General features: G+C 42.2%; 6 protein-coding genes and 1 non-coding gene across 13 annotated transcripts in view; 5 read left to right on the top strand and 2 right to left on the bottom strand.

The window, feature by feature from the left end:
- Positions 1-652, top strand: part of LOC123997577 (enoyl-[acyl-carrier-protein] reductase, mitochondrial-like) — a 6,746-nt gene extending 6,094 nt beyond the window's left edge. For all 3 annotated transcript variants that reach the window (XM_046301959.1, XM_046301958.1, XM_046301960.1), the window contains exon 10: positions 1-652. This exon is cut by the window's left edge and continues 967 nt beyond it. The gene's annotated coding sequence lies outside the window, so the exon portion shown is untranslated.
- A 9,948-nt stretch (positions 653-10,600) lies between these two features.
- Positions 10,601-25,592, top strand: LOC123997576 (replication protein A 32 kDa subunit-like). Its single transcript, XM_046301956.1, has 9 exons — positions 10,601-10,776; positions 11,217-11,314; positions 11,498-11,599; positions 11,771-11,884; positions 12,073-12,147; positions 22,160-22,279; positions 23,601-23,732; positions 24,070-24,164; positions 24,409-25,592. The coding sequence occupies exons 1-9, from the start codon at positions 10,764-10,766 to the stop codon at positions 24,494-24,496; spliced, it is 837 nt and encodes a 278-aa protein (XP_046157912.1). The 5' UTR covers positions 10,601-10,763; the 3' UTR covers positions 24,497-25,592.
- On the bottom strand, positions 25,287-38,054 carry LOC123997574 (protein THEMIS2-like). 4 transcript variants are annotated; one of them, XM_046301953.1, is made up of 7 exons: positions 37,898-38,054; positions 30,052-30,192; positions 29,385-29,813; positions 27,854-29,118; positions 25,890-26,007; positions 25,543-25,665; positions 25,287-25,508 (listed from the first exon to the last, which is right to left on the bottom strand). In XM_046301953.1, the coding sequence occupies exons 1-6, from the start codon at positions 38,001-38,003 to the stop codon at positions 25,562-25,564; spliced, it is 2,163 nt and encodes a 720-aa protein (XP_046157909.1). In that variant the 5' UTR covers positions 38,004-38,054; the 3' UTR covers positions 25,287-25,508; positions 25,543-25,561. The 4 variants fall into 4 exon arrangements, with proteins under 4 accessions (XP_046157909.1, XP_046157911.1, XP_046157908.1 ...); XM_046301955.1 differs by having other exon boundaries at positions 25,543-25,662; XM_046301952.1 differs by having other exon boundaries at positions 25,287-25,665.
- Positions 38,055-38,892: 838 nt separating this feature from the next.
- Positions 38,893-45,871, top strand: LOC123996517 (nuclear inhibitor of protein phosphatase 1-like). 2 transcript variants are annotated; one of them, XM_046299915.1, is made up of 7 exons: positions 38,893-39,040; positions 39,246-39,306; positions 40,067-40,220; positions 40,426-40,652; positions 40,910-41,054; positions 44,780-44,844; positions 45,025-45,871. In XM_046299915.1, exons 1-7 carry the CDS (start codon positions 38,988-38,990, stop codon positions 45,376-45,378), a joined length of 1,059 nt encoding a protein of 352 aa, XP_046155871.1. In that variant the 5' UTR covers positions 38,893-38,987; the 3' UTR covers positions 45,379-45,871. The 2 variants fall into 2 exon arrangements, with proteins under 2 accessions (XP_046155871.1, XP_046155872.1); XM_046299916.1 differs by lacking the exons at positions 38,893-39,040; positions 39,246-39,306; positions 40,067-40,220; positions 40,426-40,652; positions 40,910-41,054 and adding an exon at positions 44,095-44,153.
- On the top strand, positions 39,666-39,819 carry LOC123998378. Its single transcript, XR_006832275.1, has one exon. It is a non-coding gene; the product is annotated as a small Cajal body-specific RNA 1 (non-coding RNA).
- Positions 45,872-50,049: 4,178 nt separating the features above from the next.
- On the bottom strand, positions 50,050-58,198 carry LOC123997572 (cytochrome P450 4B1-like). Its single transcript, XM_046301950.1, has 12 exons — positions 57,925-58,198; positions 57,637-57,781; positions 57,466-57,510; positions 56,474-56,601; positions 56,062-56,198; positions 55,272-55,426; positions 54,256-54,362; positions 53,612-53,802; positions 52,613-52,746; positions 51,707-51,771; positions 51,145-51,227; positions 50,050-50,643 (listed from the first exon to the last, which is right to left on the bottom strand). Exons 1-12 carry the CDS (start codon positions 58,114-58,116, stop codon positions 50,466-50,468), a joined length of 1,560 nt encoding a protein of 519 aa, XP_046157906.1. The 5' UTR covers positions 58,117-58,198; the 3' UTR covers positions 50,050-50,465.
- A 253-nt stretch (positions 58,199-58,451) lies between these two features.
- LOC123997573 (mediator of RNA polymerase II transcription subunit 18-like) lies at positions 58,452-64,778 on the top strand. The gene is made up of 8 exons (XM_046301951.1): positions 58,452-59,192; positions 59,694-60,011; positions 60,112-60,240; positions 60,381-60,521; positions 60,660-60,703; positions 60,824-61,641; positions 61,933-62,029; positions 63,791-64,778. The coding sequence occupies exons 7-8, from the start codon at positions 61,957-61,959 to the stop codon at positions 64,342-64,344; spliced, it is 627 nt and encodes a 208-aa protein (XP_046157907.1). The 5' UTR covers positions 58,452-59,192; positions 59,694-60,011; positions 60,112-60,240; positions 60,381-60,521; positions 60,660-60,703; positions 60,824-61,641; positions 61,933-61,956; the 3' UTR covers positions 64,345-64,778.
- The last annotated feature ends 5,699 nt before the right edge of the window (positions 64,779-70,477 follow it).

The following is a 70,477-nucleotide window of genomic DNA, read 5'->3' as shown; positions in this document are numbered from 1 at the left end:
GAGCTAATTTCTCACAACATTTCTATAGGCTATGAAATGGTGTGAGAAAAGGGTTTTGATGGCCTCTAATAAAAAGATGATCCCATCAGCTTCCTATAGGCTAGGCCTACTATATTTATCAACATTCCTAATATTAAGCACATTGCTTCGCTTTACAACAGGAGTATAGCCTACCTGGCTGGCATGGAAAATGAACCTCAGGCAAAGCGTCCTCCATTCGCTATTTAAATGCATAGATGACGTGTATTTTTTCCCCCTTGCCGCCGTTGCGAGACAGGTGCATGGTAATGGTCCATTCTATACTGAACAAAATGATAAATGCAACAATTTCAATGAATTACGGCGTGACAGTTCATATAAGGAAGTCAGTCAATTTAAATAAATTAGGCCCCAGCTATGGATTTCACATGACTGGGCATGGGTGGGCATAGCCCCAATCAATCCGAATGAGTTTTTCCCCACAAAAGGGCTTTATTACAGACAGGGTGGCTGGTCTCCGATTATCCCGCAAGTGAAGAAGCCGGAAGTGGAGGTCCTGGGCTGGTGTTTTTGCACGTGGTCTGCGGTTGTGAGGCCGGTTGGACGTACTGCCAAATTCTCTTAAATGACATTGGAGGTGGCTTATTGTAGAGAAATTAACATTACATTTTCAGGCAACAGCTCCGGTGGACATTCCTGTAGTCAGCATGCCAATTGCACGCTCCCTCAACTTAAGACATCTTTGGCATTGTGTTGTGCAACATTTGAGAAATAAGCTTTTTGTGTGTGTGGAACATTTCTGGGAGCTTTCATTTCAGGTCATGAAACATGGGACTAACGCATGTTGCGTTTTATATTTTTGTTCAGTGTAAATCAAAACTAATTTAACACATTTAGTATATGTAAAGACAATATTAAGAATAGTCTGATGGGTGACAACATTAGCTTATCACTTGTGAATGATGTATTATCAATTGTGAATGATGTGCAGTAAAGCAAGAAACAGCACATGCCTTTTTTTGCAACTTTTTCAAATCGTAGTCGCACACCTCATGAAGTATTAATTTGGGATCTATCGCATCCCACATCCCGCATCCCACAACTGTCCCAGAGTAGGCTATGTTTGGAATATTTAATGTGATGAAAGACAAGTTGACCAATAGAATAGGTCAACTTTTGTAGTATGGGGTATAGTAGATACCGTGTATTCAGAACCCTTTCTTTTTTCCACATTTTGTTACATTAGACTTTTTTTCTCATCAATCTACACACCACCCCATAATGACTAAGCAAGATCAGGTTTTTAGAAAATGGAAATATGACATTTACATACACTTAGGTTGGAGTCATTAAAACTCATCACCACCATACTTCACCGTAGGGATGGTGCCAGGTTTCCTCCAGACGTGACGCTTGGCATTCAGCCCAAATAATTCAATCTAGGTTTCATCAGACCAGAGTATCTTGTTGCTCATGGTCTGAGAGTCCTTTAGGTGCCTTTTGGCAAACTCAGAGCAGGCTGTCGTGCCTTTTACTGAGGAGTGGCTTCCGTCTGGCCACTACCATAAAGGTCTGATTGATGGAGTGCTGTAGAGATGGTTGTCCTGCTGGAAGGTTGTCCCATCTCCACAGAGGAACTCTTTAGTTACCATCGGGTTCTTGGTCACCTCCCCGACCAAGGCCCTTCTCCCCTGATTGATCAGTTTGCCCTGGCAGCCAACTCTAGGAATAGTCTTGGTGGTTCCAAACTTCTTTCATTTAAGAGTGATGGAGGCCGCTGTATTTTTGGGGACTTTCAATGCTGCAGACATTTTTTGGTACCCTTCCCCAGATCTGTGCCTCGACACAATCCTGTCTTGGAGCTCTATGGACAATTCTTTCGACCTCATGGCTTGGTTTTAGCTCTGACATACGCTGTCAACTGTGGGACCTTTATATAGACAGGTGTGTATCATATCAGAACAACAGTTCAGTTCATTTTTGACAAGCATTAACTATATGATAAATTATTACTTTTACCAAATTCTTAATACCAATGTCTAAACATATGTCAAAGAGAATAACACATTCTATTTTAACAATTTTTTCAAATTGGCATATACTCTCCATCACACTGTCAACTTCATCGCAGAGCCACAGGAACGGGAAGTTAGACCTATAAATCATCGGGAAAAATCCTAACAATCCAGCAGACCTAATCGGGTGAGATTTGTATCAGAACAAACACCACAACAATACACTCCTTCACATATCAAGGCGTGTAAACTTCAATCCAAAAACTTAAACAAAATCCAAAACGTAGACTTTTACCTCCCCCATTTTGACACATAACTCCCCATGTGAGTAATGTGTAAAAAAAATATATTAAAAAACACTACTACTGGTCAAAATAAAATAATTTCAAACAACAAAATCGAATTAGAATCACTACCCTTAACTTCATAAAGAAAAATAATTGTACCCATACGGTCATAGGAAAAAGGCAACTCCCTCTCTCCTTCACATTGTCCAAATCACAAATATGGCTAAGAACTATAAACGTCATTATAATTGTCAATATTATAAATGACCTTCAAATCAATATTACAAATGACCTTAAATTCATTATCCAAATGGATTTCCAGTGAGTTTGATCAAACCACACTGGAAGGTTAGGACCGAGGTCAGACAAACCCTTAAAAGTGTTTCTTACTATATTATTGGGGCGGCAGGGTAGCCTAGTGGTTAGAGTGTTAGACTAGTAACCGAAAGGTTCAAATCCCTGAGCTGACCATCTGTCAGTTACTTCTACAGAGATTACCCACACAGGATTTCAAACCCTGTCAATATGAACAGGGAAACCTTTACCATTATCAAAATATTGCCTAATTAGTGGTCCCAGAACTGGGTGTTGTATCCACACTGGGATATCATCTGTTGTGATTACTATGGTATAGATTATTTTACATCTAGCCAGGTATGCAAAACTACCAATTCCTACTGTGATCAAGTCAGTACTACGGATTGGACTTTTGGTTGCCCGCAACTGGCTAATTAACAATTAATGCCCAAGGATACCTCACTTAAGAACACTCATCACATTTACATTTACATTTAAGTCATTTAGCAGACGCTCTTATCCAGAGCGACTTACAAATTGGTGCATTCACCTTATGACATCGACTCAACTCAGTCCTGCTAGTTACCCCAGCTGTGGCCCTCTTAAGGAAGACCTAACTCTGAGTACACCCTCAACAGGCGCATTTGTTATTAAAAAAATATATATATATAGATATTATATTTTCATCACTTAAATGTTCAGTTAATGTCTAATATGTACTATTAATTCTGTGCACTTTAAGTTCAATTATTGAAAGAAACCAGTCTCACCCGTAATCCAATTCTGTTCAAAATTATGTATCCATTCAGCTGACGCTACCAGCCAGGTGGGGATCCGATCTGCTCCAAATAGTGGAGAGTGGCTTTCCTCTGGTTGCATCTCTAGGCGACCAGTTTTGATAGGCCTTAGCCGCACCCTCATACTACTCCTTCTCTGTTCCGCGGGTGATGTGGAGGTAAACCCAGGCCCTGCATGTCCCCAGGCACCCTCATTTGTTGACTTCGAAAAAGCCTTGGTTTCATGCATGTCAACATTAGAAGCCTCCTCCCTAAGTTTGTTTTACTCACTGCTTTAGCACACTCTGCTAACCCTGATGTCCTTGCCGTGTCTGAATCCTGGCTCAGGAAGGCCACCAAAAATTCAGAGATTTCCATACCCAACTATAACATCTTCCGTCAAGATAGAACTGCCAAAGGGGAAGGAGTCACAGTCTACTGCAGAGATAGCCTGCAAAGTAATGTCATACTTTCCAGGTCCATACCCAAACAGTTCGAACTACTAATTCTGAAAATTACTCTCTCCAGAAATAAGTCTCTCACTGTTGCCGCCTGCTACCGACCCCCCTCAGCTCCCAGCTGTGCCCTGGACACCATTTGTGAATTGATTGCCCCCCATCTAGCTTCTGAGTTTGTTCTGTTAGGTGACCTAAACTGGGATATGCTTAGCACCCCGGCAGTCCAACAATCTAAGCTAGATGCCCTCAATCTCACACAAATCATCAAGGAACCCACCAGGTACAACCCTAACTCTGTAAGGAAGGGCACCCTCATAGTGGTCATTCTCTTTCTCCCCTTACCCATCGTCATCCTGACCAACTGGCCCTCCAAATACACCTCCGCTGTCTTCAACCAGGATCTCAGCTTTGACCACTGCCTCATTGCCTGTATCCGCTACGGTGCCGCAGTCACCTCCCAAAAACGACCACCCCTCATCACTGTCAAACGCTCCCTAAAACACTTCTGTGAGCAGGCCTTTCTAATCGACCTGGCCCAGGTATCCTGAAAGGACATTGACCTCATCCCGTCAGTTGAGGATGCCTGGTCATTCTTTAAGAGTAACTCCTCACCATATTAGATAAGCATGCTCCGTTCAAAAAATGCAGAACTAAGAACAGATACAGCCCTTGGTTCACTCCAGACCTGACTGCCCTCGACCAGCACAAAAACATCCTGTGGCGGACTGCAATAGCATCGAACAGTCCCGCGATATGCAACTGTTCAGGGAAGTCAGGAACCACCACTGGTGTCCCCAGGGCTCTGTTCTTGGCCCTCTCCAGTCAGTCAGGAAAGCTAAGGCCAGCTTCTTCAGGCAGAAGTTTGCATCCTGTAGCTCCAACTCCAAAAAGTTCTGGGACACTGTGAAGTCCATGGAGAACAAGAGCACCACCTCCCAGCTGCCCACTGCACTGAGGCTAGGGAACACGGTCACCACCGACAAATCCATGATTATCGAAAACTTCAACAAGCATTTCTCAACGGCTGGCCATGCCTTCCGCCTGGCTACTCCTACCTCGGCCAACAGCTCCGGCCCCCCGCAGCTCCTCGCCCAAGCCTCTCCAGGTTCTCCTTTACCCAAATCCAGATAGCTGACCAACTGGCCTTCAACCAAATACACCAGTCAAACGACCACCCTCATCACTGTCAAACGTAAAACACTTCAACCAGGATCTCAGCAGTTGAGGACTGGTCACTGCCTCATTGCCTGTATCCGCTACAGTGCCGCAGTCAAACGACCACCCAGTCATCACTGTCAAACGCCCTAAAACAGATGTTCTGAAAGAGCTGCAAAACCTGGACCCGTATAAATCAGCTGGGCTTGACAATCTGGACCCTCTATTTCTGAAACTATCCGCCACCATTGTCGCAACCCCTATTACCAGCCTGTTCAACCTCTCTTTCATATCGTCTGAGATCCCTAAGGATTGGAAAGCTGCCGCAGTCATCCCCCTCTTCAAAGGGGGAGACACCCTGGACCCAAACTGTTACAGACCTATATCCATTCTGCCCTGCCTATCTAAGGTCTTCGAAAGCCAAGTCAACAAACAGGTCACTGACCATCTCGAATCCCACCGTACCTTCTCCGCTATGCAATCTGGTTTCCGAGCCGGTCACGGGTGCACCTCAGCCACACTCAAGGTACTAAACGACATCATAACCGCCATCGATAAAAGACAGTACTGTGCAGCCATCTTCATCGACCTTGCCAAGGCTTTCGACTCTGTCAATCACCATATTCTTATCGGCAGACTCAGTAGCCTCGGTTTTTCGGATGACTGCCTTGCCTGGTTCACCAATTACTTTGCAGACAGAGTTCAGTGTGTCAAATCTTATTTTTTTATATATATATATCAAATCGGAGGGCATGTTGTCCGGTCCTCTGGCAGTCTCTATGGGGGTGCCACAGGGTTAAATTCTCGGGCCGACTCTTTTCTCTGTGTATATCAATGATGTTGCTCTTGCTACGGGCGATTCCCTGATCCACCTCTACGCAGACGACACCATTCTGTACACTTTCGGCCCGTCATTTGACACTGTGCTATCTAACCTCCAATCGAGCTTCAATGCCATACAACACTCCTTCCGTGGCCTCCAACTGCTCTTAAACGCTAGTAAAACCAAATGCATGCTTTTCAACCGATCGCTGCCTGCACCCGCTTGCCCGACTAGCATCACCACACTGGATGGTTCCGACCTTGAATATGTGGACACCTATAAGTACCTAGGTGTCTGGCTAGACTGCAAACTCTCCTTCCAGACCCATATCAAACATCTCCAATCGAAAATCAAATCAAGAGTCGGCTTTCTATTCCGCAACAAAGCCTCCTTCACTCACGCTGCCAAGCTTACCCTAGTAAAACTGACTATCCTACCGATCCTCGACTTCGGCGATGTCATCTACAAAATTGCTTCCAACACTCTTCTCAGCAAACTGGATGCAGTTTATCACAGTGCCATCCGTTTTGTCACTAAAGCACCTTATACTACCCACCACTGCGACTTGTATGCTCCAGTCGGCTGGCTCTCGCTACATATTCGTCGCCAGACCCACTGGCTCCAGGTCATCTACAAGGCCATGCTAGGCAAAGCTCCGCCTTATCTCAGCTCACTGGTCACGATGGCAACACCCATCCGTAGCACGCGCTCCAGCAGGTGTATCTCATTGATCATCCCTAAAGCCAACACCTCATTCGGCCGCCTTTCGTTCCAGTACTCTGCTGCCTGTGACTGGAACGAATTGCAAAAATTGCTGAAGTTGGAGACTTTTATCTCCCTCACCAACTTCAAACATCAGCTATCTGAGCAGCTAACCGATCGCTGCAGCTGTACATAATCTATTGGTAAATAGCCCACCCATTTTCACCTACCTCATCCCCACAGTTTTTATTTATTTACTTTTCTGCTCTTTTGCCCACCAATATCTCTACCTGTACATGATCATCTGATCATTTATCACTCCAGTGTTAATCTGCAATATTGTAATTATTCGCCTACCTCCTCATGCCTTTTGCACACATTTTATATAGACTCCCCCTTTTTTTCTCTACTGTGTTATTGACTTGTTAATTGTTTACTCCATGTGTAACTCTGTGTTGTCTGTTCACACTGCTATGCTTTATCTTGGCCAGGTCGCAGTTGCAAATGAGAACCTGTTCTCAACTAGCCTACCTGGTTAAATAAAGGTGAAAAAAATAAAATAAAAAATAAAACTCTAATGCAACTCCGTGTGCACAGTTAACCTGACTTTCACTGGGAAAAATCAGAAAAATTAAGTTTATCATCCCATTCTTGTCACCAAAATGGTGGTACAACTATTGTAATCAAAAGGAGAGACTTTTAGATTTCTAAAACAATCACTTTATTATTTAATTACTGCAGTAATGGAGCTGGTTGGTAATCACCCCTGGAGGTGATCACTGAGAACTCAAGCTGGTTTGAGCCACAGCATTTTATAACAAAGTCCATCCTCCTTCAGTCTACATGACACACTACAGATGCATGGAATGGGTCACAAGGTTAAGATTTGTATGAAAGACTGTATCTGCTGTAAAAACAGTTTTCATTGTGTAGAGACCAGTGTCTGGCACCCCAACTCTATACTGCAGCCATCTTCGCCTGGTACCCCAGTACAGAAACATTAACTCGTGCTCTGGAATGGGCAATCATGGAAGACGGCATCCCCAGCCGCGCCCTCAGAGCATGTGCAGACCAGCTGGCTGGTGTGTTTACGGACATATTCAATCAATCCCTATCCCAGTCTGCTGTTCCCACATGCTTCAAGAGGGCCACCATTGTTCCTGTTCCCAAAAAAGCTAAGGTAACTGAGCTAAACGACTACCGCCCCGTAGCACTCACTTCCGTCATCATGAAGTGCTTTGAGAGACTAGTCAAGGACCATATCACCTCCACCCTACCTGACACCCTAGACCCACTCCAATTTGCTTACCGCCCAAATAGGTCCACAGACGATGCAATCTCAACCACACTGCACACTGCCCTATCCCATCTGGACAAGAGGAATACCTATGTGAGAATGCTGTTCATCGACTACAGCTCGGCATTTAACACCATAGTACCCTCCAAGCTCGTAATCAAGCTCGAGACCCTGGGTCTCGACCCCGCCCTGTGCAACTGGGTACTGGACTTCCTGACGGGCCGCCCCCAGGTGGTGAGGGTAGGCAACAACATCTCCACCCCGCTGATCCTCAACACTGGGGCCCCACAAGGGTGCGTTCTGAGCCCTCTCCTGTACTCCCTGTTCACCCACGACTGCGTGGCCACGCACGCCTCCAACTCAATCATCAAGTTTGTGGACGACACAACAGTGGTAGGCTTGATTACCAACAACGACGAGACGGCCTACAGGGAGGAGGTGAGGGCCCTCGGAGTGTGATGTCAGGAAAAGAACCTCACACTCAACGTCAACAAAACTAAGGAGATGATTGTGGACTTCAGGAAACATCAGAGGGAACACCCCCCTATCCATATCGATGGAACAGTAGTGGAGAGGGAAGTAAGTTTTAAGTTCCTTGGCATACACATCACAGACAAACTGAATTGGTCCACCCACACAGACAGCATCGTGAAGAGGCTGAAGAAATTCGGCTTGTCACCAAAAGCACTCACAAACTTCTACAGATGCACAATCGAGAGCATCCTGGCGGGCTGTATCACCGCCTGGTACGGCAACTGCTCTGCCCACAACCGTAAGGCTCTCCGGAGGGTAGTGAGGTCTGCACAACGCATCACCGGGGGCAAACTACCTGCCCTCCAGGACACCTACACCCCCCGATGTTACAGGAAGGCCATAAAAATCATCAAGGACAACAACCACCCGAGCCACTGCCTGTTCACCCCGCTATCATCCAGAAGGCGAGGTCAGTACAGGTGCATCAAAGCTGGGACCGAGAGACTGAAAACAGCTTCTATCTCAAGGCCATCAGACTGTTAAACAGCCACCACTAACATTGAGTGGCTGCTGCCAACACACTGACTCAACTCCAGACATTTTAATAATGGGAATTGATGGGAAATGATGTAAAATATATCACTAGCCACTTTAAACAATGCTACCTAATATAATGTTTACATACCCTACATTATTCATCCCATATGTATATGTATATACTGTACTCTATATCATCTACTGCATCTTTATGTAATACATGTATCACTAGCCACTTTAACTATGTCACTTTGTTTACATACTCATCTCATATGTATATACTGTACTCGATACCATCTACTGTATCTTGCCTATGCCGCTCTGTACCATCACTCATTCATATATCTTTATGTACATATTCTTTATCCCCCTACACTTGTGTGTATAAGACAGTAGTTTTGGAATTGTTAGTTAGATTACTTGTTGTTTATTACTGCATTGTCGGAACTAGAAGCACAAGCATTTCGCTACTCTCGCATTAACATCTGCTAACCATGTGTATGTGACAAATACAATTTGATTTGATTTGGCTTCAAGGAAGTGGAACATGTCATGTGACAGACAAGGGATAAGGAAGGCGGGGAGCACGCTTGTTTGAAATTGAAAAGTGTTGCGGTAGCTTTTGATAAATATTACCATCAAGACGAAACAGCTGCGTTATAAGTGGGATGTACTGTTGAGCGCCACATCCCGACGGGTTCGTGCTGATTGTACGGAGATTGTGACAGCCGGTTAAATGGGGTCCCTTGAGAAAGCAAGAACAAGATATGTCAGGAGAATTTCAGCATTATGATAAGGATAATACTTGAAATACGGAGGAGGAATGGAGGGGAAAAGGGAGGCAGATGAGGTCTAAGAGAGCGAGAGGGAGGAAGATGGTGAGCTTGAGTCAGTGAAAAATGGCTGGGAAAAGGGAGATGGTTTGCTACAGAAGAATGGTAGAATATGTAAGCAGAGTGAGCTGAAGACAGGAGGATAAATGGAAGTGAATGAGGGAGAAGTATCGGAAGTAGTAGGTGTGGTGAAGTTCTTGGTGCCCTTGAGGCTTGCACTGAGGGTGAGGATAAATATGAGTCTGTGACAGTAGGAGTGAAGTTTTTGGGAAAAAGTGGACACTTGCCTTCTGGTTTCAGGGTGAGTGAAAACAGAATTGGGTACTGTGGAATCGGTGAGGGTAACCAGAAGTGGTCTTGTGATAATTGTTTGTGTTTCTGCTGGTCAGAGGGAGAAGGCACTCTGTGTTAAACGAATGGGGGCAAGACATGTGAATAGTTTTGCTCTCAATTAAAGGGTGGTTACTGGGGTAGCTGTAAATGTGATAGTTGACCAATTAAAAGGGAAAGATTTCCCCCTCATTTTTCCTAACCTAAAACTCAGTATCCTAACCTGCTGCATAAGTTCTATCCTGCTTAGGGTGACATTTATTAAAATAGGTTTGATTTTGTGGAAATCCCCCCACCCAACACACAGACAGTGAAAGCGCTTACCATATTCGAAACTGACAGAACACTAAGCCAATCACAGCGCAACTAAAGAAGATTGCCTACGCTCTGTATATTCCTCGCTGCCCCTCCACCACAGAAAGCACTGAGCTAGGCTGAAACACCTGCATTTTGGAGCTGCCTTATTCAAGAGGCAGAATGACGGGTCGCCACTGTTAATGCCCATGATTTTGGAGATGTCATGCGAGCAGGTGTCTACATACTCATGTAGTGTATCTCTGGGTAAACTAGTGCGTCTAGCAATCTCGCATGTTCATTGGTTTAGCTACCAAATCTAGTCAGAATCTCATTGGACAATGGATTTCGCGGCATTTCTGTAGGGCGCATGCGTTCTATACTGTCAACTTTCCAGCACGCGGAATTGTTCAGGAAGGGGAATAGTTGTGAATACTTTTTACATGTTTATTGTCTTGCCACCTGTTTAAACATTATTTTATCATATAACGTAAGGTAACGGCACCATGTGGAACCAAGGTGAGTTTGTCTTTGTAGCAATGGTTTATATGGCTGTCAAGAATAGCTCAAAAGTTGCCTAGTTGTAAATAACGTTAGCTTGCTATTGTGGCCAGCTCTCTTGAGGTCTGTTTTGTTGTGCAAAGTTGTGCGCTGACTTTGTGCAAAGATAGCTAGTAGCTGACTTGACCTGATTTCTTCTGTAAACTAAAAGGCACCGAGCTTTTTGTCGTACAGTAACAGGAAACAACATTAGCAAACGTTAGCTAGGTAACTCTAACATTAGCTACTGTAGTTAACTTGTTACTGTTAGCTATTTGGCTCACTAGGGTGTAGTCTCCAATCAGCTACCTAACGTTAGCTAGTAATGCAAGCTTGTTTTCATGGTTTTAGTCAGACAGTGAATTATTGCTGTAGTCTAGTTAAATATATATATTTTTAAAGACTGTTATTTCGTGTAGGTGGATCATACGGTGAATCAAACATGGGTGGTGGATACACTCAGTCTCCGGGAGGATTCGCATCACCTGCTGCCTCCCAGGGAGGAGAGAAGAAAGGGGTCTGTATCTGTCATTCACCAACTCCATATATTACAAAGTTAGCGAACAGCAAGTGGAAAAGGTCTGTCATCGTAATATTAGTAGCATAACGCACTATTGTGTCTGCCATTGTGTAATTGTTTTTTGTAGGTTAAAGTTGGCTCTATGAATTACTCAGGCTTTCTGTGTATGTATGTTTACAGAGACAACGTGCCCAACATATTGTCCCCTGCACAGTGTCCCAGCTCATGTCTGCTGCCCAAGCAGAGGATGTCTTCAGAGTGGGAGAGGTGGAGGTTGCCCAGGTAACCCAAAATACATCTTAAATATGAGGATGGTGGCCATTTTGTTGGGGTTTGTGGTGTGTTGCGATACGGTAACTAAAAGACTGATTAGGATTTTAATCTTCCATGTACAAATGGAAATGTGAGGTGTGCCTTGGTATACTATGGCAGTATTCTCTTTTTGTGTGCTAGGTTACCATTGTGGGCATCATCAGAACCACTGACAAATCCATGACCAACATCCAGTACAAAGTCGATGACATGACAGGGGCCCCTATGGACGTGAAGCAGTGGGTAGATACGGAGGTGAGTCTCATCAGGGCTGCTAAGTACTAGGATCAGGAAGGATATACACTACAGTCAACACTTGCGGTATAATTTCCAAATAATGTTCAATAAACATATTTTGTGACATCAGGCTACACTCAAATGAGAGTTCAACTGCTAACTCAACTCACCTATGGTTCTGTCTTGCTCTCTCTCCTCACTCATAGGATCCCAGTGTGGACAGCACTGTCATCCCCCCAGGCACTTACGTCAAGGTCTCTGGCAATTTGCGCTCCTTCCAGGTGAGGTCATCATCCCCACACAACTACATACCTTTATCTGTAGGTCATATCACAGCCATGACCACATCATTCTACATGTTTATTTTTTGTTGTTTTCAAACAATGTGTAACCTGCAAATGTTTATTTTGCAGTTGAAGTCGGAAGTGTACATACACTTAGGTTGGAGTCATTAACTTCTCTAGGGTAGTGGGCAGCATTTGGAATTTTGGATGAAAAGCATGCCAAAATTAAACTGCCTTCTACTCAGGCCCAGAAGATAGGATATGCATATAATTGGTAGATTTGGATAGAAAACACTCAAGTTTCCAAAACTGTTAAAATGGTGGTCCTTCTGTAGCTCAGTTGGTAGAGCATGGCGCTTGTAACGCCAGGGTAGTGGGTTCGATCCCCGGGACCACCCATACGTAGAATGTATGCACACATGACTGTAAGTCGCTTTGGATAAAAGCGTCTGCTAAATGGCATATATTATTATTATTATTATTATAACCGAACTGATTTGGCATGTTAAAACCTGAAAAAAAAATTATTTTTTTGTTGTAGTTTTCTATTCAATGCCATTACAGTATCCATTGACTTAGGACTCAAATTGCAGTTCCTATGCCTTCCACTAGATGTCAACAATCTTTAGAAATTGTTTCAGGCTTGTATTCTGAAAAATGAGGGAGTAAGCTCATTTCATGCGCACGACCGAGAGAGTGCCTTTCTTGTTTACCTTTTATATTGACAATGTTATTGTCCGGTTTAAATATTATCGATTATTTAGGCTAAAAACAACCTGAGGATTGATTATGAACATCGTTTGAAATGTTTCTACGAACTTTATGGATACTATTTTGATTTTTTTTCTGCCTGTTGTGACTGCATTTGAGGATGTGGATTGATGAAGAAAACGCGCAAACAAAACAGAGGTTTTTGGATATAGAGAGACTATCGAACAAAAGGAACATTTATTGAATAAATGAATGTCTTCTGAGTGCAACCATATGAAGATCATCAAAGGTAAGTGATTCATTTTATCTCCATTTCTGACTTGTGTAACTCTTCTTCTTGGCTGGTTACTGTTTGTAATGATTTGTCTGCTGGGCAATGTTCTCAAATAATCGTACGGTATGCTTTCGCCGTAAAGCATTTTTTAAATCTGACACCATGGTTGGATTCACAAGAAGTTCATCTTTAAACCTATGTTAAATAGTTGTATATTTTCTGAATTATTATGAGTATTTCTGTATTTGAATTTGGCGCTCTGCAATCTCACTGGATGTTGGCCAGGTGGGACACTAGCGTCCCACATACCATAGAGGTTAAAAAAAAATTAAACACTCCACAAATTTGTTGTTAACAAACTATAGTTTTGGCAAGTCGGTTAGGACATCTACTTTGTGCATGACACAAGTAATTTTTCCAACAACTGTTTAGACTGATTATTTCACTTATAATTCACTGTATCACAATTACAGTGGGTCAGAAGTTTACATACACTAAGTTGACTGTGCTTTAACCTCTAGCGACGAGCAATCCTGTATCCGGGAGCGTAATCATAACCTCAAGCGCATTATGATAACGCAACGTTTCCTATTCATGAAAATCGCAAATGAAATTAAATAAATATATTCAAACACAAGCTTAGCCTTTTGTTAACAACACTGTCATCTCAGATTTTCAAAATATGCTTTTCAACCAAAGCTACACAAGCATTTGTGTAAGAGTATTGATAGCCTAGCATAGCATTAAGCCTAGCATTCAGCAGGCAACATTTTCACAAAAACAAGAAAAGCATTAAAATAAAATAATTTACCTTTGAAGAACTTCGGATGATTTCAATGAAGAGACTCTCAGTTAGATAGCAAATGTTCATTTTTTCCAAAAAGATTATTTGTGTTGGCGAAATAGCTCCGTTTTGTTCATCATGTTTGGCTAAGAAAAAGACGGGAAAATTCAGTCACTACAACGCCAAACTTTTTACCAAATTAGCTCCAAAATATCGACAGAAACATGGCAAACGTTGTTTAGAATCAATCCTCAAGGTGTTTTTCACATATCTATTCGATAATATATCAGTCGTGGCAGTTGGTTTCTCATCAGAAGCAAACGGAAAAATACTGCAGCTGGAGATTACGCAATAATTGCAACGGATGACACCAAGCGACCACCTGGTAGATGTAGTCTCTTATGGTCAATCTTCCAATGATATGCCTACAAATACGTCACAATGCTGTCGACACCTTGGGGAAGCGACAGAAAGCCTAAGCTCATTCATGGCCCATTCACAGCCATATAAGGAGTCATTGCCATGAGGCGGTTTTAAAAAATGCGGCACTTCCTGATTGGATTTTTATCTGGGTTTCGCCTGTAACATCAGTTCTGTGGCACTCACAGACAATATCTTTGCAGTTTTGGAAACGTCAGAGTGTTTCCAAAGCTGTCAATTATATTCATAGTCAAGCATCTTTTCGTGACAAAATATCTTGTTTAAAACGGGAACGTTTTTCATCCAAAAATTAAAATAGCGCCCCCTATATCCAAGTAGTTAAACAGCTTGGAAAATTCCAGAAAATGATGTCATGGCTATAGGAGCTTCTGATAGGCTATTGACATATTTGAGTCAATTAGAGGTGTACCTTGTGGATGTATTTCAAGGCTTACCTTCAAACGCAGTGCCTCTTTGCTTGGCATCATGGGAAAATCAAAAGAAATTAGCCAAGACCTCAGAAAACAAATTGTAGACCTCCACAAGTTTGGTTTGTCCTTGGGAGCAATTTCCAAACGCCTGAAGGTACCACGTTCATCTGTACAAACAATAGTACGTGAGTATACACACTATGGGACCACGCAGCCGTCATACCGCTCAGGAAGGAGACGCGTTCTGTCTCCTAGAGATGAACGTACTTTGGTGTGAAAAGTGCATATCAATCTCAGAACAACAGCAAAGGACCGTGTGAAGATTCTGGAGGAAATGGGTACAAAAGTATCTATATCCACGGTAAAACAAGTCCTTTATCGACATAAACTGAAAGGCCGCTCAGCAAGGAAGAAGCCACTGCTCCAAAACCGGCATAAAAAAAGACTACGGTTTGCAACTGCACATGGGGACAAAGATCGTACTTTTTGGAGAAATGTCCTTTGGTCTGATGAAATAATAATAGAAATGTTTGGCCATAATGACCATTTATGTTTGGAGGAAAAGGGGGGGCTTGCAAGCCGAAGAACACCATCCCAACCGTGAAGCAGGCGGGTGGCAGCATCATGTTGTGGGGGCGCTTTGCTGCAGGAGGGACTGGTGCACTTCACAAAATAGATGGCATCATGAGGTAGGAAAATTATGTGGATATATTGAAGCGACATCTCAAGACATCAGTCAGGAAGTTTAAGCTTGGTCGCAAATGGGTCTTCCAAATGGACAATGACCCCAAGCAAACTTCCAAAGTTATGGCTGAAGGACAACAAATTCAAGGTATTGGAGTGGCCATCACAAAGCCCTGACCTCAATCCTATAGAAAAATATGTGGGCAGAACTGAAAGCGTGTGCAAGCAAGGAGGCCTGCAAACCTGACTCAGTTACACCAGCTGTGTCAGGATGCCAAAATTCACCCAACCCAAGGCTAATTTTTACTAGGATTAAATGTCAGGAATTGTGAAAAACTGAGTTTAATTGTATTTGGCTACGGTATATGTTTACTTCCGACGTTCCGTTTTGCAACTTAAACAAGAGTTTCTATTAGACAAATTTGGGTAGGTCCATTCCTGTTTTAGTTTCGTTTGGTTCCATTTCAGAAACGTTTTGCAACAGAATTGGTGAAGTGAATACACCGTTGATCACAAGCACACATGGTTCACTTTCACAGCAGCCACATACAGCATCATCACTTTGATGACCAGTTGCAAAAATCTCCCCAAGCCAAACCAAAACTGTGACACTGCCTAGATCGTTGTCACCATATGAGCTAACGTCATAATCAACCAAGTAGAACTAGTAAACCCACAATCAATCCCTGTCTACAATCACGCAGTACAGCAGTCAGTTTAGCAGTTACTCCGGCGAGCCCCTGTGGCAATAAATTTATAAAACAGAAAGCTCCCCTTGACTTGGAAGAGTTGCAGTGTTGAATAGCCATAGCCAACAAATTGCATTCCTCTCTGTCAGGTTCTTGTGTAGGTTAAATCGGCTACATTAGCTAAGTATGTGAAAGCTAAACCAATAATAAAAAAATACACTGAGTGAATAAAACATTATGAACACCTGCTCTTTCTACGACAGACTGACAAGCTATAATCCCATATTGATGTCACTTGTTAAATCCACTTCGATCAGTGTAGATTACCACCCGAGATGGCATAGCAGTTCAGACGTCTTTTGTCCTCGTCTTGTCGTGTCCTGTATATATATATATATATATATATATATATAATATATATATATTTACAACTTTTTTTCACATACATTTTTTTTTATTTTCCATCAACTCCTCTTCAAAACACTCTCCTGCAAACCGCCTCACCAATTTATATTTATAAATAAGTATTATTTACCTCAAATCTGCAATCTTCCAAGAAGCTAGCCAGAAGCTAGCCAGAAACTCCAAGAAGCTAGCCAGGAGCTAGCCAGGAGCTAGCTAGAAGCTAGTTCAGAAGCTAGTTAGCTTCTTTACTGGCAAATCGTTAGTATTCAGCTAACCACGGTTTGTGGTCATCAGCTATCCTTTAGCTCGAAAATCTATCGCCAGTTTTGTACGGCGCAGCTCGGAACGGAACATACCGGACCAATTTTTCTCTCCATGTCCTTGGATTTCAACTGCTCTCTGGACATTCATTCCCGGATCTCACAGCTAGCTAGCTGCTATCCGTGTGTCTATCTGCTCTCGTCGATTCCGGAGCAAACATCAATTACTCCGGAGCTAGCCAGCTCCGTCAATCACTCCTGAGCTCCGTCAATCACTCCTGGGCTGCAGTCACCTATCCGGACCCGTTTTACTGCCTACGCGGAGCCCCACCGTGCCTTCACAACTGGACTGCGACGTTGTCTACCCGAAGGAGATCCGGCTGGCTCTTCCGTCTCGACGTTACCTGAACGCCCATCTGCGGCCTGCTAACCGTTAGCTGTCTTACCGGCTGCTCTCAGAATAGACAATCGGACAATTTATTTATTTTTATTATTATTATTATGTTTATTCTTGGGCCTCTATAACTATATCTATTGTTTTTATTTTATTTTTGTTGTTGTGTGATTTGGACTAATCCCCTCTACCACACGGAACCCCACTAATCTACTGACGGAACGCAAGAGGTGGCTAACAACAGACCCCCTTCCTATGCTAGCTTGCTACCGATGTCCTGGCTAGCTGTCTAAATCGCCTTGACCCCGAAACCAACCACTCCACTCTCTGGACTCTTTTGATCACTCGACTAAGGATGCCTCTCCTTAATGTCAATATGTCTTGTCCATTGCTGTTCTGGTTAGTGTTTATTGGCTTATTTCACTGTAGAGCCTCTAGTCATGCTCACTATACATTATCCAATTTATTAGTTCCACCACCCACACATGCAATGACATCTCCTGGTTTCAATGATGTTTCTAGAGACAATATCTCTCTCTTCATCACTCAATACCTAGGTTTACCTCCACTGTATTCACATCCTACCATACCTTTGTCTGTACATTATACCTTGATGCTATTTTATCGCCCCCAGAAACCTCCTTTTACTCTCTGTTATAGACGACCAATTCTTATTGCTTTTAGCCATACCCTTATTCTTCTCCTCCTATGTTCCTCTGGCGATGTAGAGGTGAATCCAAGCCCTGCAATACCTGGCTCCACTCCTATTCCCCAGGCGCTCTCTTTTGATGACTTCTGTAACCGTAATAGCCTTGGTTTCATGCATGTTAACATTAGAAGCCTCCTCCCTAAGTTTGTTCTATTCACTGCTTTAGCACACTCTGCCAACCCGGATGTTCTAGCTGTGTCTGAATCCTGGCTTAGGAAGACCACCAAAAATTCTGAAATTTTAATTCCAAATTACAACATTTTCAGACAAGATAGAACTGCCAAAGGGGGCGGTGTTGCAATCTACTGCAAAGAGCCTGCAGAGTTCTGTCCTACTATCCAGGTCTGTACCCAAACAATTTGAACTTCTACTTCTAAAAATCCACACCTCTAAAAACAAGTCTCTCACCGTTGCCGCCTGCTATAGACCACCCTCTGCCCCCAGCTGTGCTCTGGACACCATATGTGAACTGATTGCCCCCCCATCTATCTTCAGAGCTCGTGCTGCTAGGCGACCTAAACTGGAACGTGCTTAACACCCCAGCCATCCTACAATCTAAACTTGATGCCCTCAATCTTACTCAAATGATCAATGAACCTACCAGGTACCCCCCCCCCCCAAGCCTTAAACACTGGCACCCTCATAGATATCATCCTAACCAACTTCCCCTCTAATTACACCTCTGCTGACTTCAACCAAGATCTCAGCGATCACTGCCTCATTGCCTGCATCCGTAATGGGTCAGCGGTCAAACGACCTCCACTCATCACTGTAAAACGCTCCCTGAAACACTTCAGCGAGCAGGCCTTTCTAATCGACCTGGCCGGGGTATCCTGGAAGGATATTGATCTCATCCCGTCAGTAGAGGATGCCTGGATATTTTTTTTAAATGCCTTCCTAACCATCTTAAATAAACTTGCCCCATTCAAGAAATTTAGAACCAGGAACAGATATAGCCCTTGGTTCTCCCCAGACCTGACTGCCCTTAACCAACACAAAAACATCCTATGGCGTTCTGCATTAGCATTGAAGAGCCCCCGTGATATGCAGCTATTCAGGGAAGCTAGAAACCGTTATACACAGGCAGTTAGAAAAGCCAAGGCTAGCTTTTTCAAGCAGAAATTTGCTTCCTGCAACACTAACTCAAAAAAGTTCTGGGACACTGTAAAGTCCATGGAGAATAAGAACACCTCCACCCAGCTGCCCACTGCACTGAAGACAGGAAACACTGTCACCACTGATAAATCCACCATAATTGAGAATTTCAATAAGCATTTTTCTATGGCTGGCCATGCTTTCCACCTGGCTACTCCTACCCCGGTCAACAGCACTGCACCCCCAACAGCAACTCGCCCAAGCCTTCCCCATTTCTCCTTCTCCCAAATCCATTCAGCTGATGTTCTGAAAGAGCTGAAAAATCTGGACCCCTACAAATCAGCCGGGCTAGACAATCTGGACCCTTTCTTTCTCAAATTATCTGCCGAAATTGTTGCCACCCCTATTACTAGCCTGTTCAACCTCTCTTTCGTGTCGTCTGAGATTCCCAAAGATTGGAAAGCAGCTGCGGTCATCCCCCTCTTCAAACGGGGGGACACTCTAGACCCAAACTGCTACAGACCTTTATCTATCCTACCATGCCTTTCTAAGGTCTTCGAAAGCCAAGTCAACAAACAGATTACCGACCATTTCGAATCTCACCATACCTTCTCTGCTATGCAATCTGGTTTCAGAGCTGGTCATGGGTGCACCTCAGCCACGCTCAAGGTCCTAAACGATATCTTAACCGCCATCGATAAGAAACATTACTGTGCAGCCGTATTCATTGATCTGGCCAAGGCTTTCGATTCTGTCAACCACCACATCCTCATCGGCAGACTCGATACCCTTGGTTTCTCAAATGATTGCCTCGCCTGGTTCACCAACTACTTCTCTGATAGAGTTCAGTGTGTCAAATCGGAGGGTCTGCTGTCCGGACCTCTGGCAATCTCTATGGGGGTGCCACAGGGTTCAATTCTTGGACCGACTCTCTTCTCTGTATACATCAATGAGGTCGCTCTTGCTGCTGGTGACTCCCTGATCCACCTCTACGCAGACGACACCATTCTGTATACTTCCGGCCCTTCTTTGGACACTGTGTTAACAACCCTCCAGGCAAGCTTCAATGCCATACAACTCTCCTTCCGTGGCCTCCAATTGCTCTTAAATACAAGTAAAACTAAATCCATGCTCTTCAACCGATCGCTACCTGCACCTACCCGCCTGTCCAACATCACTACTCTGGACGGCTCTGACTTAGAATACGTGGACAACTACAAATACTTAGGTGTCTGGTTAGACTGTAAACTCTCCTTCCAGACCCATATCAAACATCTCCAATCCAAAGTTAAATCTAGAATTGGCTTCCTATTTCGCAACAAAGCATCCTTCACTCATGCTGCCAAACATACCCTTGTAAAACTGACCATCCTACCAATCCTCGACTTTGGCGATGTCATTTACAAAATAGCCTCCAATACCCTACTCAACAAATTGGATGCAGTCTATCACAGTGCAATCCGTTTTGTCACCAAAGCCCCATATACTACCCACCATTGCGACCTGTACGCTCTCGTTGGCTGGCCCTCGCTTCATACTCGTCGCCAAACCCACTGGCTCCATGTCATCTACAAGACCCTGCTAGGTAAAGTCCCCCCTTATCTCAGCTCGCTGGTCACCATAGCATCTCCCACCTGTAGCACACGCTCCAGCAGGTATATCTCTCTGTTCACCCCCAAAACCAATTCTTTCTTTGGCCGCCTCTCCTTCCAGTTCTCTGCTGCCAGTGACTGGAACGAACTGCAAAAATCTCTGAAACTGGAAACACTTATCTCCCTCACTAGCTTTAAGCACCAACTGTCAGAGCATCTTACAGATTACTGCACCTGTACATAGCCCACCTATAATTTAGCCCAAACAACTACCTCTTTCCCAACTGTATTTAATTTATTTATTTATTTTGCTCCTTTGCACCCCATTATTTTTATTTCTACTTTGCACATTCTTCCATTGCAAAACTACCATTCCAGTGTTTTACTTGCTATATTATATTTACTTTGCCACCATGGCCTTTTTTGCCTTTACCTCCCTTCTCACCTCATTTGCTCACATTGTATATAGACTTGTTTATACTGTATTATTGACTGTATGTTTGTTTTACTCCATGTGTAAGTAACTCTGTGTCGTTGTATCTGTCGAACTGCTTTGCTTTATCTTGGCCAGGTCGCAATTGTAAATGAGAACTTGTTCTCAACTTGCCTACCTGGTTAAATAAAGGTGAAATAAATAAATAAATAAAAAAGATTAAGGGTAGGCGACAGGTTAAATAAGTATTCTTTTTTAGACAGTTGACATGGATTGTGTATGTGTGCCATTCAAATGGTGAATGTGCAAGATCATATTTAAGTACCTTTGAACGGGGTATGGTAGTAGGTGCCAGGAGCACCGGTTTGTGTCAAGAACTGAATTGGGGCTGTTCTGAAGGCAGAAGTGGTGGTGCAACTCAATATTAGGAAGGTGTTCTTAATGTTTTGTACACTCATCATATAGCTAACTCTCTCTCTGCTGCTGCTTAATTTAAGAATTTAATTTGTGCAAACTGATCAACTATTTTCATTCTCAATCTTTGAGTCAACTATTCACCACAATTTATGCACTGCAGTGCTATCTAGCTGTAGCATATGGTTTCAGTACTAGATTCATTCTCTGCTCCTTTGATTGGATGGACAGCATGTCAGTTTATGCTGATAGCGCTTATAGGTTGGAGGATGTCCTCCTGAAGTCTTCATAATTATTTTGTTAGTCTATGGAAGGGTGTGAGAACCATGACCCTCCTAGGTTTTGTATTGAAGTCAATGTACCCAGAGGAGGAGGGAAAATAGCTTACCTCTGGCTACACCATGGTGCTACCCTAGAGGGTGCTGTTGAGTCTACTATAGCCCCTCATTGCAAAAGTTTTTTTTTTTTTATCAGTTATTTGTTGACATTAATATATTAAATATATTTAGTATAGTTTTATCTAAAATGTTTCACTTTATTTTTTTAATGCAATTCACTGAGTGGGATGGTCCTCCATTCTCTGAGGAGCCTTCACTGACCTGTGCAAATGCATTCATGTTAACTGAAAGTGTGCGTTGCACATTCAGTCCTGTGTGTCTCTGTGTCTGATGCACTGACTGTGGGTGTTTGTGTGTAACTTCCTGTCTTCGATAGAACCACAGGTCCATGGTAGCATTCAGCGTCCGGCCCCTTGACGACATGAACGAAATCACCTCCCACATGCTGGAGGTGGTGCAGGCACACGTGCTGCTCAGCAAACCACAGACGATTATGGTGAGAACTTCCTTCACACATGACAAAGAGCACCAGGGCCTAAAATTAACACCCGCCTCCTGCGGGTAGATTTTAGCATTGGTGGGTAAAGATACCTTCTTCACCAGCCATGTTGGCGGGTGGTCAGGGCTTCACACTTCAAGAGTTTCACTCACGTTTGTTAATAAGAAGTCGAGTATGATCATATTTATAGCAAAATAAATGCTGCAGTAGCTGTTTTCATAGTATTTCTGCCATTTTGTTTCATAGTTGGTAAATTAATCGCACAAAGTCAAAACTACGTATCCTATAGCCTATCCCACCTCGAGCTGCCACACTGCCTGTCTAGGGGCTGTGCGTCCATGAAGAGCTGAGTGAATGATTATTTTTTAGAAGAGCTGTGCACAGGCATAATGTTGGTCTAATTTACTTCTCGGAAGTCTACTGATACTTTGTCCTTGTGTTTCTTGGCAATTTACATTTTGTTCGCAATCTAGGTATTTTTTTCTATATTTGAGTTTCAACTGCTAGGGAAGAGAAGACGATGCAGTTATTAGTCAGACTCTGAATCTCAGGGACATGACCCTTGAGTCGTGTTACCGCGTTAACCTCCTGCCCTTAACGGGGCATGTGAACATCTGATTATTTTCATAAACACTGGTCACAAAAATGTATATGAAATTAAACAAGGTACCACATTACTTACATTTACATTTAAGTCATTTAGCAGACGCTCTTATCCAGAGCGACTTACAAATTGGTGCATTCACCTTATGACATCCAGTGGAACAACCACTTTACAATAGTGCATCTAAATATTTTTGAGAAGGATTACTTTATCCTATCCTAGGTATTCCTTAAAGAGGTGGGGTTTCAAGTGTCTCCGGAAGGTGGTGATTGATTACTTCTTACTAGTAATACATTATTGTTTTAGAAACATTACAAAGCATGCTCATCTGTTTTTTTTGTTTTGTTGATGTAATTTTAGGGGTGAAGAAATATTTTGACTGGTAAAAAAATGTAGTGGCTGGTAGATTTTTAAATCTACCTGACACAGTGGCTGGTGGACCAAAAAGTACATTTTAGGCCCTGAAGAGCACCAATATGCCTGAATTTGACTTTCCCACCTGTATAACAGTAGTCACAGAGCTGACGAGTTGGCCTTGGCCCATCTGCCACATATTTAAATGGAGATAAATTAATCATTAAACTTAGCTTTGAATAAGGTCATTCAACCTCAGTAATGCCACAATCAGCTCCTTGTGCTTTTTATGAATAAAGTTTTGTTTTGATTCTCTTCCTGCTTGGCACCACTCACACACAGTTCTGGTTACCTTTTTAGATGGGCGGAGGAGGGGGAATGAACACTAGTATGGTGCCCTTGTCGCGGCCGGGAATGGGTGGCAACACAGGGGGTGGATACTCGGGTGCCAACGACATGTCCGCTAACGGCCTGAGCCCAAGCCAGAACCAGGTGAGTCTGCAATGGACTAAAGAAAATGGCTGGGCACATTAAATAGTTGGTAGAATAAACAATAGGTAGCCTAAACGCACCGACCATACCAATTGGAAAGTAAACCCGCACCTGTTACCAGGTGAAAGGAGAAAAAAGTGTACTTTATTTAAAAAATCTAGCACATTGGTCTAATGATTACAAAATTAATTGGGCCTCATCAGATTTTATTAAAAATGCCTCACCACACTGCCATCTGTAGGACTGGCATAACAATTGGGAACTTTTCAAGAGTTCTACATGTGATTGGCACAATATTCTATATGAATGATTTTTGTTATGCTCTTGTCCTCATAAGGTGCTGAGCTTGATAAGGAGCTGTCCAGACGCGCAGGGTGTCAGCACACAGGACTTGAAGCAGAGACTCAGCGGCATGAGCTTGGCTGTCATCAAGTAAGACATTCCCTTCCCTCCATCCTCAAATCAGTTTCTGAAGTTCTTGATATGCTTGAATGTGTCCTGTTGGACCACAACAGTGGTCGTGTTCTGCAGGGCACATCTTAGGCCAGCTTTCAGATAAAAATATTTTATAGAAAAAAACATGTATTTCTGGGATGTAGAATAAGGCACAAGAGTAGACTGCATAATTAAGCATGCTGCATTGGCACCTATCTTACTGTCCTTTGTCTTATCATAGGCATGCAGTGGAGTTCCTCAGCAACGAAGGACACATCTTCTCCACCATCGACGAGGATCACTTCAAGTCTACAGACAATGACGACTAAAGCATCTCTCCATTCCCTGTTAGCACTAAGAACATGATCATAGTCTTGGGTCCATTCTCAACACACTGTGTGCTATGAGCGGACGATTGTATTTGAGAATAACACCGAAAGTCCTCTTAGAATTTTAAGATCTCAACACTGAAAATAGAACCTGTAGTCATTCATGGAAGCATGGTTCATACTGAGGATCATCATGGGATGTCTATATAATCCTGAGGGTTTCTGCAAAATTAGGCCTTGGTTTGACTGACATGGTGGCCAGTGTTCACATATCCTGTTTCAACTTCCGTTAATGATATTACAGTACGAGTGGGTGCATCATAGGCCAATGGTTGTTCTCACAATGAATGCAATCTGTGACTACCAGTTCCTCAATCATTGATCTTGATAGTTGTTGTTTAAAAATAGTGAACAGAATGCAAAACTTTGCCATTCAGATTCTCATGTCTCTATGTTTTGTTTTTGTCTCTAGTAAACATATATTTTCAGAAAAATGTGTAATTTGATCTAAATATATTACCATTTTATATAGTCAATTGGAAAGTATGTAACCTTAGAATGCAGAAGTATAATATCATGCAGTATCGATACCCAAAGCAGTGATGCATATGCACCAGTAAAGCTTTGTGTTGCGCAAGAAGATCCCCACTGTTATCACTCCGGCTTTCTTATATTTACCTCCACTCTTAACAGTAATGTCACTGACGCTGCCAGAATAGCATCATTGAGTTTTAAAATAAGGGGACATTTTAAGTTACAAAATACATGGCTAAATTATTATTATCAACCATGAACATCAATAGGCTTTTATTATGATAAGCATTTGGGATAATCGGTTGGCAAGTGTGTTTTGTGACTAGCAATGTAGAAAATGAAAACCAAGTAACAAAATATGGGTACAATAAGACATGTATCCTGTTTTGCACAGTCCAATCTCAAAGTATTCACGGTTACAGTGGCTGGCTATCAGTGCATAGTTCTGACATTGTTTTGCACCCTATAGTCTAGTCTATTTTATGCAATGAGACTTTAGTTAGCCTTTTAATAGGTATTCCTCTGGCTGGTTCAGTAAAATAAAAAATTGTCCTGTGCTCTTCTCAACTTGTCGTCCACTTGCTCATAATCATGGTCACTGTCCACATCTGCTTGAACTTCATATTTCTCTGCTGCTGAAAGACAAGTTAATTTTAGGCTTACCGAACAATTGAGGTTTTGTGTGAAGTTGTCACCCAGTGCAAAAACATTTACCTAACAGAGAACTACAGATAACAGTAAAATGTTGTATAAAAATATGCACCAAATTCAGAAACGATGAATGGGGTAATTTTTGCCGTTGACTTTTACTTCCCTGATGAAATAGCTCAAGTCATTTCCAATGTAAGACATACTGTACCTTTATTGTTGGGCTTGTGACTTATAGATTTGATGTAAGTGTTTGGCTGAGCCTTGCCTGACTTGACATCGGTCATAGGTTTTCTTGGAATCAGCGGAGGGGCATCATCCTTGAAATCCTTCACGACAACAGGAAAATGATACTACCGTTATTCTAGGAAGTGTACATACTATGTTGAAAAAACAGGAACCACATATTTGCATGGTGCGAAGAGTCTGCATCAGCAAACATTTTCACATAACTGATGAGACTACTGTAACATATGTGTGAATGTTCTAATATTTTTTCTTTAACTAGGCAAGTCAGTTAACAAATTCTTATTTACAATGACGGCCTGCCAAAAGGCAAAGGCCTCTTGCGGGGATAGGGGCATGGGATTAAATCAAATATAAATATAGGACAAAACACACATCACAACAAGAGAGACTACATAAAGAGAGACCTAAGACAACATAGCAAGGCAGCAACACATAACAACATGGTATAAACATTATTGTGCAGAGTCAACAGCAACAAAGTGAAGAAGGTAGAGACAAAACATCACACAAAGCAGCCACAACTGTCAGTAAAAGTGCATGATTGAGTCTTTGAATGGAGAGATTCCAGTCGCAAGCTGCAGCGAACTGAAAAGAGGAGCGTGGAATGTGTGTGATTTGTAGACCTTTAACAGAATGTGACTGGCAGAACTGGTGTTGTGTGTGGAGGATGAGGACTGCAGTAGATATCTCAGATAGGGGGGAGTAAGGCCTAAGAAGGTTTTATAAATAAGCATCAACCAGTGGGTCTTGCGACGGCTATACAGAGATTACCAGTTTACAGAAGGGTAGAGTGCAGTGATGTGTCCTATAAGGAGCATTGGTGGAAAATCTGATGGCTGAATGGTAAAGAACATCTAGCCACTCGAGTACACGCTTAACTGCCGATCTATAAATGATGTCTCCGTAATCTAGCATGGGTAGGATGGTCATCTGAATCAGGGTTAGTTTGGCAGCTGGGGTGAAAGAGGAGCGATTACGATAGAGGAAACTAAGTCAAGATTTAACTTTAGCCTGCAGCTTTGATATGTGCTGAGAGAAGGACAGTGCACCATCTAGCCATACTCCCAAGTACTTGTATGAGGTGGCTACCTAAAGCTCCAAACCCTCAGTGATAGTAATCACACCTGTGGGGAGAGGGACATTCTTCTTAACAAACCACATGACCTTTGTTTTGGAGGTGTTCAGAACAAGGTTAAGGGTAGAGAAAGCTTGTTGGATAATAAGAAAGCTTTGTTGTAGAGCATTTAACACAAAATCCGGGGAGGGGCCAGCTGAGTATAAGACTGTATAATCTGCATATAAATGGATGAGAGAACTTCCTACTGCCTGAGCTATGTTGTTGATGTAAATTGAGAAGAGTGTGGGGCCTAGGATAGAGCCTTGGGGTACTCCCTTGGTGACAGGCAGTGGCTGAGACAGCATATTGTCTGACTTTATACACTGCGCTCTTTGAGAGAAGTAGTTAGCAAACCAGGCCAAAGACCCCTCAGAGACACCAATACTCCTTAGCCGGCCCACAAGAATGGAATGGTCTACCGTAATACAATATATTGATTGAGCAACCCAAGACCCTATTATATGAGACAGCATTTTAGTCCTAGTCAAATCAAGTCACAATTTATTCAAATTATTAAAAGTGTATTACACAATATCTCAACATACTTTACAGAGAACATTTTTAAGTTAAAACAGAGAAACATCAGACATAGAAACAGTACAGTGCCACATTTTTGTTTGACAATTTCACAGCTAAGACAAGGGATGTGGGGCTGCAAGGCAGAGTACAAGGGCAATACATGGGATGCAAGACAGTAGGCAGGACATGTAGGACAGTAAACAAGTCCAGCAAGACAGGAGTGACAACAGGAGATGAGCAGTGCTATATCCTGCCTAGAAAGTACATGAGGTCTGAAAGGAAGAGCTTACCGGAGGCAGAGGAGCAGCGGGCCTTTGAGTCTTTTTGCTATCAAGACTTAGATCACTCAACAGGGAAAGGGTGCCGCTTTTGGGTGGAAGACAGGGGGCATCTGGGTGTGAGGGTGAAGGGGTTGCCTTGGAAGACTTTGAGCCTGACAATGGCTTTGAGCCTGACAATGGCTTTGAGCCTGACAATGGTTTTGAGCCTGACGGTGGATTTGATCTTGATGATGGCTTCGGCTTTGGTGGACGTGGTGGTGGGGGCTCATCTGATGCGGTGAGCTTTCGAAATTCGTAATAGAATGAGTCTGTCACCTCTGTAACTGTCTCCAGGTGATATTCTTGGGTCAAAGGCAAAGGGTCGTTAGTAAAAGACAAAGACATGTTAAGCCAGTCTGTGGGTATCTCAAAGCACCTCTCTGGCTTTCCTGGAAGGCTGGCCTGGACCACGGGCTGTATAGTAGCCTCCTGCAGCCTCAGGGATGAGAACCCCACCAGAGGATCATTCTCCAGCTCTGCGTCACCGCTCACCACCTTAACGTCCAGTGGCAGAGCAAAGGCCTTGCACAAGTCCTTCAGGCTGTACTTCTTATTGTCCGTGAGCTTCTCCACAAAGTGGCTCTGCATGTACAGGGGCAAATGGACCACCTCACTCTCCTCCTTCTCCTCTTCATCCTCCTCCTCGTCATCGTCCACTTCTTGGAGACGTCTACATACAAGGACCTCCACGGTCTGGTTATTCTTCTCCTCCTGGCTGGTTCCTCCTCCGGGCAGCTTCACCTTCTCGCAGCGCAGCACCTCCAGCTGCTCGCCCACACTGAGTGCCAGAAGCCCCTCCTCCTCCAGCTCCTCACTGTGCCGCGTCACCCTGACCGTGAGAAACGGTGCTTGGGTCGAGGCGGCGTACAGCTCGTACACCGACTCGAACTCCCGCGGCCTCCGTCGCAGCCGTCCCCCGTAGCTCTGCGACATTAGGAAGTACTGGCGGGCCTTGCGCCCCTTGAGACCCGAAGCCAGAACCATGGCTGAGGAACCACGCTTGTGAAGGACTAGGGGATGGCCCTTGTGTAGCTCAGCCAGCCAGGTACAACGGAACAGAGGCTGGCCCTCATGGTGCTCCAGTATTTCAGCCGTGGTGGGGAAGGCCTCGTCTGGCTGTGCAAAGACCTCGAGCAGAGTGAGCGGGGTCACAAATGTCAAGTCTTGGGATTCCGTCGTCACGTCAACCACATCCACCTCCAAGCTGGAGGGGAACTTGACTATGTTCTTCCTCACTGTGAGAAAATTTGAGAAATTATGTTGAAAGGGTGAAGACCCATACAGTAAAGTACTAAACTTGATGTTGAGCAGAATTTTTTTTAAACTAAGCTGTATGTCCAAATTGCACAATCTTGTGCAGGCTACAGTTTGCCAATTGCTTTGATGATGTGCTCCTCAGGCAACACTTCTCTCAGTTCTAGATTCTAACATGATATCGCAATGTTTTTCCATTGGCTAAGGAAGTATGCCATTGGTTGACTCAGAACCAGCTTCTACTCACAGTGCATGATGGCCTGGACCTGGTATATGGGGCTGAAGACTAGCGATGCCCCGTGCTTGGTCTTCTTGCTGAAGCAAAAGTGCCGGCTGCAGAGGTGGGGCGAGGACATGATCTCCTGGAGGGTGTAGGTCTGGTCACTCTCACACTCATAGAACTCCCCACGGCAGGAGAAGGGGATTAGCACGTCAGCCGAAGCCCCCTGCTGGCCTCTGAGTTGACAGCGGACGCAGCTCTCCTCACCCCCGTCCTGCTGCTCGATGTGTAGCATGGTCACGGCCATCCCAGTGCGGAGGGTGAAATTCTGTAAGGTCAGCTCACATCGGCTGGTGAAGGTGAAGGGAAAGCAGGTGTCCAGGCCTACAGGCCTCAGACTCACCATCTCCTCCACTGTGCTGTATGGCATCTCCTCTGGAACCAGCTTGAACAGATCTGAGCGGGAGAGTCCACAATGAGGCCATTAATAACACGGCATTGATCAAGTGATTTTATTCAAATTAATTAAACATATTACCATGGTTAATAAAGAATAAGGGGGGCTCACATACATAGAATTACTAGAACTGCCATTCTTGGTCAAGTCAATCATCTGTGCTAGGTGGACCGGAGGCATTTATTTTTCTCTTTCTAGGCCTGGCTAAGCGCATTTGTTGAAAACCGTAAGCCTCACCTGCATGGTTGATGGGCAGCTCAAACTTATCATTGTTGCTGGTGTCCTCACAGCTGACAGACAGGAGCTCGATGTCGATGACCTTCACCAAGTCCCCTGTGGACAGGCACACCTCGCTTCCCGACAGCTCATAAACAGAGCCTATAAAGCATCAACACACCACAATTTACAAAGTACACACACACACACACACACACCAGGGTTTCCGTTAGGAAAATTTGGCGTGGTATATTTAACCAGCAGCGTTTTAAATTGATTGGACATTTTGAGAAATGTACAGGACCCATATGCATTGGGTGGATATGAAATAACATTAGAATATATTAATTCATACAGTCTTAACAGAACAAGTCGAGGAAACAGTGATATGGGGGGCCCTTCTTACCCACCTTGAGGATGTTAAGTTTACTTTTCATCAGCCAACGAGACGAGTAACGAACAGCAAAAATCACTAGCCAATGTAAATCTACCGTCTGCCAGAGTAGAAAAGTGAACCTATTCTATTGGTCAGCTCGTTGAGAAAGAAACTGGCTATTCTCAAACAGACTCTGGGACAGTTGTGAGATGACGGGGGTCATGCATGCTCTTACAATGCATTATAACCACATCATAATGCATTATACCTTCAGGATTTAACCGGTTAAGCGTAAACTCCGCAATTCTGGGGACTTACGTTATTATTTCATTGAATTGAGTTTGCCTCAGAAGACCCTGGGGTATCAGGTTACATATCCACAGCCACTGGAAGCTGGAACCTTATTGAGAGGTCTCTGAATAACGGAACATATTCACTGTTGCTACCTAAGGGTATGTTTAACAGAGAATATTACATGTAACCATACTTTATAAGTTATATATCATCAATGATACTATTTAGGCCTATGGCTAAGTCATCAAGAGCTGTTTCAATTCAACCCAGGTTTCCACAGAAAATAGACAACACAAATAAGGTTTTGGCTTCAAGTTAATTATGAATATGTTGGATTAATTGAAAAAATGGGACTAAAAAAAAACAACTTTATTTGAAGTGCATTTAGAGTTTGATTGGATTAGAGTTAGTCCTTTTCTATATCTTTGAGGTTTGGTTGAGATGAAGATGTGAATCCAACACATCAATTATTAAGTTGTAGACAAACTGGATGTTGAATTGTGTTTGGTTGTCTGTTTGGTTGTCTGTCCAACCAAATATCAACATTTGAAGGAGATTGGATAGTTCTGCTTGGATAGTTCCATCTGTGCCACTGACTTATTCTGGCTTGTTTTCCAGTTTGTCAACAAATGAATAGTTTATTTGTGTGATTTCTATCCCCATCTCAAACAAAAATCTAAGTTAAAGAATAGGTCTGTGGAGATCTTTACAATTGCTATAATAATCTGTGCAGAATCTCGAACAGCATTGATCACTTGCGCTATATACTTTAAATGTATTCTCATCTGCAATCCATGTCATTTGGTTGTGCTATTAGATGAAGCACGGGGATAACACATTCATCTGTTGTATAAATAAACAACATATCTGACATTGTATTCTCATTTGAACTTTTAAATAGTTTGTGTGACTACTAAACCAAAAATCAGACATTGTTTTTCCATTGGAATGTGGATGTGGTTTTAGATGGTTAAAGGCATAGTGATAACATATTGGAAGTGATAAACATTTTTGACTGTCTTTTTGAGTGGGTGAGTATAGGTTGTAATCTCATTGATCAACATCTCAACCAAATATTACCCAATTATCCACATCACCCCACCCCCCTAAGTTTTAGATGCACTATTGTTAAGTGACTGTCCCACTGGATGTCATAAGGTGAATGCACCAATTTGTAAGTCGCTCTGGATAAGAGCGTCTGCTAAATGACTTAAATGTAAATGTAAATGTAATTTCAGGTCTGATGACAGTGCAATATTTGCATGCACATACTGTACTGGGTTGATTTTTAAAATGTTTTTATCGCAGTTGTTTACTCAATAATACTCTACCGTTACAAAACATGCCTGAACTGATAGAAATAGATATACAGTACACAGTACTAACTTATCTGTTCCAGGAACATCACTCATGAGGCTTTGCTACTTTCATTTTCCCTCCATTTCCTTATTTGGAATTAAATCGCTTTTTCTTGTGGGTTGCAGGTCATTTATTTGATACATTGTCTCAATATCAACCTGGTTGTAGGTTGTCTACTGACTGACCATCCATCCATATAACTAAGCATATTATTATCTATAAACCTTTAAACATGTGATATTACATATAGTCCTCTACGTATTTATTTAGAAAGTGAAGAAAAAACATTTAAATTAGCTCTATACTCCAGCATTTTGGATTTGAGATCAACTGTTTCATGAGGCGACAGTACAGAATGTCACCTATTATTTGAGGGTATATATACACATCTGTTTACTGTTTTACTATTTACAAATGAAAGCACTTTATATATCTTCTCCCATTTGAAGGTGTCATCAGTATTTGGACAAATTCACTTATGTGAGTATTAAAGTAGTCAAAAATGTGTATTTTGCTCCCACATTCCTAACATGCAATGACTACATCAAGCTTGTGACTCTACAAACTTGTTGGATGCATTTACGTTTGTTTTGGTTGTGTTTCAGATTATGTCGTGCCCAATTAGAAATCAAATCCAAGTTTAAATTGGTCGCCTACAGTTTTGCAGATGTTATTGCAGGTGCAGTGAAATGCTTATGTGTCACGGATTCCCCCGGTACTGCTGCTCATTCAGTTCACCAGCTCCGTCTCACTGAACTGGATCATTACCACCAACCCCGGACTGTCTTGTCTCATTATGCACACCTGGTTCCCATTCCCTCTGATTAGTATGTGTATATATGAGCCCTCTGTTCCTCATTGTCCTTGTTGATTATTTTTCCATGTCCGTTGGTCTTGTGAGCACATGTGCTCCGTTGTATCGGCTTGCGCGTTACGGTGTTAGTATGCATGTTAATACCGGTCTCGTCCCGTGTATTTGTATTACGGGTCTCGTCCAGTGTATTTATTAGAGGTTTACACCTCGCTCTTTGTTTATAGCCCTGTGTGTGTGTGTGTGTGTGTGTGTGTGTGTGTGTGTGTGTGTGTGTGTGTGTGTGTGTGTGTGTGTGTGTGTGTGTGTGTGTGTGTGTGTGTGTGTGTGTGTGTGTGTGTGTGTGTGTGTGTGTGTGTGTGTGTTCGTTTGTTTTGGGCTTCGTCCCAGTCATGTTCATGAGGTACGCATTTTTGTGTAGAGAAAAAAATAACTATTTCGGATTCCTGTGTCTGTCTCCTATCATTATACAACGTGCCATTATGTTTCTAGCTCCAACAGTGCAGCAATATCTAGCAATACAATAACAATACGCACAATACCCAAAAGTCTTAATTCGTTTTTTTTTTAAATACGCCAGAGTCCGGAATATAAATATGTAAATGAGGGGGGATATAGACAGTATGAATAGAAAAGGTGTGAATGGTAAATAATGTATTGTCACTTTTTGTAATTAAGAATGTTTCTGAACACGTCTACATTCATGTGGATGCCAACATGATTATGGATAATCGTGAATAATGAGTGAGAAAGTTAGTTTTGAGCGTGTCTTTGGGACTGCAAGAATTCTTTGATCATTTGATCAACTGACTTGCCTAGTTAAATTAAGATTAGATTTAAAATAATACAAAAATGTTTTGACCATAATGACCATGAAGACTGTTTCAGGCTGAGGAGATCACTGAGGTATTGGGGAGCAAAGGCATTGAAGGTACCAGAGGTGATGCAATACTGGACCTAAGCATTAGACATGAACCAACTTTACTATAAACCATCCATCCTACCAGCCATTGGCCTCAGTGATCATCAGACAGTCCTATGGTCTTGAAAAGCCCAACAAACCAGAAGTGAGAGCATCGCCCTATCCGACAATCTAACCTGGACAGTTTTGGAAAGTAGATCGCAAACCACTCCTGGCAAGAAGTATACAATGACCCTGATGCTACATCCAAGACTGCTGCGTGTAATGACCACTTCTCTGTCCAAACTGTGAAAATGCACCCTACTGACAGACCCTGGATGACAGCAGAGGAGACTGGTATGAGGAGGTATAGGAGGATAGGCTCAATGTAAAGGCTGGAACAGAATATATGGAGTCAAACACATATGGAAACCTTAGTCAAACACATATAGAAACCATGTTTGACTCCGTTACGTTTATTCCAAACCATCACAATGAGCCCGTCCTCCTATAGCTCCTCCCACCAGCCTCCTCTGGCTGAAATCAAGGCCCCTCTGAAAATCTATATTCCTGCCCATGATCAAAACAACAAAGTAAACTAACAACTGGTTCTCTCAGGTCAGCCAATCACTAACTTCTCTGGACACAACAGCCATCCCAGCCTTCTTACGTTCCCTGCAGCCTCTCCCTGAAATCCAACCCGGGAGGTGTATGACAAGCTGCGTGTGATCAAAAACAACAAAGCCCCTGGCCCCTACGGCAGCAGATCCTATGAGAATTTGCCTGCGAGTTGAGTCAACTCATCGTCTCAGAGAGGTGAATTCCCTTCCCAGTGGAAAGAAGCCACAGTCGTGCTCATCCCTAAGACCCCCCCCCCGACAGCCAACCAGCTATGGCCTATATCCCTGACACCACAACTATCAAACAATTCCTGTGAGCTTCACTGCCAGCTGGATGAAGGAAGACCTAAAACCCAACATAGACCCCAGACAGTTTGGAAGCAGACCCGAAAGATCATCGACTTACGCTCTCGTTAGCCTTTTGGACTATACAAACAGTCATACATCCCATCCACCATAACCACCCTCATCACCACTTCTCCAAGGCATTTGACAAAATCACCTACACCATCGCCATTGAACGCCTGGTCCAACTGGATGTCAGACCTGCCCTCACAGCATGGCTCTGCAGTTTTGTGACCGGATGTAAAACAACACTCAGACTGGCAGGAGCTGAAGGGAGGTGAGGCTCAAGGAACTCCTCTGGGTCCTCTCATCTTCCTTGCAGTCATTGACGGTGCAGCCCGGGATGTTGACAGTAGGTGGAAGTACATTGATGATTTCAGTCTGGCCCACACAAGCACAATGGGAAAAATATGCACACCACAGCAGGCCCTGGACAACTTTGACTCATGGGTTCAGGCAAGCAAAATGTTATTGAACCCTGCCAAGTGTAAGGTCCTATCAGTGACCCTCACTAGAAACCCACCTGTCTCATGCTCTCCAGATCGAGGGGCAGGGCTGCGTAAGAGCTCAAAGTGTCTAATAGTGTGAAGATTCTAGGGTTAATGGTACAGACGGATTCACAATGGGGTGAGCAGGTTGTTCGTTTGTTTCAATCGCTGTAGGTGAAATTTTCACAAGTATGTGGTACATTTTCTGCTTAGTACAAAACTCAAAACAGATTATCAAAAAGGCAGTTGTTCTAAAACTCAAAGCACATTTCCAAATGACTGAGTACAACACAAAATCATAAGTCACTTTTTCACAAAAATGAAATCAGTGTTTCATCTAGAAATACATGTTTACATTAAGTACTTGCCTTTCACAATACAATGCTCACATTACTTTTAATAATGATAGTCTTCTTATTTGTTAAAATACCTTGTACTATTACTTAATCCAACTGCTCTTATTTGGTAAACCTATAGATTTTAAACTGGTTTGTCTACTATATATAGATTTGGAGAACTACAGAATTACAATGTATGTTTGTAAAATATATACATATAAAGTATGATATACACAGAGTGTACAAAACATTAAGGACACCTACTCTTTCCATGATATAGACTGACCTGGTAAATCCAAGTGAAAGCGATGATCCCTTATTGATGTCACTTGTTAAATCCACTTCAATCAGTGTATGTGTAGGGGAGGAGACGGGTTAAAGAAGGATTTTTAAGCCTTGAGACAATTTAGACATGGATTGTGTATGTGTGCCATTCAGAGGTTGAATGGGCAAGACAAAATATTTAAATGCCTTTAAACGGGGTATGGTAGTAGGTGCCAGGCACACTGGTTTGTGTCAAGAACTGCAATGTTGCTGGGTTTTTCACGCTCAACAGTTTCCCATGTGTATCAAGAATGGTCTGAGGACAGATGCTACGCACTTCAACACTGGGCGGTCCCGTTCTGTGAGCTTGTATGGCCTACCACTTCGCAGCTGAGGCAAAGTTGCTCCTACACGTTTCCACTTCACAATGGCAGCACTGACAGTTGACCGGGGAAGCTCTAGCAGAGCAGAAATTTGAGGAACTGACTTGTTAGAAAGGTGCCATCCTATGATGGTGCCACATTGAATGTCACGGAGCTCTTCAGTAAGGCCATTCTACTGCCAATGTTTGTCTATGGCGATTACATGGCTGTGTGCTCAATTTTATACACCTGAAAGCAACGGTGTGGCTGAAATAGCTGAATCCACTAATTTGAAAGTAACTCATTTGAAGATACACTATATCTTGCATTTTTTGCCATTGGATCAACTGGTTGTTAAAACAACTAAATTGAGAATATTTCATTATGTTGTATTTTGGTGATTAAACCAATATTTTCAGTCAACTTATATTTTAGATTAATGGTTGTGTGGTGAAAGATGTTTCCAAACTAAATTAATGCACAATGAAAGGTTTTGAATGTAAGACTGACTGCGTTAGAAGTGTTAACAGTTTGGAGTTTTGTACTAAGAGTTTTGAAAATAGCAAAACAAAGCTATTGAAAATAACTGTTAAACTCAATGTTTTATTTTAGCAAAGTTGGAAGATAATGTTTGTAAGAAGGCCATTGTAGGCCAAAATGTTATATTTTAACTTAAATAAACATTGCATTTTTAATGGTTAGCTTTTCCTAATCTAAGATTATCACATTTTTTGGGGTTGCACCTCAACAAGCGCTCTCCACTTCTTTTCACATCAGTCTAGACGTCTGTCAGGCTTGGATTCGCAATACCAAAAGGTGTTTCCACATGTACATGAACAACGAAGGCATTTACTGCAATGTCGATGAGAACCTATGGCCAAATGCTCAAGACAGGTTTGATGCAAATTAGTGCCTGCTAAACGTTATTTTTTTTTCATTAATTTAATTTAATTTTAATAGAGTACACCTATGTGGTAATATCTGAACAATACATTTACTTTTTGCGCCAATGATTATTACTGTAAAATATGTCTTAAATTATCAACCTTTGATCACGCATGATATAGAAATGATGAAAATAATGAAACCGTCGAGACTAGCTTTTTGTTGGAGGGGGTCGGGGGGTATGATATTTATGCCACTGTAACTTTCTCACTCATTATTAACGATTCATTATCCATAATCATGGTAGCATCCGCATGAATATAGAAGTGTTCAGAAACGTTTTATTTACAATAAAAGTGACTCCAAAATGACACATTATTTACCATTCATTTCTATTGGGCGCAAGATAATCTGAAACACAACCAAAGCAAACTGCAAATGCATCCAACAAGTTTGTAGAGTCATGGGTGCTAGGACTATGTGACCGAACACTACACTTTGACTACTTGAATACACGTATAATTACATTTGTCCAAATAGATGACACCTTCAAATGTGGGGACAAGATACTGTCATTTCTAAACGGTAAAACAGATATGTATATGAAAGTACCCTCAGTTGTAAATGAGATATTCTGTACTGTTGCCTAATTATGAGACTTTTGTTCTACTTCTGTTTGTGTATGTCAGAATTGATCATTTAAAAAACTGCCACTGACTGTTAATCAGTAAGTTATACTCTGCCTGTCTGTCTCATTTCTGGCGATGTAAAAACTGGTTTGCCCACACATGGAGTTTATGAAAGAAAGTATGAAAACGTCTTACCTTGAAAGTATACCCCAGAGCAAACCTGCAGAATCCGTGGCAGACATGTTTTATCCAAGGATGCAATTAATTCTTGCAGGGACATAACTGTTTTAGTGCCTGCCATCACTACTGGGCTGCCTCGATGTTGTGCTGTCAAGGCTCAACTGTGGTTCCAAGAGAGGTGCCACTGATCTAACAATCAAAAGCAACAATTGTATGAGGAAGTAGGCAACCAGATATTTTCAAGTAAAGTTAACCCCTACCCTGTGACACTAGCTTGTGTTGCCAATAAATATATGTGAACTGGGCTTTTACTTATTTATTGTTTGCTTATTTTATGCAGCAATTAAAATTATATTATTGGCCTACAATCAAAAAAAGGAAGGTACAACTCACCATGTTTCCTATTAAAAAATGATGGATCCTAGCAGTACAGTATTGCATTGTGGATTTTTAAAATTATATTAATGTTTGCTGTATTGTGAATATATATTTTATAGATGTCTCACTATCAGCTGTAAAGCAGCCCCTCGGGAATAATAAACATTCTATACTCTACTCCATAGCAGTTCAAAGGTATAATTAAAATACATTCTGCAAAAGTGTATGGTCTGTGATAAATGGGAAGCTACATCAACATGCCCCAAAATGAAAGGTGACACCACAACTTCCTACAATTTGCAGTCTATAGATGTAATATGAAACAAGGAGTATGTTGCTATAGTAGTCTATGTTATTCTACCCAATGGCTTTTCAATAAAAAACGTTATTCTTTATTCTTGAAGCTTTATTCTTTATTCGTGAAGCTATTCAATCTGATTCAAGTGAATGGGCGATAATGAAAGCTAAGCATAATAACTGTTAGCGTTAGTGCATGTGTGTTCACAGTTCAAAGTAATGAACCATTGCCATTACATTTCAGTAGGCAACCTTTTTTTTCTAGAGTCGAATCAAATCATTGTAGATAATGGAATGTATTACTTTCTTTTCATCCATTTGTGCAGAGACAGAGAGATTTGGCTGTCAAGGGTTTAACCCCACAAAACTACAATTCCCAAAGCAAGGGAGCATTTTACCCAGCGGGTTTGTGAATGGAGAATCCTGCAAGATGGCGACTAATGCAACTGCTACAAACTTACCATCTTTTGATTGTCCAACATGGTGAGAAAATTCATTTACCGGTATATTTACGTTGTACAAAGACATCAAGTGCATGCAAAATCACAAAACAGCATTACTTTTTATTTATTTTGTAGATAGAAACGTATGTATTCCTTTTAGCCACGTCTTATTAGCTAACATATGCTAGCTAGCTGATTCATTTCATTGAATGGTGTGCTTAGCTTTTGGTCCTTGTTGTTTTCAGGGCAGGCAAGCCCCCTCCAGGACTCCATTTGGACGTGATGAAAGGTGACAAAATGGTCGAGGTAAGAGCTTAGGGCTTCTGTGGCGAACATTTGAACCGCCAATCTGTATTATCTGCACAAGGCTAGAAATTCTGTATGGTTCCTTAGAATGTGGCTATTATCTTGCATAATACATCAGTCATTACGGAGCTGATGTGTTTACTTACTTTCTATACTAACCAACTGTACCAGCTCTATCAAAAGCTGTGATAGAGAACCATAGGATGTAGTCCTACGTGATGTAGTTTACCTATACATGTCTATTAGTATAGACTGTCTACTTCAATATACAATCTAGTCTACTTCAGTCTGTATACTTCAATATAGGTAGCTAGGTGTCATGGTGTATTTAACTAAATAAACAAATTGATCATACATGCATGCACCAGATACGGACACTACTGTCCTCAGCCCAGTGCATCCTGGTGCCTGAGTTCCGTGACTGTTGGGTTTTAAGAAAGGTGCCACAGAAACATCAGTCCTGATATTTAAGCTCAGGAGTGCACTCTTGAGTTATGGCTCAGAGGCACAGGGCTTTAAACTGTCTTACAGCTGGCAAGGATTTCATTCAATGTTATCAGTGTTGTTAGCCTGAGTGTCTGTTTAGGATCTTTTGCCAACTCCTTATGGAATTGTCATGCTAAAACAGCTTGGCGTGAGAATGAGTGACGAGGAGTTGTCAAGAAAGCAGAATTATCTCTGGGCCACCAGGCTATGATGTTGTGACGTAAGAAAATACATGTATTGCCCAATCTGTTGTTATGATGATGAATCCTTGAAGAAACTGATCATTGACGAGAAGAAGTACTACTTATTCGGGAGGAACCCGGACATGTGTGATTTCACCATCGACCACCAGTCATGTTCACGCGTGCATGCGGCCCTGGTCTACCACAAGCACCTGAAGAGGGTGTTCCTTATCGATAACAACAGCAGTAAGTGAACTGTCGTGTACATCAGTCTGTAAAATAGTTTATCTTACCTCAAGCTAGTAAAAAGTACTCAAAATGTAACAGTTGCATTGCCTTAGAGGAGTGCACTGTCGAATAAAGGCTGTGCAACTATTACACTTCACTTACTTTTTCTAAATGACATCCGTACATGACATGTGGACTTGAAGTTTGTAAATTACGTTCTTAGCGCATGGTACCTTCCTGGGACACATCCGCCTGGAGCCCAATAAGCCTCAGCAGGTCCCCATAGACTCCACCATGTCGTTTGGGGCGTCCACGCGAGCCTACACCATCCGGGAGAAACCTCAGAGCCAGCAAGGAACCAACTCCGCCACGGGGGACAGCAAGGCCGGAGAGGACGAGGAGGGGTCTAAGGGTCTCTTAGGATTACCAGAGGAGGAGACCGAGCTAGAGGTGTGTCTGTGTGTCTTCTGTAGTTGTCTACTTGGGCATTTGTCTGGACATGCTGGTAAGGAGGGATTGTACTATTACCACAGTAGCTAAAGATAACTCGGGATGTCCCTCTTTACATAGTTTATCTTTTGTTCTGTCAGTGTCTTTAGTGGGGGGTTTTTAGCTCTCACTGTTTCCAATTCCGTGTGTTTAGTGTTAACTTTGTTTCACTTCTCCTTTCCCAAACATTTATCCATCCCCTGTTTGGGCTGTGACAGAACCTGACGGAGTTCAACACGGCCCACAACAAGCGCATTTCCACCCTGACCATCGAGGAGGGCAACCTAGATATCCAGAGACCCAAGAGGAAGAGGCGGAACTCAAGAGTCACCTTCAACGAGGACGATGAGGTCATCAACCCGGGTAAGCTCTCTCTTCAACTCCATTGGCCTAGTACCAGTACCCCAGTGCTGTTGAAGTATTGGTTCTTTATCTGTAGTTGAGGAAAAGTGTTTCTGTGCCTGTCTTCAAATTTTACAGTGTCTAAGACTTTTTTAAAATGTTATGATTTAAAAGAAAATACTGGTCCTAGATTAACACTCTTACTCTGAGAGTCTTTGTGAACATGGGCCCTGATTTACAGTACCAGTCAAAAGTTTGGACACCTACTCATTCAAGGGCATTCTCTCAACCAGCTTCATCTGGAATGCTTTTCCAACAGTTTTGGAAGAAGTAGTTCCCACATATGCTGAAAACTTGTTGGCTGATTTTCCTTCACTCTGCGGTTCAACTTATCCCAATCCATCTCAATTAGGTTGAGGTTGGGTGATTGTGGAGGCCAGGTCATCTTGTGCAGCACTCTATCACTCTCCTTCTTTGTCAAATATCCCTTACACAGCCTGGAGGTGTATTGGGTCATTGTCCCGTTGAATAACAAATGATAGTCCCACTAAGTGCAAACCAGATGAGAGGGGGTATCGCTGCAGAATTCTAAATAGATCACTGACAGTGTCACCAGGAAAGCACCCCCACGCCATCACACCACCACCTCCATGCTTCACGGTGGGAACCACACATGTGGAGATCGTCCGTTCACCCACTCTGCATCTCACAAAGACAGCGGTTGGAACCAAACATCTCCAATTTGGACTACAGACAAAAGGACAGATTTCCACCGGTCTAATGTTCATTGTTCGTGTTTCTTGGCCCAAGCAAGTCTCTTCTTCTTATTATTGGTGTCCTTTAGTAGTTCGTTCTTAGCAGCAATTTGACCATGAAGGTCTGATTCATGCAGTCTCCTCTGAACAGTTGATGTTGAGATGTGTCGGTTACTTGAAAGCATTTATTTGCTCTGCAATTTCCGAGGCTGGTAACTCTGAAGAACTTATAATCTGCAGAAGAGGTAACTCTGGGTCTTCCTTTCCTGTGGTGGTCCTCATGAGAGCCAGTTGCATCATAGCGCTTGATGGTTTTTGTGACTGCACTTGAAGACACTTAAAGTTCTTGATATTTTCTGAATTGACTGACCCTCATGTCTTAGTAATGGACTGTAGTTTCTCTTTGCATATTGGAGCTGTTCTTGCCATAATATGGACTTGGTCTTTTACCAAATAGGGCTACCTTCTGTATACCACCCCTAACTTGCCATAACACAACTGATTGGCTCAAATGCATTAAGAATGAAAGAAATTCCACAAATTATCTTTTAACACCTGTTAATTGAAATGCATTCCAGGTGACTACCTCATGAAACTGGTTGAGAGGATGCCAAGAGTGTGCAAAACTGTCATCAAGGCAAAGGGTGGCAACTTTGAAGAATCTCAAATCTAAAATATATTTTGATTTGTTTAACACTTTTTTGGTTACTACATAATTCCATTTGTTATTTCATAGTTTTGATTTATTCACCATTATTCTACAATACAGTAAAAATAAAGAAAAAACCTTGAATGAGTAGGTGTGTCAACTTTTGACTGGTACTGTAAGTATTTACATAAACTGAGGCCATCAGACTGTTAAACAGCCATCACTAACTTAGAGAGGCTGCTGCCAACATACAGACTTAAATCACTGGTCACTTAAATAAATAGATTTAATAAAGGTATCACTAGTCACTTTAAATAATGCCACTTTAATAATGTTTACATATCCTACATTACTCATCTCATATGTATATACTGTATTTTAAACCATCTATTGCATCTTGCCTATCCTGCACTGCCATCGCGCATCCATGTATGTATATGTACAGTTGAAGTCGGAGGTTTACATACACCTTAGCCAAATACATTTAATCTCAGTTTTTCACAATTCCTGACATTTAATCCTAGTAAAAATTCCCTGTTTTAGGTCAGTTAGGATCATCCACTTTATTTTTAGACTGTGAAATGTAATAGAGAATAATAATAATAATAATAATAGAGAATGATTTATTTCAGCTTTTATTTCTTTCATCTCATTCCCAGTGGGTCAGAAGTTTACATAAACTCAATTAGTATTTGGTAACATAGCCTTTAAATTGTTTAAAGGCTAACGTTTCGGGTAGCCTTCCACAATAAGTTTGGTGAATTTTGGCCCATTCCTCCTGACGGAGCCGGTGTAACTGAGTCAGGTTTGTAGGCCTCCTTACTCGCACACGCTTTTTCAGTTCTGCCCACAAATCTTCTGTAGGATTGAGGTCAAGGCTTTGTGATGGCCACTCGAATACCTTGATCTTGTTGTCCTTAAGCCATTTTGCCATATCTTTGGAAGTATGCTTGGGGTCAATGTCCATTTGGAAAACCCATTTGCGACCAAGCTTAAACCTCCTAACTGATGTCTTGAGATGTTGCTTCAATATATCAATATATCCACATAATTTTCCCGCCTCATGATGCCATCTATTTTGTGTCCCTCCTGCCGCAAAACACATCCACAACATGATGCTGCCATCTCCGTGCTTCATGGTTGGGATGGTGTTCTTCGGCTTGGAAGCCTCCCCCTTTTTCCTCCAAACATAACGATAGTCATTATGGCCAAACAGTTATTTTTGTTTCATCAGACCAGAGGACATTTCTCCAAAAAGTACAATCTTTGTCCCCATGTCTAGTTGCAAACCGTAGTCTGGCATTTTTATGGCGGTTTTGGAGCAGTAGCTTCTTCCTTGCTTAGCGGCCTTTCAGGTTATGTCGACATAGGACTCGTTTTACTGTGGATATAGATACTTTTGTACCTGTTTCCTCCAGCATCTTCACAAGGTCCTTTGCTGCTGTTCTGGGATTGATTTGCACTTTTCGCACCAAAGTACATTCATCTCTAGGAGACAGAACGTGTCTTCTTCCTGAGCGGTATGACGGCCGCGTGGTCCCATGATTTTTATACGTGCGTACTATTGTTTGTACAGATGAACGTGGTACCTTCAGGCGTTTGGAAATTGCTCCCAAGGATGAACCAGACTTGTGGAGGACTGCAATTTTCTTTCTGAGGTCTTGGATGATTTCTTTTGATTTTTCCCATGTCAGAAAAGAGGCACTGAGTTTGAAGGTAAGCCTTGATGTACATTCACAGGTACACCTTCAATTGACTCAAATTATGTCATTTAGCCTATAAGAAGCTTCTAAAGTCATGACATTTTCTGGAATATTCCAAGCTGTTTAAAGGCACAGTCAACTTAGTGTATGTAGACTTCTGACCCATTGGAATTGTGATTAAGTGAAATAATATGTCTGTAAACAATTGTTGGATAAAATACTTGTCATGCACAAAGATGTCCTAACCGACTTGCCAAAACTATAGTTTGTTAACAAGAAATTTGTGGAGTGTTTTGGAAAACAAGTTTTAATGACTCCAACCTAAGTGTATGTAAACTTCCAACTTCAACTGTACATATTCTTATTCCATCCCCTTACACTGTGTGTGTGTGTGTGTGTGTGTGTATAACGTAGTCGTTGTGAATTTGTTAGATTACTTGTTCGATATTACTGCTGCACTGTCGGATCTAGAATCACAAGCATTTCACTACACTCGCATTACATCTGCTAACCATGTGTATGTGACCAATGAAATTTGATTTGGTTGGGTGAAAATAATGAAGTGTGTGTGTACCAATCTAAACCTGTTGCTTCACTCGTAATGCATGCGGTAACTCAGTGCTTCTTGAAACATTACAGAGGACATTGACCCCTCAGTTGGGCGCTTCAGGAACATGGTGCAGACTGCTGTCGTCCCTATAAAGGTAAGCCTGGGTTATATCCATAGTAAGCCGCTAAAGTGCATTGATTGCCTGAGGTGTCAATATCTTTTTGTACAATCACGTTGCGATTTAAGGAAGCCTATGATTAAGAAAATTGCAATGTAATCCTAGAAACAGCCTACAGATGAGTTGCTACTCAATATTTTGTCATTTCCACTCTAGAAACAGAAAATGGAGAGGCACGGCTCACTTAGTATGGATGACGTTGTGACAAGGCGCATCCACAACTACACCTTCGGCGGCGGCCTTTACGGGGACCTGCCACCCACTAGCCACGAGGGCCACCCTGCCGGGCCCCTGAGCGGAGCCACTATCCTGGGCGGTCTCCCTCTGCCCTTCCCCAACCCGGCCCCAGAGGTGAACCTGGCCCCGGACGCCCCCCAGCCACCTGTCACCCTCAACCCTGTCCCTGTCACAGGCCCCTATCCCTCCGAGGTCCTCAACGAGCCCCGCAAGAAAAAGTATGCCAAAGAGGCATGGCCAGGCAAGAAGCCCACCCCCTCCCTACTAATCTAACCCTCTCCCTACGCTACGTCTCTTTCTCAATTCGTCTTTCCTCTATTCCTTGTGTCCTCTCTCATGCATGGGAGATGATCCAAGGTGTTTCCTCTTGGATCTCTTCCAATGTATTTTGAGTCTGAGGCGAGAGGACACGAAGAATCCAGGAAAGCCAAATTGGGAAAGAGCCTATGTGGTGGAGGCAGGGCTGACTCTCAGGGTATGGGCGGAGACATCAGGGACCATGACCCGTTGGAGGCGGATCGATTTTTACTTCTAAAACTGTTTTGGGGTCTTTATAGTTTTGTCAATGTTTTCTACGTTACTTCCTCGTTCTCCTAAAGAGTATCCCAAAGACTTGAGTAGTACATTCCATGAAGACAGAAACACCACTCCTTCGGGAGCTGAATGTTTGATGCGTTTTACAAATTAAGTCCTATATATAAAAAATAAAAGGCAGTTCTTGGCAGACCAAGTCAGTTGGTCAAGTAAGAGTAACTTGTGGCATAAATCGGTGTCCCATGGCCGTGATATGATTTTTATCTCTTAATTGATAGTCGGGCATCGTGCAGGGAAACAAACACGAAGCGGATGTAACTTAGGAAAACAGCCCTTATGTTGGAAACAAACATTATGTTCTCATCCAGATTCACATATATTTATTTTTCCAAGCTACAGCGCAAGTATTACAGGAGGTTTTTAAAGGACCTGCTCCGGTGTTATAATTTTTGCCATGGAAAAAAACGTTGCGATACTGGTATCATCACAGCCTAATCGTTATATGGTTGGTCGCTGTGAGTTCCATATTACTATCTCCACTTCCTTCTATACGGTCTCAGTATTGGTTTGAAGTTGTGCGTAGTATTTTTGCTCACTGTAAACATGAGCATTCGTTAAGTATTCAGGCCCCTTGACTTTCCACATTTTGATACGTTAGTCTTATTCTAAAATGGGTGATTTTTTTTCTTATCAATCTAAACAAAAAACCCATGACACATTTACATAAGTATTCAGACCCTTTGAAGCACATTTGGCAGTGATTACAGCCTCAACTTCTTGGGTATGACGCTACAAGCTTGGCAGACCTGTATTTGGGGAGTTTCTCCCATTCTTTTCGGCAGATCCTCTCAAGACCTGTCAGGTTCGATGGGGAGCTTCGACGCACATCTATTTTCAGGTCTCCAGAGACGTTAGATCGGGTTCAAGTCTGGGCTCTTGCTGGGCTCTTGTCCCGAAGCCTCTCCCGAGTTGTCTTGGCTGTTTGCTTAGGGTCATTGTCCTGTTGGAAGGTGAACCTTCGCGTCAGTCAGAGGTCCTGGGTGCTTTGGAGCAGGTTTTCATCAAGGATCTCTCTGTACTTTGCTGCGTTCATCTTTCCCTCAATCCTGACTAGTCTTCCAGTCCCTGCTGCTGAATAACATCCCCACGGTGAAGAATGCCACAACCATTCTTCACCGTAGGGATGGTGCTAGGTTTCTTCCAGACTTGACGCTTGACATTCAGGCCAAAGAGTTCAATCTTGGCTTCATCAGACAAGACAATCTTATTTCTCATGGTCTGAGAGTCGTGCCTTTTACTGAGGAGTTGCTTCCGCCTGCTGAGATGGTTTTCCTTCTGGGAGATTCTCCCATCTCTAAAGAGGAACTCCCATTGGGTTCTTGGCCAGCTCTAGGAAAAGTCTTGGCGGTTTCTAACTTCACTGTGTTCCTCGGTACCAGTCATGCAGACATTTTTTGGTGTTCCTCAACACAATCCTGTCCCGGTACTCTACGGACAATTTCTTCGACCTCATGGCTTGGTTTTTACTCTGAAATGCAATGTCAACTGTGGGACCTTTTTATATAGACAGGTGTGTTTGTGCCTTTCCAAGTCATGTCCAATCAGTTGAATTTACCACAGGTGGACTCCAATCAAGTTGTAGAAACATCTCAAAGATGATCAATGGAAACAGGATGCACCTGTGCTCAATTTAGAGTCTCATAGCAAAGGGTCTGAATACTTATGTAAATAAGGTCAAACTGTTTTCGCCTTGTCATTATGGGGTATTGTGTGTAGATTAAGGAATGTTTTCAATGGAATCCTTTCTAGAATATTTCTTTAACATAACACTGGAAAAAGTCGGAGTCTAAATACTTTCCAAATGCACTGTACATTTATTTTTAAAATATCTACTTGTAAAATAGATACAAGATGGATTATTATAGGAATTGACATAAGCAGTTCAGAGTTTCTGAAAAATTTCATTTTCTAAAGACTGAATAGGACTGTAGGTTTATATTTTTACTCTTCTATCAACATGAGTCCTGTGAGGAGAGAATGTTATGTTTAATCGGTTTACATTCACAATCAATATCAGTAATAAAATAAACGTTAATAGACTGCGCAGAGTGTTTTTAAATGCTGTCAGTCCGTTGTCAAAAAGATATCGGTGTGACCTGCGAGTTGCAACTCTGCCTGAATGTTAGTCGGCCCTCTCGATGGCGATATGTACATTGTTAATTTGCCTGATCTGAGCCACCGGTCACATGAAATAAAAGGTGGTAAGGTTCTAAGTTGGTGCTATTTGCTGTTGATTATTGTTTTGCAGGCCTTTGAAATGATTCATTTTTAAATATGGTACACATGGTCTTGCATCACAGCCATAAAAGGGCTCTCAAAATTGAGCTTCTTGGTGTTCAAAGAACTGCGTTAGTTTTCACACCAGCCAAATCAATTCTTAGATTGCCCCCTTTACTGGTTAAGTAAACATAGCTCAAATATAACAATCTTGCAAAAGCCATGCTATTTGTATCAACTTTGGACAGACACGTGTGCCCAGATCTTTTGTCCCTCTTTCGGCTGATGATGGCTTTTTTATTCACATAATACACTGTAAATAAAAACTGAAATTTGTCACAAACATGTCTTTATGTACGGTTTATAGATTAGTGTCATTTTTACGCGGTAGTAGGCCTATATCTTCAAACGCCACAATTTAAATGGGGATTTTGTCTTATTTTTTTTGCATTCCAAGGATAGTAGCCATCTCAGTATCTACCAGCAGATTGCATGAAGTGTTTGGCCTGGTACAGAATATTCCATAGACAAACATTGACCAGGCAGACTCATTTGTGAGGACTTTGAAAACAGCCATCGGTGTTGGTCAGAGCATGCCAGTCTTTCAGCCCAAACAGCACTTAATGTTTCTCAATCCATCAGCTGGAAGATGCGCATCTAGTGTGACCCTTCACACTGGCATGGAATTTGTAAGTCGCTCTGGATAAGAGCGTCTGCTAAATGACTTACTTAAATGTAATGTAAATGGATGCCAACTGTTGGGTGGTGGTTCAGACTTCTTTACATACTCATGGCGACACCATAGCAGGGTTGGGGTCAATTCCATTTCAAATCCAGTCAATTCAGAAAGTAAACCAAATTCCTCATTGAAGAGAATTGGAATTTCAGTGCACATCCTGAATTGATTGGAATTGACCCCAACTCATAGCATTTTGGGTGTATTTAGGGATTGGAAAACACTTTATTATTGCAGAATGAATAGGAGCTGACACGATTCCCTATCTATCAGACAAATGTGTTGTGTAGAACAGAAATTGTCTATCTGAATGTTCGGCAACATTACATCCTCCTGCACAGGCCCCTGATGTGGCACCATGCATTGTTCATGTTCAGGATGTCTGCTTTCTCTCGTCATTATGAATACCAGTCCAACAAGCCAAGCTTAGAATCCTTTAACAATATAGTTAAGGTCAATGACCTGTCCAACACAAACTCACTAGTATTAAAGCCCTGGTTTTGTGGATGTGTGTGGACATTGAATCATTTTCCATTTCTTCTGCTTTCTCAGTGGGTTTCTGACCATCTATTTTTCCGCTTAGTTCCCCAAATCACCACAACCAGGAAGGAACACATTCACGTCACCACATGGTAGGATTTACCATCCAAAATGATAAGCATTGTAAAAGAGCGAGTTTACTCAATTTAAAAAAAGACACATTGGTTTTCTTACCCTGTAAGCAGTCTATGGACAAGGTATGACAGCAATTCATGCTTTGGTTGAATTTCCCTGCCAGTTTTATCATTTGTGGCACAAATCCCATTCAAGTCATGGGACTGATATTAGAATTTTTCATGCGTCATGTCTAAAGTCATCCAACAGTATCTCAAATTGATTGTGAAGCTCACGCTCACTTCTAGATTATTTGAACATGATGCGTGAAAAATGCTAATACCGGTCCCATGATTTGAATGGGAAAGCGTGTGGAAACAGTGCCAGTGAAACTAAACCAGGGCATGGATTGCTGTCGCACCTTGTCCACAGACTGCTTACAGGGTAAGGAAACCAATATTAACTTTGTAATCTGGGTGAACTATCCCATAGTACTTAAATTGATTGTTTTATGTATTTAAATAAAGGTCAAATAAAACAAATCATTTCAAGTGCTATGTAGATTCAAGTGGCAGCGAGGGAAGAAGTGTTAAGTTACGTGAGGTAGCGTGCTGGAAACACCATGCAAAATACAAACTTGCCTGGTAAACCGTGTATGCTTGGATATGTTTTGGATAACAACAAAGAGAAAATGTTATATAAGGCCTCCATTGTTCTGAAAGGGACAGAGGTACACTCTCAATGGAACTGCCTCGAAGATACATTGATTTGAGAGAATGCAAATGAATTGATTACACCAGCAATTTCCTGAGTGGTTTGCACCACACGTTTATTTGAAATAGTGAGAATAACATTAACTCGATCCTATGTCTATTCCTTTTCAAACTGTCACATCACTGACAAGGGACATTGACTTACCATAGGCTATATGTCAAAAGGAAAAACAAACAACATTTAGGCAGTTAGTTACTGGCAAATTATTAGTAACATAAATTAGTGTTAAATTCATCTTTGTATATAAGACATAATATTCTCCTTACATGGATATTTAAATTTAAATTCTGAATATAGCTTTGAGATGTTAATATTTAAAAAATATTCCTTATGTAAGTTTTATTTCCCATTTCCTGGTGAATTAGCATGTTAAAAACAAATTCATATGAACATGTCACAAACAGTAGCCTATGCCCTGATAACAAAAGTGCAACTATAACATTCCTTATGGTTCAAGATCGACAGGTTTGATTTTCACATGGATCCCATTGAGTGAGCGGAGCACCAGTCTTGGAATCATTTTTGGTTTCTTCATTGGGTCCTCGGTCAGCTGATATCGCTTGAGTGTCTGTGCCACCACCACCTTCATCTCATTCATGGCAAAGTTCTGCCCAATGCAGTTTCTACAGACAGAGAAAAAGACATTGAAATAATTATGTTGTAGAACTCCTGTACATTCACCCTGTGTAATAAAGAAGTTATGTGGTAAGATTACCAATGGTTTATAGCTTTTTTATATAATAAAACATTACCACATCAGACAGACCCTACAGCTCTTTGGAGTTCAGCCTTTGCCAACTCTACAGACCTATAATAACTGCTGTTGTGTCAGAGGGATCCCAGATCCGTTTGTGCGATTTTGACAACTCCTACTTTCATTGTCATGACAAACAAGAAAGATCTGGGAACGTGCTAGGTCCCATCCCCCTTTTATAGTTAGGTTGGAGGTTGGATCTAGGTCACAGGCATCAAGGGACCGAAGGGCTCCAAAATCCAGTCAGGTAAATGAGTAGGTCTATGGTTCCATCCTAGTCCCAGCCTACTAATGTGAGAACCAAACCCTGCTGCCAATGCTGCTCTTTTAAATAGGGGATGAGTCACATGGCACTGGTGTGGAAACGAACCTCGGGCCGGCAGAGAAAGGGACAAAGGCATGGGGTGATCTTTTTGCAGAGTTCTTGGGCAGAAATCGGAGTGGGTCGAATGCCTACGAGAATACAAAATAGAAGAGAGACAAATAGTAAATAGAAACAGTGGAAAAGACTGTATATAGGTAGACAGCTGGTCCCAAATATGTTTGTGTTGCCTTGTTCATTGTCACTGCAAACATGACCATATGAGTTGGCAAGACAGCACAAACAAACCAGGCTGGTGAGACAAACTGCCACCAGGCTTGTATAAACAGGTTTCAGTTCCCTATTGTGTATACCCTGAATCTTATAGCGATAGATTAGTCAAAATCAAACCCATGGGGTTACTGCTAGGTCATATGGATTTCATTACAAACTAACTCAGCAACAGCCCCTTCCTCTGTCAATACTCTAGACCTTGTCCTCTGTGACCAGAAACGCATGATTTTATGACGCATGTTCAGCTGTTCAAACTAGCATTTCTTCTACTACTAATCACAAATGATATTAACCCTGTTAAATGAGAAAATTGTGTTCATCAAGATGGTGTGCTCACGTTAGGGTTCTCCCAAACGGTGGCGTTCCTATGAATGCCAAAAATGCTGGTTCCAACAAGACAACCTAGAGGGAGAAAAGAGAGACGAATTATACTTCCACAGTGTTACACAGTGTTAGCGCTTGACATCTGTTTAGTTTCCTATGGACACAGTGATAATATTGTCCATGCTGCAAAAGGATCCGTCTGCTGAGGCAGAAAGAGAGACTATCTGGGAGAGATTTTTTTCGGTCATTGGCAGTAATAAACACAATGAGAAGGACATGGTGAGAATGCTCCAACAGCACCAATTCATTTGATATAAAAAAAAAATACTCGGGGCCAGTTTCCAGGACACAGTTTAAGCCTAGTCCTGGACTAAAATCACTTTAAATGGAGGACCTCCAATTAATATTTGACTTAGTCCATCACTAGGCTTAATGTGTGTCCAAGAAACTGGCACTAGAAAATATATCACTGCTTATGAAAAAGATGAATAAACACACTGATTGTAGAGACACAGTCTCTACATACTACAAACTAGTTGGTGACAATCCCAATGCAATAAGGAGAACTAGCCCTGGGGACAAACAAACATGAGTTAATATTTAATTTTTGTTATAGCCGATGACTGAGGCAAAGGTTAGGGAGGACTCCATTGCAACCCCTTATGGCCTCATGTGAAGGCACAGAGCCCTTATGCCTTTAAAACTATAATTTTTTAAAAGCCCCTTGCATGGCCTGGAGTGGTCGGTGTAGTGGTTAGTTCCACTGCCTACAGTAAAAATACCCACCAGTGTCGGCGTGGATTTGATTCCAACCCACTGCCTGTGTGACCCACTCTCCTACCACTGTCTCGCCTCAGTCCACTAAAAGTCCCCTTCAGTACATCACAATGCAACATGTTTTTTAAATGTACACATTTACCTTCAGGCACAGTCCTCCCATCGAAGAACGTCATAGGTTTGGTTATCTTCCTGGACATCCCAGGTACAGGAGGGTAGAGGCGGAGGGATTCCTTTATACACATGGTTGTGTATGGTATTTTACTGAGATCTTCCCTTAAGAATGCAGAACATTATCTTTATATCAATTCTCTTTTAGTAAACATGTTGCCATGTATTGTGTGGCTCCAATATAAGAGCAAATACAGGCTGATTGATTTCCCTTCCTTTACTCTATATCTAAAATAAAGGAACGGCTTTGGTAACTAGTTCCAAACATGGAGCCTATTGGTGATTGTGTAGCCCTCAATGACCAAAAGCGCCCTCTTTGGCCTCATGGGTGGAATGTTATTCATATTTTGCATAATTTCATAATGAATAAATATAGGAAGAAAATCCGGTGTTTCTATGTCAAACTATTGTGTTATATTTCAGTCTTCTGTGATGTATGTAAAGTGTAATATTGGGATGCAAACTCAAAATGTAATACATTTTAACTCTATATCTGAGATGGTACAGGTGACACGGTACAGCCCATAACCATGTGTGTGAGGTCTAGACTTTTGCTTCAAAGTAGTTTTGTTTAAGACTACCAATAATCACTCTGAGTGAACCTGATTTAGCCCACTGCAGTGAAAGGTTAAATGATCCCCAAAGTAACAAAATAGTAATTTATATATACTGTAGCTGCGGACTGTAAAATAACCAAATAAAACCTTGAAACTGAAATACACCCCACAGCATGATCTCTGAAAAATAAATCTGGACAGTACAGCCTTCCACTTCATGTCACTCTCCTCCAGCCAAATGAATGTATATCTAACATGCAACAGGATCAGGACAGTAAATCAGGGCCCCTATTCATAAAGCATCTCAGAGTAGGAGTGCTGATCTAGGATCAGTTTTGTCTTTTAAATCATCATGATCAGCATTCCTACTCTGAGGCGCTTTATGAATACAGGCCCTGGACAGTAGAACCTACCATTCCATGGTGTCCCTCCCCTCCAGGGCGCTGATGACCTCATCCCTGCAGATTTGCTGGTGCTCCGGGTTGCAGGCCAGGCTGTACAGGGTCCAGGAGATCCCACTGGCTGTGGTGTCGTGGCCTTCGAACATGAAGGTGTCCACCTCTGCTCGGATAGCCTCATCTGACAGGCCCTGCTGGTCCTCGTCCTGGATTGAAAACCATAAGGAACAATGAGATCCTTGCATGTTCTTCCTGGTTTGGCTTCATTTTATGGAAAAGGTATAACTCGCAGAACTATAATGGTGCTATAGCCTGGTCTCCGATCTGTTTGTTCTCTTGCCAACTCCATTGCTCATTTTCAAGCCACGCCATGTGTTTGGCATGACAATGACTGACAAGGAGTTGGATAGCAAAAACAAACTGGCACTCAGGCTATTGTGTTACCAGTTGCATAGAGAGAGAATATAACAAATAGAAAAGAAACTCTAGCATACTGGCGATCTTGATGCTACGATGAGTTTCTATTCGAATTGACTTCATTCAATGACATACTATGTCATCGCCGATGTAGCCGTTTCAACTAATGACCTGGTTAGATGAGTGCATAAATGGCATAATGGTGGATAATAGTGTAGTAGAGTAATAGAGGTGTGACATACTCGCGCGCAGAGCAGGATATCCAGAAAGTCCAGGTTTCTCTTAGCCTGTATCCTGCCCAGTTCCTTTTCGTCCTTTAAGGCCTCTTTTCGCTTTCGTATGATTTCCTCTACAAGCAGAGGGAATCAATAAAATGTTCGATCAAATGTATTTATAAAGCCCTATTTACATTTAACATTTACATTTAAGTCATTTAGCAGACGCTCTTATCCAGAGCGACTTACAAATTGGTGCATTCACCTTATGACATCCAGTGGGACAGTCACTTAACAATAGTGCATCTAAAACTTAGGGGGGGTGGGGTGAGAGGGATTACTTAACCTATCCTAGGTATTCCTTAAAGAGGTGGGGTTTCAGGTGTCTCCGGAAGGTGGTGATTGACTCCGCTGTCCTGGCGTCGTGAGGGAGTTTGTTCCACCATTGGGGGGCCAGGGCAGCGAACAGTTTTGACTGGGCTGAGCGGGAGCTGTACTTCCTCAGTGGTAGGGAGGCGAGCAGGCCAGAGGTGGATGAACGCAGTGCCCTTGTTTGGGTGTAGGGCCTGATCAGAGCCTGGAGGTACTGAGGTGCCGTTCCCCTCACAGCTCCGTAGGCAAGCACCATGGTCTTGTAGCGGATGCGAGCTTCAACTGGAAGCCAGTGGAGAGAACGGAGGAGCGGGGTGACGTGAGAGAACTTGGGAAGGTTGAACACCAGACGGGCTGCGGCGTCTGGTGATGATGTCACAACCCATACGTAGAATGTATGCACACATGACTGTAAGTCGCTTTGGATAAAAGCGTCTGCTAAATGGCATATATTATTATATTATTATTATTATTACAGAGTTGTATACAGAAACCTAGCCTAAAACCCCAAACAGCAAGCAATGCAGATGTAGAAGCACAGAGGCTAGGGGAAAATGCTGCTTTTTCAGCGTATATTTGCTTTGTCAAATTCATACATATACATGTTTTCAGGGCTGAGACCTGCTGGTGCAGGGGATTAAAATAATGTCAACCTTCATTCACAGAACCACCTGTATGACTGTGTGCAACATTGCATGCCTTCCTGTATTTGTACCCATGTGGGCTAAGTTGGAAGATCCACTCGCTGTGGTAGGGAAAGGTCCGGAGACGGACATTAACCAGATCACTGAGCTCGTACACAGCCTTGATGTACGAGTTGGTTCCACTGAAATGAGAGTAAAACAACAGAAAAGTATAAGTTACTTCCTCTCAATCATTGCTTATAGGCAGGGCCCTGAGTTTCCTGATCATGTGATCTGGCCTGAAAACCTCTGGGCCCGTACTTACAAAGAGTCTCTGAGTAGGAGTGCTGATCTAGGATCAGGTTCCCTCTGTCTATATAATCATATGAATTATGATCTAAAAAGAAAATCTGATCCTATATCAGCTTTCAATTTTTATAACATTAACACTGACAAGACAAGATTTTCAACATGGGCAGATTGTCACGACTTCCACTGAAGTCGGTCCCCCTCCTTGTTCGGGTGGCGTTCGGCGGTCGACGTCACCGACCTTCTAGCCATCGCCGATCCACTTTTCATTTTCCATTTGTTTTGTCTTTGTTTTACACACCTGGTTTCAAATCCCCAATTACATGTTCATTATTTAACCCTCTGTTTTTCCCCATGGTTTTTGTGAGTGTTTGTTTATTGTAACTTCTGTCCGATGTTTGTGGGCTTGGTATTACTTCGTGTATTTTGACATTTTGAGTAAAGTTCATTGTGTTACTCATCTCTGCTGACCATTACACATATGTAAATGGCAGATAATGCAGTGGTTAAAAACAGTTAACTGACTGACCTCTCTCCCCCTCGCACTGTCTGGCAGTTAGTGTTGGAGCTGAAGGCACACTTCATAATGCTGTCCAGTGTCATGAGGCTCACATGCTCAAATAACTCAAATGACTCGTCAGATTTTGAGTGAGTCTCCCATTTGTCCTGGAACAGAAAGAGGACAGACATAGTCAACTTGCACAAGATGGATAGTTACATACTCATAGTACATCACTCCCTTATTAAATTACCCCTTTAGCGTGTTCATGCAGAATTTCCCTCCAAATACAGTTGTCAAACTATACAGCATTCTAATACAGTTGGGAGAATATGTAACGTTAACTCTTATGCAATTAGCTTTTTTGTATCCAGAAATTCCCCCCATATAGGCTATGGTTGTCAACATATACAGTAATTAGGGTAGAGATAGCAAAACGCACCAGCATAGTTTTGGCAGAATCAGCCATCATTTTGACATAGGGCTTTAAAACATCGTAATGGAAGCCAGGGGTCAGGAGTCTTCTGTGGCGGAACCATTTCTGACCTTTAGACACCAGTAAACCATCCCCTAGATAGATAGATAGATAGATAGATAGATAGATAGATAGATAGATAGATAGATAGAGATAGAGAGAGAGAGCACATCCTGAGAAACACATATGTTGTACGTTCATGCAAAAGAATAGAAGTAAAGAATATACACTACTGTTCAAAAGTTTGGGGTCACTTAGAAATGTCCTTGTTTTTTAAAAGAAAAACACATTTTTTCCCCTTCAAATAACATCAAATTGATCAGAAATACAGTGTAGTTATTTGTTTCCGACCATTTTGAGCTTGTAATCGAACCCACAAATGCTGATGCTCCAGATACTGAACTAGTCTAAAGAAGGCCCGTTTTATTGCTTCTTTAATCAGGACAACAGTTTTCAGCTGTGCTAACATAATTGCAAAAGGGTTTTCTAATGATCAATTAGCCGGTTAAAATGATCAACTTGGGTTAGCTAACACAACATGCCATTGGAATACAGGAGTGATGGTTGCTGATAATGAGACTGTATGCCTATGTAGATATTCCATTAAAAAAATCTGCCGTTTCCAGCTACAATAGTCATTTACAACATTAACAATGTCTAAACTGTATTGTTGATCAATTTGATGTTATTTTAATGGACCAAATATGTGCTTTTCTTTCAAAAACAAGGAAATGTCTAAGTGATCCCAAACTTTTGAACTGTAGTGGACATTATAACCATAACTGTATAATTGCCGTAGTGGCATGAGTCACAACGTTATTGAAAACCAGAACTGCACCCAAAAGGAAGAATATTTGAAAATGCCTATTCTTAAAATATCTGCAGTTAAATGTATATAATCTAATGTTGGTTCAATATTTGTAACATATGTGATTATGGCAAAGACAATGCAACCTTACCTATCCATGGAATAAGAAATCTATATGAAAGGTCATCTTTGGGCTCTATTTAGAAAGAGAGTGAAACAGGTATTCTATCACATGTACTGAGATTCCATAGATAGACATACTGTACATAGATGCAACTTGTTTAAATAATGATGTGAGTATTGTCGTTCCAAAGAGACCAACCTGTTGATGCCAGGATGGTTTTGACATAATCTGGGTGGTGAATATTGAGGATGGAAACAAATGGACCAAACCACATTTGAAATGCAAGGGGGTACGATTCTCCCCATTTGACAACCTTATACATGTCGTTCCCATCTTGTTTAAACTGCAAGACAACAGAGAAAACATGCACTTATATTATAAAGAAGGAAACGCACGAGCGTGACACCGAAACTTGCCTCTGAAGCTGATGATACAATGTTGAAGTCACTCAATGTGCACGTTCAATAAATTCTTATTTTAACTTACCTCTCGTACATGCCCGAAAAACCAGTGTTTTGGTGGTCCTGGGAATGTCTCGAGCGCCCGAATCCATTCATTCCTTTTGACAATAAATTTAGAGATTTTAAGAATGACATAGACCAAGCTAAATATTGCAACCAAGTGATGAATGCGATAGGAATCAAGCGTCACTTTTTTCAACGTTTCAAATAACTCCATTGCAATGGACGTCTAACTGCCGAAAGCTACCATTGACAACTTTTACAACAAAAGGCAACGGTCTGGACATAAGTGCGAGAAGCAGAAGAGAGTAGGGTGGGTGGTTTGAGGTCATTGGGGGACAAATGTTGAGGGGCGGAGTCCAGCCTGCCAGAGCAGACAAGGCACTGCATACCAATTATTTGCCTTGATGTATCTAATTCTTGTTCATTCTTAATTCCTTGATATCTTCAAATATTCAGCTCTGCAAATATCAGAATCATGTTTTCCCATCTGACAGTCATCATGACTGATTAGGTCTATATTATTAGGTGATCACACAACCTCGGGGAACCCCAAGAGGAGGACACTACTGGACAGAATCCAAACAAATGTTGGACATTGGCCATCAACCTCCACTATATTATATAGTAGATGATATACTGTAATCAGGTAGCACATGTTGACTTCCTGTTAACCCTTTGATTGGCTATCCCTCTCTGAATAACAACATAAAGGCCACGGTCTAGGTCGAAACACACTGTATCTAACAGCAATTGCAACGCAACGGAACCAACATTTCCGATGAAGGCTTATAAGCCTAGTGAATAATGGCATACTCTCAATTAACACATCAGATTTCACATTTGGTGTTAACGCCTTGCAAGAAGATGCATGCAAACCCGCTGATGGAAAATGGAGCTCCAGACCACATTAGTCAAGGACCCCATTTTGTGTCACTGACACTTACAACCACAGCCTATGCTATTGGTTCAGAGGAAACATCTGTGTGGGAGGTGTTGATAAATGTTTATGTAAAGTATTTTTTCTTATCTCTGTTTCCTACTGAGTCAACTGTTCGATTTGTGATTTGTAACTTCTGCTTAATTTCCTATAGCTTTAAATTATAATCATTAAGTGTCAGTTTCGGCGTAGGCCTGTAGCCTGCACATTTCAAAGCAGATTACTTGTGGCTGTTTTAAATATAATGCTTATGTAGGGACTAATCTCTGCATCAACAGTGTTTATTGTAATCATGATCGCTACCTCTGCCATAATTATTGTATTTATGGTTTGGGCCTCATTTCCAACATCAGGTAAGTGTCTGAAATTTACTAAAACATTAATATCACTCAATACTTAGCTGAGTGAAACTACCTGGGCGTTAGAATTCTCACATATGTATGGGCCTTTATTGAAAATTCAAAAGGCTATACAGTGTTTAACCTTATTGTACACTGTTATACAGCCCAACAATTAGTATACAGATGTACCACAGAAACTTAAAAATATATGTTTTTGAATACTCATTTGAAATGTCAATATTCAAATGTCTCTCTGGACGTTGAACACCTGCTAATCAGTTTAATCAAATAGGACATGCATTGAGTGATTTGTTTAGGCAATTGATGAAGCTGAATTAACATGATGTTGTTATTATTTTCTATAGGCATAAGAGAAATTGCTAACTATTTCAATCATCAATCCATCATTTATTCATCCATTCCTTACATATAAACCTTTTCTAAACACTTTATTAACAGTACTTTCATGTAACGCTATTGTACTTTCTTATTGTTTTTATCAACGTGTTGTAGAATCTTCAAGTCCTCTTCGCATACCGCTTGGGAGGAAATTGTTGATACCCTGCATAAGTAATGAAAGTCATCCAGAATCTTTTAGCTGGTTTTACAGTACAAACAATGTTGGTCGGCGCCGCACCCAGACTTTTCATGAGGATAAAAGTGGCTTACATCTCCTTTCCAAAGATTTTTGGCATAGAAAGAGTGTTTTAAGGAATCGTTCACTTGTAATCAGCCCTTTTACAGAGGAGGATCAAGGAATATACTTATGTGGATTGTATAAAAATGACAAGATCACATATGGATTGTCCACTTCAGTTGTTCTTGAAAAAGGTTAGTCAGCCTATTATAATTGGAGATAATTTGCAAGCAGATTGATCGTCTACACTAAATTAGTTTACAGCTCACCCTAACCATCTATCTCTTTATTTAGGATCTCACATGCCAATAATAACCACTGTGTCAAGCAGTGGTTTTATGCATGAAGTAACTAAGAATGTGATTACCAGCACATATTACGCACTTGACTCCGCTCTGAACAACACCACCAACAAAAGCATAGGTGAGATCCAAAAGGAGTAGTTCTTAAACCCCAATCTCACTGACTTTCCACATGTTCTCTAACATCAACAGGATTGCCAGATACTTTACTAACAGCATTTTCTGTAGTAACACTACGCAACACTGTTGCCTCTTTTACAGACAATGGGTCTACTCCTCCAGGTAACCGAGAACCTCAATGGCTGGCATCAACAGTAGCTGGAGTCTCTGCAGCTGTGTGCCTTTTCCTTGTTGCACTGGCACTGTTTAAATTATGCCATTTCAAGTGGAGAATAATCGCAGGTAGGATAAATATACCATATTGTTATCTTTGAAGATGGGGAGATCACAAGATTAATACAATTGTTTGGAGATGGTAATGCAGTTTGAGGCCCTATCTGTTTTAATGGAAATGTTTGTCTGTTTGTTCAAATGTTTAAGCTTCTGCCAATCAACTTCTCTGTGGTGGCCAGGGAACCAGCTTTGTAAGTTACCTTATCTAGCCGACATTACTACTATTATTCTTGATAAAACGATATTGATGATGTTTAGTTGCACATCAATATAGTATTATGCACATACATCTATGCATCTCCTTTCAACAGGAGGAAGAAACTACACTTGTTTATTCATCCTTGGTTATCAGGAGAGTCCAACAGAGAGATGACATCAGAAATGACAATGAGTGTGTGTACAGTCATATCAGGGTCTAGGAACTAAGAATGACACTACTTTGATGAGAGGCGTAACAAATAGTTTAAATCAAGTGTTTCCATTGTGCTCAGGCACACAAAATGCCAAAAAGGCATACTGTTGTTGTTGGGAATGATTTTTATGCTTTGAATTGGTTTGTTTTATAGTCTATCAAAAAGTAATATAATCACATTTTAGCATGACCTTTTGTTTGTATTAAATTGTTGTTGCACTGTGTCACGCACTTCTGTACTTTTAACCTTTAAACCAATATTCTTTTTTAATAAAAGGAAGAAAGCCTGCTTTATATATCAAAAAGCATAACGCCTGTGTATTCAGATGTCTATACATTTTATTTGTGACATACTTGTAAACAAGTTGCTGAAATGTAACATTTTGAACTCATCGATCCGCTGAGTTGCTTTCAGAACGTTTTCAAAAGCTTTCGGAACGTTTCCGTTCTTTAATGCCCCTTGCTGCATATCGTTGCACAATGCGCAAACGCGGATCTGGGTGAGATGTATGATAGCGAGCTAGCTATTCAACTCTAGCCAATCTGTTACTGTGAACGTTGAAAACGTTTATTTGTACCTGCCTAGCAACCTAGCTAGCTTGTTTCAATGTAACTATGAGCTAACGTTAGCTAGGTTGCAAGTTAGCTTGAATTGCTGCAGTGGCAGTTTGCCAAGGAAGAAGCAGGTACTCGGCAGTCCAAGCCGCCAAACACAAGGTGAGTTAAGTGCATTTTGCCTGATTTCTCAGTGACTTTTTCTTATCGGTGACTTGTTTATTTTTTTCTGTAGCTTATTTGGCTAGCTAGCTAACTGGCTAGCTAACTATTTGTTTGAATGAAATGAGATACTGTCTGTCTAAACTAGCTCTAATTAGCCTGATAGCTTAGCCAGTCGGGAAATATGGCTAGGTTGGAGATGCAATCATTAAGAAATGATGTTTATAGTCATAACGTTAGTCTATGTAATACGAATTAATTGAGGTGTTTTCATTTTTCCCCTTGCTCTAGTTACCTGTCTGACACTGACGAGTGATGGAGGCCCCACCAGTCTCAGTGCTGCCCATCACTGGGGGCACAATTAACATGATGGAGTACCTGCTGCAAGGTGAGTTTACCTCGTTCGAGATTCTTGAGTCTCCAGTAGGGCAGGCGTACCTATTTGGTATTCTGTGGTTGGGTATCTTGTAGGGGTCTTGAAAAATATATCCAGATCATAATCAATGTCAATACAGTACATTCGGAAAGTATTCAGACCCCTTCACTTTTTTCCACATTTTGTTATGTTATAGCCTTATTATAAAATGTATTAAATAATTTTTTCCCCTCACCAATATACACACAATACCACATAATGACAAAAAAATAGGTATTGCGAATGTAAAAATAAATAAAATATTACATTTACATAAGCATTCAGACCCTTTACTCAGTACTTTGTTGAAGCACCTTTGGCTGTGTGATTACAGCTCAAGCACCTTGTCTTCCTGGGTATGACTTTACAAGCTTGCCACACTGGTATTTGGAGAGTTTCTCCCATTCTTCTCTGCAAATCTTCTGTCAGGTTGGATGGGGAGCATCGCTGCACAGCTATTTTCAGGTCTCTCCAGAGATGTTCGATTGGGTTCAAGTCCGGGCTCTGGCTGGGGCACTCAAGAACATTCAGAGACTTGTCCCTATTCACTCCTGCATTGTCTTAGCTGTGTGCTTAGGGTCGTTGTCCTGTTGAAAGGTGAACCTTTGCCCCAGTCTGAGGTTCTGAGTGCTCTGGAGCATGTTTTCATCAAGGATCTCTCTGTACTTTGCTCCGTTCATCTTTCCCTCGACCCTGACAAGTCTCCCAGCCCCTGCTGCTGAAAAACATCCCCACAGCATGATGCTGCCACCACCATGCTTTCCCGTAGGGATGGTGCCAGGTTTCTTCCAGACGTGACGCTTTGGCATTCAGGCCAAAGAGTTCAATCTTGGTTTCATCAGACCAGAGAATCTTGTTTCTCATGGTCTGAGTCCTTTAGGTGCCTTTTGGCAAATGCCAAGCGGGTTCTCCCATCTCCACAGAGGAACTCTGGAGCTCTGTTAGAGTGACCATCTGGTTTTTGGTCACGTCTCTGACCAAGGCCATTCTTCCTCGATTGCCCTGCTCTAGGAAGTCTTGGTGGTTCCAAACTTCTTCCAGTTTTAAGAATGATTGAGGCTACTGTGTTCTTGGGGACCTTCAATGGTGCAGATTTGTTTTTGTACCCTTCCCCAGATCTGTGCCTCAACACAATCCTGTCTCAGAGAGGTTTTTGCTCTGCCATGCACTGTCAACTGTGGGACCTTATATAGACAGGTGTCTGCCTTTCCAAATCATGTCCAATCAATTTAATTTATCACAAGTGGACTCCAATCAACTTGTAGAAACATCTCAAAGATGATCAATGGAAACAGGATGCACCAGAGCTCAATTTTGAGTCTCATAGCAAAGGCTCTGAAAACCTATGTAAATAAGGTATTTCTGTTTTTTTATTTGTATAAACCTGTTTTTGCTTTGTCATTATTTTTTGTATTGTGTGTAGATTGAGGAAAAGTAATTTTAGAATAAGGCTGTAACGTAACAAAGTCAAGGGGTCTGAATACTTTCCGAATGCACTGCATGTTCAGCTGAAGAACCCATACCAGCCCCTGTGCTGTGGCTTGGTCACCTCTGTATCAGTTAGTTGCGATTCAATAATTGAAAATTGCTGTCTATTTTCAATGAGGCCTTTTACATTTTTGAATTTGCATTTCAATTCACTCTTAAAAAGTCCAAATGGCAAGTTGCACTGATTCAAGCTACACTTGATAATATAACATTGCTTACACCGTGCTGTCATGTCACCACACTCAGGCAGCGTCTTGGACCAGGCCCTCGAAATCCTATTGCACCGCCTCCGGGGCCTTTGTGACAACATGGAACCCGAGACATTTGCCGACCATGAGCTGGTCTACCTCCTGAAGGGCCAGCAGGGCAACCCGTTCCTGTTGCGAGCCCGCCGCTCCCTCTCCCACCCCACAGTGCCCTGGCACCTGCGCTACCTGGGCCAGCCGGAGGTGGGTGATAAGTCCCGCCACGTGCTGGTTCGCAACTGTGTGGATGTGGCCGCCTCGCACAGCCTGCCCGACTTTCTCAATGAAATGGGCTTCCGCATGGACCACGAGTTCATAGCTAAGGGCCACATTTTCCGCAAAGGTGTGCTCAAAGTGGTAGTGAGTAAACTGTCTCGCATCCTGGTCCCCGGGAATACAGAGAACACTGAGCCGCTGTCACTCTCATACCTGGTGGAGCTCAGTGTATTGGCCCCTGCGGGCCAGGATACCATGTCAGAGGACATGCGCAGCTTCGCTGAGCAGCTCAAGCCCCTGGTTCACCTGGAGAAGATTGACCCCAAGAGACACATGTAAGAAGGAGAGTTTTATGATGAGCCTCTGTTGGCTGTCATGGACAAAGTGTAGTTATTATTAAAACATTATTTTTTTTTACATGGGACTTATTTTTGTATGATTCCTATGAGAAAGCGCTTTCCCACAGTCCTTTGTCTCTGTAAATGAACTCTAGACCTCACAATCTTGATGCGTGTCTCGTACATTTGGAGAAGGACCATCTGTCATTTGGATGTTAGTGGTGTTTGACAAGGACTTCACAGGAGGTTTATGACAGCCAACATGGCTGATGTGACAAATGAGGCTTTGAATGAGTCAATAAATAACAATGTTTCTATTCACAGTGCCGAACTCTTAGAACACACGTTTTGTGTAGTGCTTTGTTCTGTCTTTGAGATGTTTTAAGGAATGCACAGCGCTATAGTGTTTATAAAAAAATATTTTTCTCAACTCAACAGTGTCCTCTTGGTTTGCAGCACTCAACAAGTGCGTGTGCAGCAGGACACAACATCGTGTAATGTTCAGACAGGCCAGTTTGTTCTAATCTACATATTCACAACATCCTGACATGTAGAATAATGTATCATAACATTTAAGTCGTTTAACAGACGCTCTTATCCAGAGCGACTTACAGGTGCAATTGGGCATGCCTAGCTTAAGGACACATCGACAGATTTTCCACTGGCTCGGGGAATCAAACCAGCGACCTTTAGGTTACTGGCCGAATGCCCATCCTGCCGCCACATCATTCCAGCTCTATTAAAAACATTTCTATCTGCAACATTCCCCAATGTTTGTATTCTAAATGTTAACAGGTGCCATTTCCATTGACTACCACTAGGGAGCTCTCCTACTCTATTTGTAAAAACAGTCTTTCTGGTTAGAGCCAGTTATATTTGCACCTCGGATCATCTACACATGAGCTGTGGTTGCCATGGAAATAGTTAGCCACAAGATCTGCACATCTCATCCCACAACTCTAATTAGCTTTTTCAATTGCTTAATGATATATATACCTGTGAAAGCTTTCCCTTTCTTCCTCTCACAAAAGCATTGATTTCCCTTCCCCTCTCATTTCTCTTAACCCATTACTACATCAATGGCAACCTGTGTGGAGGGAGGTTCTTGTGAATACAAGACTTGAGGCCTCAGGTTGTTTAATCTACAGTCATAATTTCAAAATGGTCTTGTCTCCATTGTGTCATCATGTCCATTCTTGGCTAGAGATCAGTTTTCCTCTGATGCCCTCCCATATACAGTGCATTCGGAAAGTATTCAGACCCCTTCACTATTTCCACATTTTGTTCCAGCCTTATTCTAAAATTGATTAAATACAGTTTTTCCTAAATCTACAGACAATACCCCAGAATGACAAAGCGAAAAAAGGTTTTGAGAAATGTTTTCACATTTATTAAAAAATAAAAAATATTGTTTTCATAAGTTTTCAGACCCTTTGCTATGAGACTCGAAATTGAGCTCAGGTGCATCCTGTTTCCATTGATCATCCTTGAGACATTTCTACAACTTGATTAGAGCACTGGTGGTAAATTCAATTGATTGGACATGATTTGGAAAGGCACACACCTGTCTATATAAGGTCCCACAATTGACGGTGCATGTCAGAGCAAAAATCAGAGCTTCCCTGTGGAGATGGTTGTCCTTCTGGAAGGTACTCCCATCTCTGCAGCACTCCACCAATCAAGCCTTTATGGTAGAGTGGTCAGACGGAAGCCACTCCTCAGTAAAAGGCACATGACTGACCGCTTGGAGTTTGCCAAAAGGCACCTAAAGGACTCTCAGACCATGAAAAAACAGATTCTCTTGTCTGATGAAGCCAGGATTGAGCTCTTTGGCCTGAATGCCAAGCGTCACGTCTGGAGGAAACCTGGCACCATCGCTTCAGTGAAGCATGGTGGTGGCAGCATCTTGCTGTGGGGATGTTTTTCAGCGGCAGGTACTGGGAGACTTGTCAGGATCGAGGGAAAGGAAAGATGAACGGAGCAAAGTGCAGAGAGATCCTTGATGAAAACCTGCTCCAGAGCACTCAGGACCTAAGACTGGGGCAAAAGTTCACCTTCCAACAGGACAACGACCCTAAGCATACAGCCAAGACAATGCAGGAGTGGCTTCGGGACAAGTCTCCCTAATGTCCTTGAGTGGCCCAGCCAGAGCCCAGACTTGAAACCGATCGAACATCTCTGGAGAGACTTGAAAAAAGCTGTGCAGCGACACTCCCTATCCAACCTGACAGAGCTTGAGAGGATCTACAGAGAAGAATGGGAGAAACTCCCCGGTGTGCCAAGCTTGTAGCGTCATACCCAAGAAGGCTCGAGGCTGTAATCGCTGCAATCGCTGTAATCGCTGAATACTTATAGTACCAGTCAAAAGTTTGTACACACAGTGTCACAAGCAAAGCATCATTAAACCACCACCTCCATGCTTCACGGTGGGAAATACACATGCAGAGATCATACGTTCACATACTCTGCGTCTCACAAAGACATGGCAGTTGGAACCAAAAATATCACATTTGGACTCATCAGACCAAAGGAAAGATTTCCACCGGTCCAATGTCCATTGCTCATGTTTCTTGGCCCAAGCAAGTCTCTTCTTCTTGTTGGTGTCCTTTAGTAATGGTTTCTTTGCATAAATTCAACCATGAAGGCCTGATTCATGCAGTCTCCTCTGAACAGTTGATGTTGAGATGTGTCTTTTACTTGAACTCTGAAGCATTTATTTGGGCTGCAATTTCTGAAGCTGGTAACTCTAACTTATCCTCTGTGGCGGTCCTCATGAAAGCCAGTTTCTTCATAGCGCTTGATGGTTTTTGTGACTGCAGAAGAAACTGAAGAAACTATTAAAGTTTTTGAAAATTTTCACATTGACTGACCTTCATGTCTTAAAGTAAAAATGGACTGTCGTTTCTCTTTGCTTATTTGAGCTGTTCTTGCAATAATATGGACTTGGTATTTTTCCAAATAGGGCTTTCTTCTGTATACCACCCACAACACAACTGATTGGCTCAAATGCATTAAGAAGGAAAGACATTCCACAAATTAACCTTTAAACAAGGCACACCTGCTAATTGAAATGCATTCCAGGTGACTACCTAATGAAGCTGGTTGAGAGAATGCCAAGGATGTGGAAAGCTGTCATCAAGGCAAAGGGTGGCTACATTGAGGAATATAAAATATAAAATACACTGCTCAAAAAAATAAAGGGAACACTAAAATAACACATCTTAGATCTGAATGAATTAAATATTTATATTAAATACTTTTTTCTTTACACAGTTAAATGTGCTGACAACAAAATCACACACAAATTATCAATGGAAATCAAATTGATCAACCCATGGAGGTCTGGATTTGGAGTCACACTCAAAATTAAAGTGGAAAACCACACTACAGGCTGATCCAACTTTGATGTAATGTCCTTAAAACAAGTCAAAATGAGGCTCAGTAGTGTGTGTGGCCTCCACGTGCCTGTATTGACCTCCATACAAGCCTGGGCATGCTCCTGATGAGGTGGCGGATGGTCTCCTAAGGGATCTCCTCCCAGACCTGGACTAAAGCATCCGCCAACTCCTGGACAGTCTGTGGTGCAACGTGGCTTTGGTGGATGGAGCGAGACATGATGTCCCAGATGTGCTCAATTGGATTCAGGTCTGGGGAACGGGCGGGCCAGTCCATAGCATCAATGCCTTCCTCTTGCAGGATCTGCTGACACACTCCAGCTACATGAAGTCTAGCATTGTCTTGCATTAGGAGGAACCCAGGGCCAACCGCACCAGCATATGATCTCACAAGGGTTCTGAGGATCTCATCTCGATACCTAATGGCAGTCAGGCTACCTCTGGCGAGCACAGCCCCCCAAAGAAATGCCACCCCACATCCACCGCCAAACCGGTCATGCTGGAGGATGTTGCAGGCAGCAGAGCGTTCTCCACGGCGTCTCCAGACTGTCGCGTCTGTCACGTGCTCAGTGTGAACCTGCTTTCATCTGTGAAGAGCACAGGGCGCCAGTAGCGAATTTGCCAATCTTGGTGTTCTCTGGCAAATGTCAAACGTCCTGCACGGTGTTGGGCTGTAAGCACAACCCCCACCTGTGGATGTCGGGCCCTCATACCACCCTCATGGAGTCTGTTTCTGACCGTTTGAGCAGACACATGCACATTTGTGGCCTGCTGGAGGTCATTTTGCAGGACTCTGGCAGTGCTCCTCCTGCTCCTCCTTGCACAAAGGAGGAGGTAGCGGTCCTACTGCTGGGTTGTTGCCCTCCTACGGCCTCCTCCACGTCTCCTGATGTACTGGCCTGTCTCCTGGTATCGCCTCCATGCTCTGGACACTACGCTGACAGACACAGCAAACCTTCTTGCCACAGCTCGCATTGATGTTCCATCCTGGATGAGCTGCACTACCTGAGCCACTTGTGTGGGTTTTAGACTCTGTCTCATGCTACCACTAGACTGAAAGCACCGCCAGCATTCAAAAATGACCAAAACATCAGCCAGGAAGCATAGGAACTGAGAAGTGGTCTGTGGTCAACACCTGCAGAACCACTCCTTTATTGGGGGTGTCTTGCTAATTGACTATCATTTCCACCTGTTGTCTATTCCATTTGCACAACAGCATGTGAAATGTATTGTCAATCAGTGTCGCTTCCTAAGTGGACAGTTTGATTTCACAGAAGTGTGATTGACTTGGAGTAAAGTGTTCACGTAATTTTTTTGAGCAGTGTATATTTTCATTTGTTTAACACTTTTTTGGTTACTACATGATTCCATAAGTGTGATTTCATAGTGTTGATGTCTTCATTATTATTCTATAATGTAGAAAAAAAGTACAAATACAGAAAAACCCTTGAATGAGTAGGTGTGTCCAAGCTTTTGACTGGTACTGTATGTAAATGTGATATTTCATTCTGATTTTTTTTGCTTTGTCATTATGTGTGTGTACATTGATGGGGGTGGGGGGGCAATTTAATCCATTTTAAAATGAGGCTATAACATAACAATTTGTAGAAAAAGTCAGTGGTCGAAATACTTCCCGAATGCTCTGTAGCTGCAAGTGCACATCATGCCCAATGCTCAAAGGCATACTGCGAGATTTTGTTTTCATACTTACCCATAGTCAGACGAACGAGTCAGACGAACAAATGGATACCATTTTTAGTCTCTGCATGCAGTTTGCATATCATTAGCTTAGGACAATTGCTTTAAGTCTCCCGGTACAGTAGCGAGCTTTGGGGAACTACTCCAAAGCTGGGTGGTTGGTCATGTATAATCTTACAAAGCTAAACATACTGTCGTCATCGATATTTTATACATGTGTTACTTTTACTGAACATAAATACGATTCTATCCACTTCCTTATTCATTCTCCGATGTCGTATAGAGATTGCAAAGTTGTATTTGTCCCAGCAGGGTGTCTGTGAGCGCACGGCCAGTGCCATTGAGACAGGTAATGGAAAAGTAGGTAAGTAGAATAATGACCTAAATTGTGAAATCTCGCTGTAACCCTGCATTGACTGAGCTGTCAGTTCAATGTCAAGTGACCCTGGTGTGTTAAGAGGCGACTGTGTCTGAAAGGAGGGGCTGGGAAGCAGGTGGCTATCTCTCCTTGACTTATAAGCATGTCAGGGTTGGTGAACAGTTTGACGTTTATTGTCATAAATCAGAACAGCGATTTTGGCTAGATGGGCCAGCTGCAAAGTCTAAATAGTCTCGTAAAAATTAATTTAAGGGCAGGCATTAGGGTTACTAGCAGTGTGGTTAAGGTTAGGTTTCAAATCTGATTGTATAACTTTGTGGTTGTGCCAGCTAGTCACCACTCTGCAATGCTTTGTTTGGCGAGGTCTTGCTCATTGGTAGAGAGGACTACTTTATTTCAACATGGGCTCACCTGCCCTCACTTCCGGCCTGCCTTACAACATGTCTGTCCCATTGCCATTAAGTCTGCTTGTAATGATTCAAATACAGCCCTTTTCTGTGCACAGAATTCCATAGTGGCTGATTTATCAATGAAAGTACAAGATAGAGACAGCGCTCTTCTTACCACTTTGACCAACAACCAAAACCAGACTCATGGCCCGAAGGACAAGGACTGAGTCTGATGTTTCTTGCTGCCTGTAAAGTGAATTATATATTAAAGAA

Source organism: Oncorhynchus gorbuscha, linkage group LG15, assembly GCF_021184085.1.
Source record: "Oncorhynchus gorbuscha isolate QuinsamMale2020 ecotype Even-year linkage group LG15, OgorEven_v1.0, whole genome shotgun sequence".
NCBI lineage: Eukaryota > Metazoa > Chordata > Actinopteri > Salmoniformes > Salmonidae > Oncorhynchus > Oncorhynchus gorbuscha.
This window is presented reverse-complemented; position numbering and strand designations above follow the sequence as displayed.

Excerpts from the sequence above, each read along its gene's own strand:
- LOC123997576 (XM_046301956.1), top strand. Across the intron at positions 11,315-11,497 it reads AGGGAGGAGAGAAGAAAGGG|AGACAACGTGCCCAACATAT; the intron begins GTCTGTATCTGT and ends GTATGTTTACAG. Across the intron at positions 11,600-11,770 it reads GAGAGGTGGAGGTTGCCCAG|GTTACCATTGTGGGCATCAT; the intron begins GTAACCCAAAAT and ends TTTGTGTGCTAG.
- LOC123997574 (XM_046301952.1), bottom strand. The coding sequence starts at position 38,003 with ATGGCAGGCACTAAAACAGTTATGTCCCTGCAAGAATTAATTGCATCC. Across the intron at positions 30,193-37,897 it reads CTCTGGGGTATACTTTCAAG|GCTCTGTTTATGAGCTGTCG; the intron begins GTAAGACGTTTT and ends GATGCTTTATAG. Across the intron at positions 26,008-27,853 it reads CCGCTGCTCCTCTGCCTCCG|GATTTCAAGGATGATGCCCC; the intron begins GTAAGCTCTTCC and ends GTTGTCGTGAAG.
- LOC123996517 (XM_046299915.1), top strand. The coding sequence starts at position 38,988 with ATGGCGACTAATGCAACTGCTACAAACTTACCATCTTTTGATTGTCCA. Across the intron at positions 40,221-40,425 it reads CCTTATCGATAACAACAGCA|CGCATGGTACCTTCCTGGGA; the intron begins GTAAGTGAACTG and ends TTACGTTCTTAG. Across the intron at positions 44,845-45,024 it reads CTGCTGTCGTCCCTATAAAG|AAACAGAAAATGGAGAGGCA; the intron begins GTAAGCCTGGGT and ends TTTCCACTCTAG.
- LOC123997572 (XM_046301950.1), bottom strand. The coding sequence starts at position 58,116 with ATGGAGTTATTTGAAACGTTGAAAAAAGTGACGCTTGATTCCTATCGC. Across the intron at positions 57,782-57,924 it reads TTTTCGGGCATGTACGAGAG|TTTAAACAAGATGGGAACGA; the intron begins GTAAGTTAAAAT and ends GTTGTCTTGCAG. Across the intron at positions 52,747-53,611 it reads GGGAGGGACACCATGGAATG|GGAAGATCTCAGTAAAATAC; the intron begins GTAGGTTCTACT and ends TGCATTCTTAAG.
- LOC123997573 (XM_046301951.1), top strand. The coding sequence starts at position 61,957 with ATGGAGGCCCCACCAGTCTCAGTGCTGCCCATCACTGGGGGCACAATT. Across the intron at positions 62,030-63,790 it reads GATGGAGTACCTGCTGCAAG|GCAGCGTCTTGGACCAGGCC; the intron begins GTGAGTTTACCT and ends CACCACACTCAG.